Source organism: Coptis chinensis, chromosome 9 (assembly GCF_015680905.1).
Source record: "Coptis chinensis isolate HL-2020 chromosome 9, ASM1568090v1, whole genome shotgun sequence".
Classification (NCBI taxonomy): domain Eukaryota; kingdom Viridiplantae; phylum Streptophyta; class Magnoliopsida; order Ranunculales; family Ranunculaceae; genus Coptis; species Coptis chinensis.
In genome coordinates, this window is record NC_141464.1 from 79,532,080 (window position 1) to 79,602,751 (window position 70,672).

The 70,672-nt window shown below is 34.6% G+C and overlaps 6 protein-coding genes, 2 long non-coding RNA genes and 1 pseudogene across 27 annotated transcripts; 4 read left to right on the forward strand and 5 right to left on the reverse strand.

The window, feature by feature from the left end:
- The first annotated feature begins 3,371 nt into the window (after positions 1–3,371).
- Positions 3,372–10,015, forward strand: HEXO3 (beta-hexosaminidase 3). 2 transcript variants are annotated; one of them, XM_086584169.1, is made up of 15 exons: positions 3,372–3,577; positions 4,009–4,353; positions 4,504–4,578; positions 4,663–4,698; positions 4,868–4,979; positions 5,145–5,215; positions 5,559–5,689; positions 5,776–5,841; positions 6,693–6,793; positions 6,876–6,935; positions 7,678–7,711; positions 8,529–8,627; positions 8,708–8,767; positions 8,881–9,131; positions 9,544–10,015. In XM_086584169.1, the coding sequence occupies exons 2-15, from the start codon at positions 4,027–4,029 to the stop codon at positions 9,708–9,710; spliced, it is 1,590 nt and encodes a 529-aa protein (XP_086440295.1). In that variant the 5' UTR covers positions 3,372–3,577; positions 4,009–4,026; the 3' UTR covers positions 9,711–10,015. The 2 variants fall into 2 exon arrangements, with proteins under 2 accessions (XP_086440295.1, XP_086440296.1); XM_086584170.1 differs by lacking the exon at positions 3,372–3,577 and adding an exon at positions 3,795–3,877.
- A 1,624-nt stretch (positions 10,016–11,639) lies between these two features.
- Positions 11,640–15,815, forward strand: LOC147478449 (uncharacterized). Its single transcript, XM_086584171.1, has 6 exons — positions 11,640–12,086; positions 12,695–12,889; positions 13,829–13,945; positions 14,387–14,536; positions 15,205–15,263; positions 15,373–15,815. Exons 1-6 carry the CDS (start codon positions 11,877–11,879, stop codon positions 15,506–15,508), a joined length of 867 nt encoding a protein of 288 aa, XP_086440297.1. The 5' UTR covers positions 11,640–11,876; the 3' UTR covers positions 15,509–15,815.
- A 1,060-nt stretch (positions 15,816–16,875) lies between these two features.
- Positions 16,876–19,412, reverse strand: LOC147478450 (large ribosomal subunit protein eL32z). Its single transcript, XM_086584173.1, has 4 exons — positions 19,256–19,412; positions 19,050–19,153; positions 17,537–17,718; positions 16,876–17,183 (listed from the first exon to the last, which is right to left on the reverse strand). Exons 2-4 carry the CDS (start codon positions 19,137–19,139, stop codon positions 17,054–17,056), a joined length of 402 nt encoding a protein of 133 aa, XP_086440299.1. The 5' UTR covers positions 19,140–19,153; positions 19,256–19,412; the 3' UTR covers positions 16,876–17,053.
- Positions 19,413–21,644: 2,232 nt separating this feature from the next.
- Positions 21,645–22,900, reverse strand: LOC147478451 (protein pleiotropic regulator PRL2 pseudogene; annotated as a pseudogene).
- On the reverse strand, positions 22,772–31,303 carry LOC147478452 (16S rRNA processing protein RimM family). The gene is made up of 10 exons (XM_086583042.1): positions 31,051–31,303; positions 30,368–30,507; positions 30,138–30,272; positions 29,302–29,412; positions 27,692–27,976; positions 26,653–26,852; positions 26,099–26,387; positions 24,891–25,004; positions 23,876–24,067; positions 22,772–23,324 (listed from the first exon to the last, which is right to left on the reverse strand). The coding sequence occupies exons 1-10, from the start codon at positions 31,244–31,246 to the stop codon at positions 22,977–22,979; spliced, it is 2,010 nt and encodes a 669-aa protein (XP_086439168.1). The 5' UTR covers positions 31,247–31,303; the 3' UTR covers positions 22,772–22,976.
- Positions 31,304–39,858: 8,555 nt separating this feature from the next.
- ML5 (MEI2-like protein 5) lies at positions 39,859–45,986 on the forward strand. Of its 4 annotated transcripts, none has more exons than XM_086584897.1 (14): positions 39,859–40,251; positions 40,337–40,372; positions 40,678–40,716; positions 40,820–40,951; positions 41,051–41,511; positions 41,924–42,082; positions 42,176–42,292; positions 42,412–42,563; positions 43,242–43,333; positions 43,449–44,388; positions 44,486–44,570; positions 44,680–44,748; positions 45,029–45,202; positions 45,443–45,986. In XM_086584897.1, the coding sequence occupies exons 3-14, from the start codon at positions 40,686–40,688 to the stop codon at positions 45,551–45,553; spliced, it is 2,523 nt and encodes an 840-aa protein (XP_086441023.1). In that variant the 5' UTR covers positions 39,859–40,251; positions 40,337–40,372; positions 40,678–40,685; the 3' UTR covers positions 45,554–45,986. The 4 variants fall into 4 exon arrangements, with proteins under 4 accessions (XP_086441023.1, XP_086441020.1, XP_086441022.1 ...); XM_086584894.1 differs by having other exon boundaries at positions 39,931–40,251; positions 40,675–40,716; positions 45,434–45,986; XM_086584896.1 differs by having other exon boundaries at positions 39,931–40,251; positions 40,675–40,716.
- A 9,689-nt stretch (positions 45,987–55,675) lies between these two features.
- LOC147478454 (uncharacterized) lies at positions 55,676–56,383 on the reverse strand. Its single transcript, XR_015207293.1, has 3 exons — positions 56,104–56,383; positions 55,890–56,011; positions 55,676–55,778 (listed from the first exon to the last, which is right to left on the reverse strand). It is a non-coding gene; the product is annotated as an uncharacterized LOC147478454 (long non-coding RNA).
- Positions 56,384–57,434: 1,051 nt separating this feature from the next.
- LOC147478455 (uncharacterized) lies at positions 57,435–68,553 on the reverse strand. Of its 3 annotated transcripts, XR_015209688.1 has the most exons (4): positions 68,229–68,553; positions 67,343–68,072; positions 65,345–66,828; positions 57,435–57,715 (listed from the first exon to the last, which is right to left on the reverse strand). It is a non-coding gene; the product is annotated as an uncharacterized LOC147478455 (long non-coding RNA). The 3 variants fall into 3 exon arrangements; XR_015209687.1 differs by lacking the exon at positions 68,229–68,553 and having other exon boundaries at positions 67,343–68,222; XR_015209689.1 differs by lacking the exon at positions 68,229–68,553 and having other exon boundaries at positions 65,345–67,250; positions 67,343–68,222.
- Positions 57,873–63,553, forward strand: LOC147478456 (putative methylenetetrahydrofolate reductase (NADH)). Of its 14 annotated transcripts, none has more exons than XM_086585237.1 (11): positions 57,877–58,699; positions 58,784–58,858; positions 58,944–59,074; positions 59,914–60,040; positions 60,176–60,263; positions 60,359–60,442; positions 60,905–61,433; positions 61,556–61,597; positions 62,028–62,075; positions 62,863–62,935; positions 63,170–63,553. In XM_086585237.1, exons 7-11 carry the CDS (start codon positions 61,264–61,266, stop codon positions 63,338–63,340), a joined length of 504 nt encoding a protein of 167 aa, XP_086441363.1. In that variant the 5' UTR covers positions 57,877–58,699; positions 58,784–58,858; positions 58,944–59,074; positions 59,914–60,040; positions 60,176–60,263; positions 60,359–60,442; positions 60,905–61,263; the 3' UTR covers positions 63,341–63,553. The 14 variants fall into 14 exon arrangements, 5 of the variants coding, with proteins under 5 accessions (XP_086441362.1, XP_086441363.1, XP_086441360.1 ...); XM_086585235.1 differs by having other exon boundaries at positions 57,880–58,699; positions 58,832–58,858; XM_086585236.1 differs by having other exon boundaries at positions 57,873–58,858; positions 60,359–60,554.
- Positions 68,554–70,672: the final 2,119 nt, after the last annotated feature.

Here is a 70,672-nt window from a genome sequence, read left to right on the forward strand (position 1 = left end):
TCAGATATCCAAATCGGATAACAGACTCAGATTTGATCAATAGTATTATCATATATCCGTCGGATTCGATTCGGATTCGGATATCCGAACCTATCCGTCTACACCCCTAGTTCCACAACATCAGTTATGCTACGATTTTGGATGTGTTGGGAAAACGATACCAACCGATCCTCACAAAGATAGCTTGAATATGAACACTCTAAACTCCAATCGAAAAATCTAAACTTCCACTACAACCAACAACTACAAACCTAAGTTATGGAATTAACTATCACAAACAAACAATAATAATGTAAAGTAACTTACCACAATGAGACATAAGATATAATGTGGTTCGGCTAATGATGCCTACTCAAAAAGCAAATCATTTTATAAGTGTGGGAAAGAAGATTACCATCACTCCTCTCAAGTCTCTCCAAACTTAATAAATCTCTTTTCACTAATCTCTCTCCTTACAAGTTTTATTTCTTTGTAAGAGTTTCCTATCAATTTTGGTTACTCTCAAAATTGGTTTCTCTCAAAGACTTATCTTACACTAAAACCTAACTTTGGTTTTATAGTGTTCTAAATTTCAATGCGTCTGTGAAATTTCAGTTCCAACTGACATGCCAATGTCAAATTATCAGGTCCCAAACGACATGGTGAGTTCGAGATACTGTTTCTCCAAACAATGTGTGTGCAAATCGTTGGAATTCAAACTTTCATCAATATTTACTCCTAACGACATCTGCAGACCGCTCGAGCTCCTTAAGAATGACGCCATGAGATCGTCCAACCCTCATGTGGACGATGCCACCAAGTCGTACCATCACACGATGAGGGACCCCAACAGGACGATTTTGTTCGAGGGAGCCACTCTTTTCAGGTTTAGTATTAGTTGTGAGTAGGAGGTATAATCAACTACCCGTGTAATGTGTAGGCACGTAGCTTGCTCTTTAAGCTATAGTGTGCTTCAAAATAGGGTTAAAATATGTTATCATGTTAATATGTGCTTTGAAAACCGATTCATATCGGATATCGGTTTTATTTTGGGTGACCATTCCAAACTATTTAAAATATAGACTATAGAGAACATAACTACCGAAAATATACCTAAATTCATTTTATAGAGGATTTATATTAAAAAAATGGTCAAAAAGTCAACCGATGTTGGTGCTCATTATACTACTGGATTTTATATCGGCAGATTGAATATATCGGGAAAAAAAAGGTTCTATATTCATATTTATTCTCATCCGTTGTAATTTTTAAAAATGATTTATATCTGATATTTCATGGTTTTTGGTCCATGAATACAAATAGGGTTATTTATGTTAAAGAAAAGTATGCATGTTCTTTGATGGATTCCAAGGGAGTTTGGTTTGGATTCGGGGTTTCTATTTTTTCACCCTGTATAGACTCTAGAGAACCAAACTACCGAAAATAAACCTAGCTTCATTTTACAGAGATTTGGTGGCTCGGAATGTTGGTGCTCATCAACTACTGGGATGGGCAGATTGAATTATGCTTCATATTTATTCTCATCCGTTGTAATTTTTAGTTTGATTTACTCCTGTATTTCATGGTTTTTACTTCCATGAATACAATTGTCAAATTATCGGAAAAAAAGAAAAGAATGGTAGATATATACTTTAATAGTTTTAGTCGATCTCATCTAGTCATATTATCACATATATATATATATATATATATATATATATATACAAATTGATGGTCTAATAAGGTCAAGCAATAAAATACATTCAAATGGCATTTTAGTAGGTATATATATATATATATATATATACAAATTGATGGTCTAATAAGGTCAAGCAATAAAATACATTCAAATGGCATTTTAGTAGATGACATTTTGTATCATATATATACAAATTCTGACAGTCTAATAAGGTCAAGCAATAAAATACAAAATTGATGGTCAAGTAGGTAGTCAGGCCATCCATTCAAATGACATTTTAGTAGATGATATATCTATATGACCATATCCATAATATGGGACCGCTGAATTGAATGTGGATCACACTAAATATAAACGTAGTGAACATTCTGATACCAATTTGGCTACCCAACTGCTTTCCCGTGATAAATAATTGTTCAGGATATGGGACAACAAACAACAGCTACCACTTAGCTGAAACTTTCAACTAAACCTATTTCTTTAGTAAGGCATAGTCCTTCCAAGTCAAAAGTTAATTAAGATCACATTTAAAAGTGCAAATCCTATGTAAAATCTCATTAATAAGTTGCTATGCTTATAAAAACTAGCGTACCTTTAAATTTTAATAACATTTATATCCTTACTAAATATAAGATTTTACATCTTATATGCAGTATAGGAGGCTGTAAATAGAAGAAACGAGGGGTTCTAGAGACATATTTTATCTTGATAAGTAAACAAACTTAAAATCGTTAGGGTATTTATAAGTTTCGGATTAGGCTAATATTTTGTAGATATGATCTCCTAACTATTCTAAATATTCTAAATAATAAAAAATAAATAAAATAAATAATAAAAAATGGTGAAAATAAAAATAAAATTTAAACTACATTTGGCATTTAGAATTTTTGAAAATTTGGTGAAAAATGAATCATATCTACAAAAAATTACAATTAAATGTCAAATTTTTATAAATTATTAAAACTAAAAACAATTTAAAACTAGTTTAAATTTTTTGATTTTTTTTACATATTTCCGTGACAATGTTTTTTAGAATAAGGGGGGATTATTAGACAAAACCAACTATATACAAAAAAATTAAGCTAATTCTCCATCTCCATAAACCATCTTCCTCTCCCAATCCTCGATTTTTTGAGTTTGTTTACTTTAAATCAAGATAAAATATGTCCCTAAATATCTAAAAAAAGATATTTAAATATCAGATAAAATATCAATTATATTTCAAAAATAAAAACCATTTTATGTATTTGGTGATATTTTGTATATATAACAATTTTATTTAATATTTACCAATAATTTCAAATAAATATAAATAATACATTATAATAATAATAATAATTTTGGATATATCCACGAATTTTGGAATAATATATCCACGATTATCCGAAATCAATATTCCCGATATTTTCCTAGGTGGGTAGAAGTGGAAGCACCACCCACGTTGCATTAGAAAATACATAAAAGTCCATCTCGTGTAAGTGTGTAACGCACATTACATTACTTATAAAATAACAAAGATTAAAAAAATCCCAAAAAATCAAAACAAATCAAAACAACATGAAGGGGCATTTTAGTCAGTTTTTTGCAACAAACTTAACTAACTATGGCGCGAAATAATTAGTTATAAACAATAAACAAGGAGATAGAGTTTTTAGGTGGGAGAAAGAATCACACAATGCGACACACAACACACCGTCCCTCTTCCCTCAACAATAACGTTTCCACTTCCTGCAAACAACAAAACAGAAATGCTCTTTTTTTAACTAACAACTCTTCTTCTTCTTCTCTTTCCATTTATTTACTAAAATGCCACTCCATTACTGACCACTCTTCATTTCAACATATTCTTTCTGGAATTTTTGTATACTTGTCAGAAAGGCAGTTCATGTGCTAAATTTGGTAAGTTTTTTATACTAAATCTTCAAATATCTTGAAAAAGATTTGATTTTTGCATTTTTTATCCTTTTTTTTTAAAGAAAGAAATTAGCATTTTGACTTAATTTAGTTATTTTAGATGATTGAGTTTGATGTTTTAGAATTTTTTTATTATTATTTTTTATTTTACTTAAAGAGCAATCATTGCACTGACTTTTATTTGATCTACTTTATTTGGAATGTATGCTGTAATGTGTCCTTTAGTATTATCTCAAAAGTGGGCCTTGAGTTATAGTTTTATTCCTTGTGAAACAGTAGACTTTGGTAATTGTTTGATTTTCATTTTCACTGTGTTTTTGGATTCACCTGTTTTTTTAGTTGATTAATGTCAGAGAATTTGTGGCTGATTTGAAGTTGGGGGATTATACGCTCTTTCGGTTTTTTTTTGTTTATAGGTACTTGAGGTATTGTAAATGGGAGAGGAAGGGAGGAAGTTAATTGCTGGCCTAATTTTGTTGGTGTTTATCGCGACAGCAACATGTGGTATTGAAGGGGTGAATATATGGCCAATGCCAAAATATTTGAGGCATGGTGCAAAGACTCTTTACTTGAGTAATGATTTTGGACTGAAAACTGAGGGTAGCAAATATGGTGATGCTTCTGGTATATTGAAAGATGCCTTTTCGAGGCTACTTGATGTTGTTGATGCTGGCCATGTTATTGATGGTAATTCAACCGTTGGAAATCCTTCTTTGCTTCTCAAGGGGTTGAATGTGGTTATCTCCTCACCAAATGATGAGGTATTATGCTTGGACATCATATGTTCTGTGCATATATACGTTGTTTTCTTTTCATCATTTGTGCACACTTATATGTTGGAATGTAAAATAGAATCAGAAAAAAGAAGATTTTGATTACGTTCAATTCATCTAGTGTTACTCTGCTTGCAGTTGCAGTTTGGCATTGACGAGTCCTACAAGTTGTCAATACCTTCGACTGGGAAACAGATATATGCAAGTCTTGAGGTGCGCTTGAGCTAAGGTTCCTACACTTTTCCTTGGTTTCCTTTTGGTTGCTAATCAAATTGATCTATTCTGATACAATTTCAGGCACATACAGTTTATGGGGCTCTCCATGGCTTACAGGTTACTTTTTGTTACTTGTGTGGCCAATGAGTTTAATTTAGTAATTGTAGTTATCATATTTTGTAAGATGTGGTCTTAAGTGTATATGCCGACAAAGTACAAAGTCTTTGATGATTTAAGAACAGAATAGGTTAAGTTCTTATACTTTTTATGGCATATTATCTTGCAGACATTTAGTCAATTGTGCCAGTTTAATGGTGCTACCAGAATGATTGAAGTTAACAGTGCCCCATGGAACATCATTGATGAGCCAAGATTTTCTTTTCGAGGGCTTCTAATAGGTAAATGTTTATTGTGTTTACAAGTTATTTTTCAGTTGCCTGCTTATTGTTCATCCTTACTTACAAAAACTGGTTCCTCATGCCCCTTGGATAGGCTCTGTAGGAACTTTTTCGCCAAATAACTTGATGCATTTTTTTTCCATATGCACAATTTGTTTCATGCAGACACTGCACGACATTATCAGCCTCTACTGATGATAAAGAAGGTCATTGATGCTATGGCCTATACAAAGCTGGTATGTAATACTATACCGATTGGTGTCGCATATGAGATCTACAAGATTTGCGTTTTCATTTTTTCTATTGCGCTCCACATCTGCTCGCACACACAGTCACTGCTTTCCTTGCAATCTCCTTCAGCGGTGTTTCTTCTCTAATTAATGATACCATGAACGTCAACCCATCCAATGATTTAGTGTTACATAGAGTGCAATAGCTACCGATTCGTCCCTTTAGTAGAACCATCAATTGGTAAATACACATGCATTCATACTTCTGCAAACTCATACATACCCCTGACATTTTGGTTTTGTATGTTTGTTGATACACATGCATCAATTGCTTTTGTTGATCGTACAGAATGTTCTGCACTGGCACATCGTAGACACACAATCTTTCCCCCTGGAAATACCGTCATATCCCAAGCTGTGGAATGGCTCTTACTCTCTTTCAGAACGATATACAATGGCTGATGCTGCTGAAGTAGTTTCGTAAGTGATATTCGCCTTTTTGTTTGTTAACATGATCATACGTGCTTATTGTTCTTCACCTAAACCTGTAATGATGGGCATTGCAGTTATGCAAAAAGGCGAGGAATCAATGTATTAGCTGAAATTGATGTACCAGGACACGCTCTTTCATGGTAGAACTTCAGATCCAACATTTATAATATCGTATTCCCATAAATTTTTTGAAGTATTTTGGTATATTTAGGATTAGCATAAAAAGGAACTACAGCCTCCCAATATGTATCTCATCTCTCATGCAATATGATCTTGTTATCATGTTTTGCATTTTTCACGAGGTAATGCAGGAGTGAGAAGTAATCACTCTCTAGGTTTTTTGTGTTCTGTTGGTAGCATATTCATTCATGTAGCTTTAGAAAATGGAAGTCTTTTTGTTTTTGGTTGGTTATAGAAGAAAAGTTGTGTGACAATGGTAAAGCCTATTATAAGCATAAGGCAACCGTTTAGGATTTTGGAAGATTATCGCTTCACATTGAAATTTAGTGCAGGCAAGGTCTCCATTAGAAACTGCTATTCACAAGGCTCCCAAAATAATGTACACAATGTTTGTGTCAGAGTGTCAGACACAAAGTTGTACTCACATCTGGCAAATGCAGGCATGTTCTACCAATGTAAATTAATTCGTCTAGAAAATATATTCTTAAGTACGTATTGAATATACTTCTTATGTTTCTTATTATAAATTCATTTGATCTAATGTAACTTGATAATCTTGATTCTTGAAATGAACTATATTAAATTTTCCCTTCCACAATAGGGTATACGGCAATACACTATTCTTATCAGGAAAGCAAACCATGAAATAAGATATATGGATGTGTTGGCCTATCATAATTTGGTCAGGGGATGGCGGTATTGCTAAGTGAGATTTATCAATTTTAATAAGTTATAATTTATAATGTAGAGAACATTTCTTTCAACAAGTGTTTAAATTTCCTTGGAATTGAACTTATATATCCTTGTTCAGGGGTATTGGCTATCCTTCTTTATGGCCATCTTCAGATTGTCAGGAACCACTTGATGTCAGTAGTGAATTTACTTTTAAAGTAATAGATGGAATTCTTTCAGGTGAGAATATTGTGTTACATGTAAAGTTAAGCAGCAGACCAACAACCATATTCTAATAATCCTCCTGTTTCCTATGTTTCAGATTTTAGCAAGGTCTTCAACTTCAGATTTGTACACTTGGGTGGTGATGAAGTTAATACAAGTAGGAACTATATTTCTCTTTGCAAATCAGGAAATTTTTGCAATAACTTTGTAGGTTAATTTAATCGTCCTCTACATTGATGTTCTAGTGTTCTACTCATCTTTATACCATATGCATTGTAGGAAGCAGCTTAGCGCCTTAAACCCATGCAAAGACTAACTATTCTTCTGGAACAATCAACAATGGCCATATGTTTTTCATGCTTTCAATTATTTTTCTCTAACAAATACTTCAAAAGGAAAATTATGGAGACTAAATATAATCCTCTCGACCAAATAAATATATATTTTTTCAATTATTTATCTCTAACAAGTCCTTCAATAAGAAGACTATCATCTTATCCGAACTCTTTGAGTTGTGTTTGCTTGTCCAACTTAATCCAAGCCTCTGGCTTGTCCCATTCATTAGTGCAAGAAAGATATGTTTATTACCATCTCATAATGTATCTAACTAATGTCTAGCTGAATGGTTTCAGTGATAGTTATTAACAGGGCTTGCCATTGTTACTTTATTTGGCTTGGATTTATGTTAGAGAAGTGTTTCTTATGTGTTATGAGTTAACAACTATCACTTAGACAAAATATTTTAATCTCGAGTCAAGTGATCAAAGATGTAAACATGCCTCCAAATTTTTCTTTCCCTTAACTTTTGAAAAGATAAAATTTCTTGATATCTAAAGTTGTGCATAATATTTATGTAATATCATGATATTTACTTGTACATTTAACTTTCTTGACTTCAGGTTGCTGGGTGATAACTCCTCACGTAAGAGAATGGTAACATTCTTAAAAATCTCCACTCATCCATTTATAACTAAAACTTGGAAAAGAAAACCTGTATATATTGCATCACTGTAACAAAGACATCTATCTATTACTGATGATTCAATTATATTTACCATTACATTGCAATTAGTCAAAAGAAAAATTCATTATCTATCAGAAATGTTGAGTAGCTTGTAAGTTTGTAAGTTTAACTGACTTGGTTGTGGCCCTCAAACTAGATTTCTCCACTTTAAACTTTCGAATTGGAGTCTTATTCTTAGTTTCATTGAAATTGTGAATCTTTTTTAGATCCATTGGTAAGAAAATGGAGATTGTCGCAAGAATTCAGTTATCCTATAACTTCCACCCTCTATCAAATGAATTAGAAACTTACTTTCAGCCTACTCTTGGTGAAGTGAGTGTTTCTAAATGGTCTGATTTCATTGTGGAGGACCACCGCAGGTAGTTTTATTTATTATCTTTTAACAAAAATGTTGTCTGTGTCATCATTTATATGTGGAACCTATGGAGTACAGATCTGTGTATATGTGGAATACATAAGCATTTGGCACTAAGTCTCGGAGGATATCCAGTTTCTTTTCAAAGAGTCTTCTTATTATTATCTTTGGGCGAACAAAGTGTCAGCTAGAAACTTATAGATTTATAGTTATTGACTAGGTGTTTCATCTGTATCAGATTTTCTTTATTGTATAAATAAATATTGATCTTCATATATGGAAAGGAAAACAGGATTTGCAGTGTTCTTTTTCCTAAAGGTTTGACATTTGATGGTTACCCAACATGGTACAAACACTCTGATGATATGCAGGTTACGCAAAAAGGGCATGAATGAAACTGACGCGTATCAGTATTTTGTCTTGCGAGCACAAAACATTGCCTTGTCTCATGGATATGAAATTGTTAACTGGTACAAAGTCCTGCCTTAGTGATTTTTAATCTGTTTGAGATAATGCACAATATCTTAGTATGCAACTGCAAAACAAACAGGGAGGAGACCTTCAACAACTTCGGCAGCAAATTGAGCAGGAAGACTGTAGTGCATAACTGGTAAGCCCTTTCGGTAGATTTGTCTGATAGAATTAGTTTGAAGGCTACATATAGATTCTTTTCCCCCTTTTTACTACACATGTAAGTCCCATGCTCTACGTGCTCTTTCACAGGCTTGGAGGTGGTGTTGCTCAACAAGTGGTGGCGGCTGGTCTGAGATGCATTGTCAGTAACCAAGACAAGTGGTATCTGGACCATGTAGACACCCCATGGCAGCAATTTTATATGAATGAACCGTTAACAAATATTACAGATCCGAAACAACAAATATTAGTTATTGGAGGTGAGGTATGCATGTGGGGTGAACATATTGACGGGTCTGATATTGAACAGACCATATGGCCACGTGCTGCTGCAGCTGCAGGTAATCAACACAAAATACTTTTTTTTTTCCATTTCCTATTAAGTTTGGTGTGTTTCTGCGCAAACTATTGAACTGCTGATAGTGTTGCAATATGTTCATATTGTGTTTGAGTAGTGGCAAATTATATTATATTTGTGGAATGACAAATTAAGTGCAGTGTTCATTTGTAACATTGTCATTCATTTTAATCCTGCATTATGGTCTTAGCTAAAACAAACTGACTCTCCCTTAGGTGGTCGCCATGATAGAGCACCCAATTTTGTTGAAACATTTTAGTTATGTATATATGGCTGAGTGAGTGTGTCAAACAATCTGTTTAACAAGATCAATTTTAGGTCCTAGAATCGCTTCGTGTGTGTTTGACATTAACTTAAAGACCTCTTATTTGTTTCTGTATATTGTGTTGTTTTAGAACGGATGTGGACACCCTATGATTTGTTAGCGAAGAATCCAAGGGAAGTTACTGGAAGACTATCTCACTTCAGGTGTCTGCTCAATCAAAGAGGAGTGGCAGCTGCCCCACTAGCTGGACTAGGCCGAGCTGTCCCGGAGGAACCAGGTTCTTGCTACAAGCAATAGGAAGCTGAACAAAATCAACAAATAAGCCCAGGCACATTGTCAGTGAGCTCCCAGAAATCCCCGAGAACAAAGCACAGTTGCAATCCAAAATGTCTTTCGATCGAACAATACATTTTACTCACGGCAGTATAAATTGCCATAGCCAGTTTGTTGGTTTTTTATTTTCTATTTTTTCTACCTATGTTTATGAAGGAAGATCAGTGTTGCTTCTCATCTAATCTAATCTAATTTAACTATTCTATCTACTATAAATAAAACTCATCCAGTCACAATGGATCCTCCATTGCAAGGATTTTTATTTTTCATGTTCTACTCTCATTCTTTTGTTCAAATAACATCAACCAAAACAACATTAATTGTAAATTTCATTATATAAAAGGGCAAATGTGTCATTTGGACATATTTTGACCACATCCAAACCAGATGTATAATAATTTTACATTTACAAAAAAAAAAAATTATGTTGAACATTAATTGTATTTTTTTTCCGTAAATACATTAATTGTATTAAAAAAAATGTGATGCTTTGTTCATATAATTTTTTTTATAAAACACACATCCCGTGTGCATAGAGACTAGTATATATTACTTAATTATCGATAAAAAGACTAGTATATATTAAGAAATGAGTAATTATCTTGCACTTTTACAGCAAGAGTTTGCCATGAAGACTATAGCAAATATTTAATTTATTCATTAGGTCCTTAACCTAAGAAATTTGCATGACATTAAATTTTTGTCCTTCTATTCCTTTTACCCTTGTCATCCATTCTATTTCATTAGTTGTATTTTTTTTTTCATAAATATATTAATTGTATTAAAAAATGTGATACTTTGTTCATATAGATTTTTTTTTATAAAACAGACATCATGTATTCATGTGTGCATAGTATGTATTAAGAAATGAGTAATTATCTTGAACTTTGAATGCAAGAGTTTGCCCATGAAGACTATTGCAAATATTTCATTTATTCATTAGGTCCTTCCTAAGAAATTTGCATGCCATTAAATTTTTTCTATTCATTTTCCCTTGTTGACCCTAAAAAATTAGAAGTTGGGGGTTTTGGACCATATTTATTTATTATCAATAAATATTTATTAGTGAAAAAATATTTTTTGAAAAAATAAACAAGTTTGGTCTCTATTTTCCTAAAAAGTAGTTTTTCATCCAAAAATTATGTTTTAAGATAAATAACAAAAACTTGTTTTTTAAAAAAGTTTTATATATATATATATATATATATATATATATATATATATATATTTTTTTTTTTTTTTTTTTTTTTGGGTTTTCACTTTTTGGCACTCAAAAAATTGTTTTTTTGGTTTTTCAATTTTGGCACATGTTTTACAGTTTTTAGTACTAAATGTCACGATATATCAAAATATATCGAAAAATATTGTGTGAAATCTATTGGTTTGATAAAATAGTTTTTAAAAAAAATCACAACCAAATATATTTATTCAAAAATTGTTTTTAGAATAAATATTTTTTCAGAAAATTACTTTTTAAGAAAAAATGAGATCCAAACACCCACTAATACTTATTGGCTAAGATGTGCCAAGATCTTTAATAATTTAATAATCACAATCAACCTATATTTAGTTCGGATCTAAACTCATATATATCTTATTAAATTTTGGAAAAACTCCATTCTACTAACGTGAATGTGAATGTGAATGTGAATAGCCATATCCAAAGACGTCGAAACTCATAAAGCACCTGTAATAATAAGAGCATCTCTAGGTGGTGGAGGCATTAACTGTATGTTTGATACCAAAATTTGAGACAAGTATATGCAAATTTTGACCAATTTCTACCTAGAAATAGTTTTTAGCAAAATTCCGAAGGGTGGTGACAAATATATATATAGTTGATGACCTCCTAATGTTCTGAAGTATATCCCCCAAAAAGAGTGGCCTCAAGTTGACATACTATTATTTTCCTATTATATGCAATTGACTTAACTTTTTTTCCTTAAAAAAAGGATTAAAACTTTATGAGTAATTACTAATTAGTCTTTCTTAAAGTGAAAAAAGATGAAAAGAGTGTGTTCTTTTTACTAACTTTGAATAAAAATCTAATCTTTATTACCTTAAGCAATGTTTTGTGCACAGTAACCAATGAGTGAAAGAGAAGAAGAGCTCTGAAAACAAACAACAACCATGACAACTTGTTTGTTGCCTTTACAAACACCCCCTTGTTCTTCTTCTTCTTCTTCAGATTTTTCTTCTAAAGCTTCAAAATTTGTCTACTTTTCATGTGCCCACCAATACTCTTTCAACCAACCCCTTTCTTGTATTGCTTCTTCTAGTAGTAGATGGGTTTTTGGTGCTTCAAGGAAATACTCACGCCATTCTTCTTCAAGACAGATGGTATTTATTTTTTTATTTATATGTATATATTTATACTGAGTGAAGATTTGGGCTTGTTTTGAGTGTATTTGCTTATAAAATAATGAATAAAATTAACTGAGTTGTATTACCAATGAGACTACTACAATATATAGGCTTAACTTGTAAGGCATTATATGTGGTTTTGCTGCTGTTTCTCTTTGAAAACTGAGTTGTAATCCTTTGGGGCATGCTTTGGAGTTATTTTCATGTACTGTTAATTGAACTTATGAGAGAAATATGAGTTATTTTTTTGTAGATGTGTAGTCCCTCTGCGTTTCGTAGTTGTAATGTGATTAATGATGTGCATAACTGCATAAGCGGGTTTCTGTAGAAGAAGGTTGGGTGTGACCCTAAATGCAAAAGAATGTGAATTTTGATTTTGAGATATAGGGTAGAACAAGTATCAGAAGGTGGCTGTTAATAACGTTGAAGGACATGAATCATTCAGCGTATTGGATTGATGAAGATTCTTCTAGACTAGATGCAATGTTTTGCTGTATGTTCTAGATAACAGTTAGGTCACTTTATGGCACACTTACCTCTCACTAATTATTTACTACTACGAGTTGTTTTTTGTACTTCTGTAGTGGTTTTGTGGATCCAAAGGAAGAGATCAAGATGAGAGTACTTCAGAGACCGAAGCAAACAACGAGGTACATATGCGTGGTTATGATGAAGAAGTCACTACACAAGTTCCTACTCAAGTCCAATCCCTTGTGGAAGGGTCAGGATCGCGGCTGGTATCAGAGTTCAAACCTGCACCAGATGTGGATTACCTACAGGTACATCATTTCCATGTCGTAATTAGACTTTTTCTTTTTACATCTGCGTGTTGCATATCGGTGCAATCCGATTTTTTCTGGATGTATTCAGATTGGGTGGGCAATTCATTCAGCAGATTGTTTTCCTAGTTTCTTGATTCCCTGTAGACTGTAGTATAGGGATTGTCTATCATGCCATGCACAAGCTACAAGATAGTTAGAACAGTGGGTCTGGTATAGGAAATCTTGAACTCAAATTAGTGTTATAGATGAGACTAATCATCTAGTAGGAAGACTTTATGGAATTGATTCCAAATTTCATTGATTTTCCTTGAGGACACAATCTTACATATTATCGATCAATTGAAAAAGAACAATTCTACACTTTTAAGGACTATGAAATCTGTCATCATGCTTGTTAGATCTAACTGAGTGGGATGTGGAAGCAATCTAGTTAGTTGGTAAAGTTTGTGGGGGTTGTTAATTTGATTTGGGATAAAAACCTTCTACCACCGTAATAGATTTTACCTTTCAAATCAAAAGATGGCGCCAATGGATGCACTTTTCCCTTTTTCTTTTAATGTGTGCCACATGTATGGAAGATTAGGGAGATACCTATCCCATCCTTTTCTACTTAGTACTCCTTTTGTTTTTTGTTATAGACTAGGACCCTTTTGGAATTGCTGAAACTATTTAGCTGCTTTCCTATGGTTGGTAGCATACATCCCTTGGATAATTCTCTTTTTCTGAATTGAGTCGTGTGAATGATGTCTCAAAACTCACTAGAAGTAGCATTGAGTTCCAAGTTTTGTATGATCACATTCTGTGCTGCAATTTCCATGTCTGTGTTAAGTAGTGGAGATTGCTCAGTTAGAAGATAAAAAGTTCATAGTTTCAGCGATGTCAAATGTAGCCTAGGATGATATTGAGGTTTCTGACAAAATGATTTCTTTTTTACAGGAGTTATTGGCCATCCAACAACAGGGTCCCAGAGCAATTGGTTTCTTTGGTACACGAAATATGGGTTTTATGCATCAGGAGCTTATTGAGATTCTAAGTTACGCTATGGTCATAACTGTATGTATCTCTGTAGTCTTTACTTTCTACGACAATTGGCGTTTAAGTGTCCACACGTCTTTGCCACTGTTGTACTGACAATAAAGGTGTAGCAGTAGCATACCAGAAGTCCAGGACGTAAAATAGATAGTAAATTGGGAGTAGGCTCAGTCTGAAGATTATAGCACATGTCCCAAGTTTTATCCAATTTTGTTGAAATAGCAATTTTGTTGGATAAAGGACCTCCAGTCAAATTAAAACGTTAATTTACTATGAGTCTATGACATCCCATTTACTCCTTTTTCTTCTCTCTTTCTTTTTATCTTCTGTTATATTAGCAACATTATCATTCTTCTTCTTATTCGTATTATTACATGAGGGCTGTTTGGATTTCTTCAAATAAATATGCTAGATCTTCTAGTCCAGTTCTTAGACACTTCTAACTATCCTATTCCTTCACAGAAAAATCACATTTTTACATCTGGAGCATCAGGGACTAATGCAGCTGTTATTAGAGGCGCTTTAAGAGCAGAGAAACCTGAGCTGCTTACAGTTATACTGCCTCAAAGTCTGCAAAAGCAACCTCCTGAGAGCCAGGAATTACTTTCGAAAGTAAGTTTGGCGGTTTCAATCTTTTGCAGTTTTCTTTTGCATTCATTGTGATTTGTGTTCCCTACTTCCCTATCTAACTGTACCGTTTCCCCCTTGTGCAATGGTATTCTCCCATAGAATGTACGTAAGAGGGAATCATCTTCACTGTTCTTACCACAATGCAAAACCCTGTTTTGATTAGGAGCAAATATAACACTCATGACTTGTTCAAGAACAGGGTGTACAAATTTAGTGATTGTATCTTACAATGTTCAATAGCATTCCAGTCGACTTTGAGGTCTGTTGGTTTAAGTGTTTGGGGTTCACTCAATTCGTTCCACAAACAAAAAGTGGTCTAATGCATTGATAAATAGTCATGTTCGGAGGGTGTGTGTTTGGGGGTCTACTAGTAGAATACTCAGGGCCTGTCAGTATCATTATACAGCTTGGCTTCTCAAGATTAGCGTGTTTTTCATAGTTTAGTATTAGTTCAGGGAATCTGGGATGATAGTTGCATTTACAAATTATCAAAAAATATTCAACACATTATTTGTATATCGATTTGTTATCTTTTTTTAAATAGATTGTTGAAAATTTTACCTGTTTAAAGACAATGTTTGAGCTAGGCTTTATGTTATACCATTGTAATGACATTAGTGACAATGTTTACTGTATAATTGTATAATCAGGTGAAGAATGTGATAGAGAAACCCTACAATGATCATCTACCTTTGATAGAAGCCAGCAGGTATGTGGGATCTTCCCTTCTTTTCTTTTTCTGGTGATTTGAAGTAGGTATTGGAGCAGGTTTTTAAGAGAAAGATTCTTATGGTTCTCTCTTTGGTTCATCACCACAGGCTTTGCAACATGGACATACTCTCACATGTACAGCAAGTCATTTGTTTTGCATTCCATGATAGTAGATTACTCATGGAAACTTGTCAAGAAGCCAAAGACATGAGGAAGATTGTAACTCTCTTCTACCTGGATTGAGGGACATATAGAGTTTTTGGAGATTGCTTCTTGATAGAGGAAGTTTGATGAAGTTGCTTTGTTATGATTTTGCTCGAGGATCAAAGGGTTACAGAGCTTCATGTCATACACAGTATAGAGAGTTCTAGCAAGGGGAGATACCATTTGTTCTCCCTTCATTCTGAGATGAAGGGAAAGAAATTTTTTAATTGGTTTCAAAATATTTATTTAAATTAAGTATGGCAAAAAGAAATGTATGTATGATGTTATCTCTTTAGAAACAATTTCCCCTTCATGTCAAATTGAAGAAAAATCTTACGGTTGTTCAGGCTCTTTTCTCCCCAGCCAATTAAGCAAAATTTGCAAGAACAGCCTTTGAAGTATTACTGATTTGTTGTTTTGTTTATACAGCAAGAACTACTAAACATTATCAAACTACTAAATAGCTCACGAATATCTTTCACATATAAGAGTTCAGGTATAAACAGTTAATTGTTGCCAGACCAACAAGGACGTAGACTGCAGCTACAAAGTTACTGTGACTGAAGGTTTGGTGCACAGCTAGAAGCCTAGAAAGGATGCAAACTTTGCTGGCAAAATTTGTGTGAACATATGACATGATTCTTGAGAAAAGTGTAATTTTATGTTCTAATAAAGACTCGCCAAGTCGGTCACTATACCTGCATAACTATATCAGGCTCGGTTTGCTTCGCCAGCATTTGCGTGGTAACAACTATTCCAAGCCAGATTTGCCTTAAAACTCTGCTGGTAAAATAATAAAATATTAACTTCTAAGAACAGTCTGAAAGAATTGGAAACTTCCACGGACCATGTAACTACATGCATTACCTTGCCAATGCTTGCATCCGTGTAATAAGACAACGCCTGAACACTTCAGATGAGCCTACAGGTAATTCCTGATTGTTACTAACAAGAAGTAACAAGCATACCAATTAGCCCTCAAATCAAGTTCGATTCCCGTCAAGTTCAATATTGATTGCCAGCTTCTCAGAAAGATTTCAGTCAAACCATGAAATATGGATTGGGAGGAACAAAGAGAATTTGAATGCTCCATCTTAGCCATAAACCAGAAAAATTCCATTAAAAGGTGTACCTATTTTAACTGTAAGAGCTTAATTGGTGAAGGCACACATGGACTGTAGCTAAAGGTGCAGGAACTAGCCTAGAGTCCTAGACAGCACTTCAGTACCAGAATCTTTGCGCCCAATACTACTACCCTAAAACTACCAAAAGTGAAATAGGGCTGGTTATGTATACACCATGGCTGGTAAAAAGTAAAAGCAACTTGAGATAATTAGATTAAAAGGTTTACCCCATAGACATCCACTAACCCTGAAATGACAAAATCCGAAATAAAAGTCACAAGATACTGAAGTCTTCCAAGTAAAAATTACCACAAAAGCATTCAAGGATATAAATCACTACAAAGTTTGGACTAGAAACTATAGGTTTAAAGAACAGTTCGGAAACAAAATCAGGACGAGACGGAAGATTAAACAGGAGCAGCTGCCAATTATGACCAAGTGCAAATAGCTGCTGTCTAGATCATTCATCTTCCTGGCTACGCAACCTAGCCAGTTTGTTTGTGAGAACAACATCAAGCTGTGCAGCTCGCTCAACGATCTCCTTCCTCTTCTTGGTGGACACATTGTGTGCAATCTCAGCGCAGTAAGTCCTGTATGTAAGTTAATGTTACATATTAGTAATGTATTTTATAAACATACAGGATGAAAATAAAGATCATAATTATTCCCAACTGCAAAACTCTGTATTTAGCTCTGCCTGAAGCATTTCACAAAAAAGTAAAACTAAAGCCTGCGTGAGAGAGAGAGAGGGGGGGGGAGCTGGTAAGCTGGTTCATACACTGTCAATCAGGAAAATGCGACATACTGCACCATGTAGGAATTAATTTGCCTAGCCTTGGTACAGCGTAGAGTAGGGACTTGTACAGAACCAATTCTTGTCGGTAACTTGCACTTTCAATAAACAAATGCTAGAATGTCACAGTACATGAGAAAACATTTGTACCTGTTGTGCATCATCAGGATCTCGAGGTCTGAGACATTGTGCACCAAAAACTTCTTGAAGCCATTTGGTAGGTAATGGCGAGTCTTCTTATCTGATCCATAACCAATGTTGGGCATCAAGGTAACTCCCTTGAACTTTCTTCTGACCCGAGAATCAATACCCTTGGGCCTTCTCCAGTTTTGCTGTAATAATTGCATTCAACCAAACAAGCCTTATCAATACAAATGTTTTAAAAAAAATCACCAACGTCAATACACCATATCAAATATTCAAGTATTATGAGTAAGTGAAATTAAAACAATCTGACTAATATGATAATCACAAACATTCATGTACGCCATTAGAATTAGTGAAATAAGAAAGCACCCTGAACCTTTCTACAAATGCTATTGAAGAAAAGTTTTTTTTCCTATAAACTAGTGACTTTGTCTCAACTATTCTGATGGTACAGAACCTTGCATGGAATTCTCACATTCTAACCTACAGCGTTAACAAAAGATAGGCATTTCAAACTTAAAAATAGAAACCCAAACCACCAATTTCTTTTACTTTACCATCAGACAGTGTTCCACTTAAGTTTTACATACACCAGAAAATTGAGGTGAATATTAGATGATTAAATTCATGGCACTGATCACTGCAATCTGATCCTAACATTTACATTCCATGGAGAACTATATATACACTTCATACCAATATAAAATTAACTAAAAGACTAGCCATTTGTAACAACTCAATTTCCAAGATTTGGATAGTCCGTCCTGGAATTAGTTAGATAAGAAAGGACCCTGAACCATTCTTTACATGCTTTAGGATAATTTTCTAGAAATTTCCAAGTTTTTGTAGGGCAATCTGATGGTACAGAACCTTGCATTGCATCCTTACATTCTTACCAACAACTTGAACAAAAGATTCTAAAACTAACCTGACATACAAAATAACCTAAAAAATAGAAATCCAATATAAACTAGAACTCAAGCACAACCACATGTTTTGACTTTGATAATACATAGTGTTAAGTTTAAGTTCACATAGACAAAAAAATCAATGTGAACTTCAAATGCTTAAATTCAAGTTAAAACTTACTGTGATCTAATCTTATCACTGACACTAATTAAAAGATTGCCTAATACAAGAAGACAACAATCCATTCAATCTTTTTATTTTTCCACTCGACAACTCAATCTCATAAAAAAAAACAATATAAAGGACAATACATAACAACAATGAGATCGAATAACATCTCAATAAAGTGCATATACTAATCTCATTTACCATTATCTACAACAAATCATAGCAAAGCCTTTTATGTTCTATGGTCTAATACCACACACAACAAAAACATGCCCAATGAACCTTTTAAATCTTAAAAAAAAACAGCACCAATACACATTAATACATCTAGATCTAAAACGGGTCACCTCATTTCTATCAAAACTCAAGCCCATAACATAAAGATAACATTTTTATTCAAATATTCAATCACCAGGAGTTAAAAAGTTAGTTATTATACCTTGACACATATCTTACGGTCACTCTGTGGCCTGATAAACTTCTTGGTACGCTTCTTCACTATCTTCTTCGTCAAAAGTGGTACTGCCATTTCTTCTTACCTTGCTTTGATTCAACAAAATGAAAACACACAAACGTTAATGTTATATAAATCAAAGTGTTAACAACAAATGAGAATGAAGAAGAACAGAAGAAGGGGAGGCTTACAAGTTTGGTTCTTCTAGGGTTTTTCTTCTGTGAAAAAACTAGAGGCAGCCTCCTTTTTGAAGTATAGAAAGGTAGGGTTTTATGGACAAGTTAAGATTTGGTATTTGTGAATAGCTCCTTTGTTTGTTTTGTGTGTTACGTGGACGTCCCTCTTTTTAGGGTTGTGTAAATTACAAGAGGGGTGTTTAATAAATGGGATTATATTATGAAATTTGTATGAGATATTATGGATCGACACAAACGTCTTTAAATTTCGCAACATTTTGTGATATATACTCTTTTTATTATTTTTGGCAAAGATTTCATAACTTTAACATAATAAATGAATTTGTACAATTCATAAAAATAATAATAATAAATAAAATAGTACAGTTTTTTCCTTTTCTTTTAAGTAATTTTCTTCCATTTGCTGGAAATAAAAACCAGAAAAATCGTCCAAATCCTATACTAACTCTAACTTGAATTCTTGTGAAGGAGACGTAGCAATGGCAACCATAGTTGTTTTGTATAAGGATTTCATTATCAAAGAAGAAAAAACATGATATCGGGATTATATTGCAAACTCACATGTAAATATATTCAATTAATCAAGTATTCACTTTTGCATTAATTCAATTGAAGAGAGAAAACTGGCATTTTGTTACCAATATCTCAAACCCAACTAATGAAATTGTTTGAACCTCTTATGTGTTTCAGATGACATAATCTATAATTGAGACGGTAGATCATTACAACTGCATGTCTCACGTACTTGTTACTATGTTAAATTTGGTAATTTTACAATCTTTCTCCCCGGAGTCCAGCTTACCCCGGAGATATCAATCTTATATGTTATGGCCTATTTGTTGGCTATTGATATTTCGTTATATAGAGTTTCCAGATTTGTGATTTTTTTTTGCAAAATATATCTTATGTGCCTTGCATTTCTTGTGTCCAAACAGTTGCACAATTGTACTATTGTACATACATTCCCTTGACTGATAAATGGGTATTCTTCACATATTTTTCTTTGACTACAAAACAACACCAAGGGTGACCCTTTGTTTTAAAGGGCCCAATGCAAAGTATGAAAAATTGGGATTTTGTTTAGGTTTCTAAGTGGCTAACACTATAGTGGGTTTTTAAGAGCTTCACGGGACCTTTTTCTTTTGTTTATATTGGGGGCGTATGCAAAGCCTTAGACAGCATAGGCTTAGGGCCGGCCCTGAACAACACGTGTCTAGGGATGACATGGAACAGCTAGGATTGTATTTACAATAAGTTCTCAAGTTGCAACGTGAAATGCCTAGGACAAAGCTTAGTCTTTGATGGAGCGAGGGTTAAGAATTTGAATCACAAATTCAATGAGATATGATGCGCATATACATGACTATATACCATACATACAACATACGCAATTTTCTACGAGTCCATCAACAAGTCCTTAGCAATTAACAAGTAACAACACAATGTTGCTCAGAACATTTTCAATGCAAACAACAACTTGTTACCTCCACATAAGATTATTCCTTTTCATTCTTACTTTCTTAGGGAGAAGCTGCTAAGAGTTGCGCAATACAGAGGTGACTTTAAACTTTGGGCTGGATGTTTCATTCCGTTTAAATGTAAAAAACTAAAAAAACGATCTGAACGGAATGAAACATCTCGTCCGGAAAAGAGGGGAAAAAATAATAAAAAAAACCTCAAGATGGAATGAAACATCCCATCTTGACAAAAAAACCAAAAAAAAACTCGAGACGGAATAAAATATTCCGTCCAAAGATCACAAGTTATCAACTATCTCAATAGCAAGTGCTACTCTCATTGTAACTTATAACTTAGTGAAAAACTACCCTCCTCAATGTCACCTTTGCATTGCACCGTTGTTTTTGGCTCAATAAGAGTGACAAGTTGTTATTTCCCCTCAAAGTGACTTGCGTTGGGAATGCTCTCACAAAAAAATTAACAACGACACCACAGTGTTCTATACTAAAAGAAGTATTAGGAGTACAAATTCACGGTGGTTGTATTTATAATTTTTTGTATTGTCCAAGGTTAGATTGTTGAAATTATTCCACCAATGTTCACTCCCCAGCCAAGTTCGAGCTTATGAGAAATTAACAATTTAACAAAGACGTCGAAATGCTGAGATTGTATTTAAAATTACTTCTAAGTTGCAGCCTGAAGTAATAGCAGATGAGGATTGAGATCATTATTATCATATCCAAGATGGTTGAATCCACACTGTAATGTATCATTAATCCTCAAGCTAGTCGCACGGAGGAGTCCATCAACAACCTTCACTGACTTAATTAAATTTGCTAAGCATTATTATTTTTTGGAAAACTATGGGTTTATTAGTAGAGAAAGATTGCAACAATAAAAAATGGACATCATGCGATCAAATCACCTCAATTAGACAGCCGGTTCAGTGAACCAAATTTTGTTAAACATTTGCAAGATTACAATAACAAAATTACACAACAAGAATCAACATTTATCCTATTGTTTCCACATCTTTATGGTCATATCACCCTCGCAAGTAACGAGACGCGAACCATGAGAGAGCGTATATGGCAGCCTCGCAATCCAGTGACCCTGGTTGCGCTTGTTGGAAGGGATGCCCTCTTCCAGTCCCAAAACCACAGTCCCATTATCACCGGCTGTAGCGAGCACACCATCTTGGTTGACAGCCATTGCATTAATAATTGTGTTTTGTCGCGCAAAAAATTATGTTTACATTCTCCCTTTGGTAGCTTAAACTTCTTTATGTCACCATACGATGCGGATGCAAAACAACGTTCTTGTGGGTGCTGCGCTAATGCTCTACCTGACTTCTTATTGTGAGTAAGAGTCACCATTGCGCTCCCAGTTTTTATGTCCCACAACTTGATCGTTTTGTACCTTGTGTTAGGACTGAACAGACTGTTTCGTTGTGGCCTGAAATAGCATGGATTTGACTCTTGCTACGGATGTCCCAGACCCGGCACACAGAATCGCGTCCACCCGTAAGCAAAACATCAATTGTAGGATGAATTGCTAGGCAATGAACACCACTGAGGTGTCCATGATAGGACCGAATGACCTTGTTTTGCTCTAAATCCCAGCACTTAACTTGCTTGTCGTCGCCAGCAGAGAACATGTAGGTGTGGTGGGGGCTAACAGCAAGGGCACGTACCTGTCCAATATGGCCAGTTAATGTGTGCTTCAATACACCCGTTCCACATCCCATATTTTTATTGTGGTGATCGGCAGAACCTGTACAAAACCATGAATTGCTTGGATCAAAAGCAACAGACCTCACTGCTCCATGATGACCGCTGACGACCCTGTAATTCTTCCACATAGCACTACTGGAGGGAACCGGCGATGAATTTTCTGGAAGCGTTTCCATGAGTGCTGAGGTTGATGGGGGATGATGCGGTTGCTGTTCCTCTGGGCTTGCAAACTTGGTAATAGTGTAGTTTCCTAATTAAAATAGTTCTACGCGGCACAACATGGTTCACGTCTTAAACGTCAATTTTCTCAAGTAGTATGTATTGTATCTTTCGAATTTTCTTTATATGAGAGAATGTGAATATACATGACACTGTACAAAGAAGTTCTTTAACATTTTAGCTATGTAAAAATACTACAAGCCAACTATATATACCATATACAACTCATTACTTGAGCGATTACATATAACATTTGGCCTGGGGTAAATTCCATGGCCCACCTATACAACTCATAATTTGAGAAATCAACTAGTAACCTCCATCACACAAATCCTATCAGGAGGGCAAACACTCAGGGAACTGCAGATTGAGCAGTGCAGCTCGTATGAATTGGGTGACTGGGGTACAACATCAACCCATTCTTTATCAATCATTTCAACGTGTGAATTTTGCTTGGTGATGGCATGGAACTTTAGCTTATCACTCTGTTTTGTAATCTTCTTCAGATACTTCAAGGAGAATATAACATTGAAATTGTCTTCAGACTCTCCGTTGGACTTGCAAATTTTGATGCCAAGATCAGCTTCACGAGATTTGACATAGCCAAAGAACAAAGGGTTCCCTACAATTGACCTTTTGCCCAAGCTACATACCTACAACAAAGAAAGTAATGAGACCTAATTTGACACATAAGATTTCAAGGATAAACAATGGGTGTTTCGGATGGGTCGTCCATCCAGAGATCATGCCGTGTACAAAACAAGTACACCCAAATGAGTGCAATGCTTCAGAAGCCGCTGAAAATTAAGTCTAGCAATGTGAAGGGACACTTTTTAATTTTCAATATAAACATAAGCCAAAACACATGGCTTTGTACTTATGTTCACCAGCGCCCTGTTCACTAACTAGGATCCCATTATACCACAATGGATGAATGTGTCTTTCCAGTTACCACCACACTGTCACCTAGTATCAAAACTTACAGATAGTCTACTCTCATCTTAAGGGGATAGCCATGCAACTATCTTTTCTTTTTCTTCCTCAAAGGCTTTTAGAGATGGCTAATCTCTTAAGGGAGCAGTGCAAAGGCCAAATAAAGAAAAATACTAGCACATCAAAACATATGCATCACTTGAGAGTTCATCATAAATTCATCTTTACAAAAAAAAAATACTTTAGAGTTCATAAAAGTCATAAGTCGAACCTGCACATATTCCACACCCATTTCATTAAGATCCTCCAAAATGGTGTGTGATGAGAGTAAGCTGAAAATTCCACCAGATCCAACTGGTGACTGGAGTATCTCCCACTGAGATTTCATCAAAACCTTGTGTCTGTGTTCTTCTTCTACTGAGTTACTAACAACTGGTAGGTTTTCCTCTTCCAAGAACCAGACCTGTGAACAAGCTGTAGTAGTAAGAAAACATAACAATGACGGAACAAAATTTCAATCAAAGAATCTCACAAATATATGATGAGAATGCTTAAATAGAAAAACCATAAAACGTACAAAAAATGGAGTTCAGAGAATAGGAAAAAAAAAAAAAAAAAAACTGATGTGTGTAGCTTTAACGCTTGTAAGCATCACTAAATAAATGTCTCATTTGATTACATGGATTATGCACACACACTTCAAATTGTATTGAACAGTGACAAATTCTGCCTATAATGCATTGCACCTAGTTACGAGTTCAGGTTGTTTAACAAGCATTGACCAGAAAAGGTCACTGTTATTTGGAAGAAGAATAGTCATCCGACTGAGAGCCACCACTTGAACCAATCTCTTGGGGCTGGTTTCAGTCAATATAAAATTTGGAAAGAGGAGGTAGATAAATATCCATCATGATGTCCAAAAAAAAAAAGTTGCAACATATCACAAACAAAGAAAAAAATATAAAAAGTGGAAATTGCCAAAATGAATTGGCTACCAACAAAATGCGGACAGAGTGTCCACTGATCATACTTGACGAACCCCAGACACAGTCCTATGAATGAAAAGATGTTGCACTCAAGCAATATGATTTAGCTTGTCTCATATATTAAATCAAAAGCAATCATAGCATAGCCACTCAAGATAAACAACACCTAAGTCAACAGGAAACGAAAGCCTATTGCTTATATTGTGTGTCTAACCATAAGAACAGGCAAAGCTCCACAAAAAACTTAAAAGCAAACAACAGTATGCAGATGCTAGTAGCAACTAAGGATTTAAAACCTACCTTATCAGTGTTAAAAGAAAAATAGTCATGATCCAAGAAGCTCTGTTGGATAGCCTGTGTTTCATGAGCAGGGGAAACCATAACCAGTGGTAGAAATCCACAATCCCCTTCCAACTGCAGCGTCAATATAAATAATCTATCAGACCACTAACTCAAATAGTAAAGTTATAATTAACTTAGTAAAATGCAATAACTTTTAAGGTAGCTCCCATTAGCTAGAACTGGAGATCTGAAGTAACAAGGAGGCAAGCATCTCTACTTGCACTGACATGAGTATTGAAAGGTGGTACTGATAAAAAAAGTATTGAAAGCATCTCTACTTGCACTGACATGAATATTATATTATTATTATAATTTTTTTTTATATTTGTATTTTTATTTTATTTTGTGGGGGGTGGGTAGACAACAATATAAAAAGACAGCTAAGAAATAACGTCTCTCTTTATATTTTTTCTTGTGAAGTTAGAATAGGCAGCGAAGTGACATAGATAATTAGACATGCATACACATGCCACGTGTTGTACACCAACACAGTTACAAAGTGACTGAACCGGCATCTTGAAAACACTTGAATATGGGCACAATGTATAATACTATATGTTCAGACTAGCTGATCTCAACACCTTCTCATATCCAATTAACATGTGATGTACTGTTCTCAAGTCCATCTTAATTTAACTATACTTAAATCAACCCCATTCGTTGCTTTAGTGTCTAGTTCATTGTAACCCATGATTTAGATGGAGAGAATAATATTCTCTCTTTCACCTTTCTTCTTCTATAGTTCTATCTTCTTCCAAATGTATGTAGAAAAAGAGTTGGATTTTCCAATCATCTTTTCCTTGTTTCTCACATCTTCTTTCTACTTAATTATTTTCCTCTTTTAGGGTTGAGAAACTCTAGCCTGAAATTGTCCGCATCAATGTGTGTTCGTGTATCTGTTATGAGTATGAGCATTTGTGTGTTGGACATGGCCTGTTTTTTTACCATATAAAGTGTCATTTACATAGATAGAAAGCAATAAAAGAATAAACAAGAAAATGATATAGACATAAGAATGCCACTTCTAACTTGTGAAACTCTGAAGACAATATCACCAAAATGGGGTAAAGCTAAAGTTGGTTTATATCAATAAAAATTACCCAATCTTCCAGTTTAGCAAAAATCAGAATCACAAAGAAGAATGCCAGAGCTTAAAGCATACACACCTCATCATTAAGTAATGCCTGAATATGAGATATGTTTGAAGAATTCTCAGCACGTCCTGAATCACCTTGTTCCAGGTTAGAGAATCTACCCTGACTGGTCTGGTCACCCACAACCAAAACAATTGCAGCTTTCCCTTCTGAAATCATGTTTAGCCCCTTTATTTTCATTCCCTCAGTTGCATCCATGTTATCTTTAGTTCCACACGAAATTAAGCATTCCTCTGATACTTTTATAGGATTTTCCAATAGCTTAGTGGAATAAGCACTAATGAACTCAGACAAGTTCCATCTGAATCCAAGAAGAAATACAGAAAACATTATTCATAAGCAAAAGACTTGAGAAGGCAGAAGATCTCAGCTCAATCTAAAGGAAATGCTTGGACACATAGGCATTAACTACGACTCCACCAGATAAAACTTGTCACTGATGAGTGACTTTTGATAATACAAAGAAAATACAAGATGACATTTCAGTGTTGAAAAACATGACTGAGGAAAAATTTAAACTGGTTCAGTTCATATAGCAGTGCACAAAATATGAAAATAGACTTCACCTCGTAGTGACTGTCTCAAAATTCTGCAGAGCATCTTGGAACAGTTTGAAATTGATGCCCACAATGTGATCAGCAAGCAAATTCCTTTGTGCTTTCTCTCCAAACCTCAATCCATGAAAAATATGTTTCTGCTCCATCTCGCTCAGTTTCTTTTTTGCTGCTATAAGGCGTCTTGAGGCCTTTTTTCTTTCTTTCCACTCCTGTAATATTTCAAGAGACCTATTAGTAATCATACATTCATATCCAAATTAACAAAATGGTCAACTTGATGTCATAGTTTTGAGTTTTCTATGTAGAAGTAGTAAGGGAAGTATAGTGGCAACAAAACCGAATATTCCAGTCCATCATGGTGAAACTCACAAGTATGAGTGTACGACCAAGTAACACATTAAATATGGCCTATAAATAAGCCCATGGTCCAACTCATGGTAAAAGCAGACAGTTGTTCGACGAGGAACAGCACAACCTGAGGGATTCTGGGAACACTGCTAGAATAATGAAATACTGATGTTGGACTTAAAAGAAATTAGGCTACAGATTAGGCTTTCATTCTATCATTTTAGTAAGTTTTCTAATAAGTAGTTAGACTGTTAATCAACTTTTTTTCGACTTACTGTAAGAAAGTAAGAATGTCATATCATGATTTTACTATTATTTTATACAAAAGCGAAAAACAAATAATGGATTGTGTAAATAAGCAAGATCTCACTTTCATTTTTTCGGTTGTGCATCATGTAACCAAGACTTTTTATTTCATTCTTGAAATGTAATAACTACTCATGGATTACTTCGCGAGATCAACAATGGCTTCCATAGACACAAAACAAAAAAGAATATCTTATGTTAAGTTTCATGTCAATTCCTGTGAAAATGATTTTTTTTTAAGAAAGTTTCTTTTACATGTGTCCAAATTCTAACTATTCCTGAAGGCATCATATTAGTGCTATTTTAAGGAGGAAGCTAGCTGTGACCTGTGAATGATGAAACACCAAGAATATACAAATAAAAGTCAAAGATATTTACAAATGAGCAAACTAACCAGTTGTCGCCTTTCTTTCTTTGACCTTATGTCAGAACGCAGATTCAATTCAAGAAGGCCCTTTGGAGGAGTAATCCTCATTTCTCTTCTATTCATATCGACATCTGGGACAATCGCTTTAACAAATGGAACCCAAGCAAGGTGGCCAGAAACACCAGGTCCTGCCTCTGATGAACCAGTTGCATCATGTGCCTCGTCGCTCGAATTGAGCATTACCTGTAATAGATCATTTGGTCCTCCGCTATTGAATACATTAACAACGGTTCCCACTGACAGGCCTGTGTCCTGGAACGAAGAAAGAAGATATAGAAAATTTGCAACTGTCAAAAACTATTGAACCATTATTAAATTGGTAGGAAAAAACCAGACAGTAAAATTGATAAAATAAAAGAGAATATTATTCATTACGTTTTAAGAAAAAATCAAGTTGATTACAAATAATTTAAACATTTACATCTAGAAAAAATGAAGCTCAATTACGTTCCCCATTCTATTTTTTTTTTCAGATAGGATGCATCATTATCTAAATATAGTTGCCGTTGTTTCGCATTCAGGATTCACTATGTCTGTAGTTAAGTATTCTGTAGGCTTTTTTTAACTTTTTTCCCCTTCTGCTGAATATTGTGAAAGGTGGGTTATGTCAGATTTCTAGCTTAGGAATGATGCCATCAGTATCTATTTTAGAGCAATGTGAAAAGGAGAAGGTTCAAGTTCTAGTGCACTGCATGTCAGGAAAAACAGAATAGTTGCTGCTATAGCATTAACTTGCTTTTGATATACTAGGAGGGGTATATATATTTCTCCTGTGACCTATAAATATAACAAAATAGTCCTTTCAGAGGTCTACACCATAACACCATTGTAATAGCATACTCAATGAAATGAAAAAGGGTAGGGGCCTGCACAGAATTATAGTTTGTTTCTTAGTCTGTTACTCTATATGGGGCACTGGGGCATGTCATCTTCAACAGTGCTTTTTTGATTGGGGCTTTGGGGTTGTATTCTACTTTTTCCAATTAATTAAAATATAAATAAATAAAATCATGAAGATATAAATCCTGTAAATTACACCGTCATCTTTCACGTCAAGTTTCCAATAAATTATTTCTAAAGATACTACAGACACCTGTGTCCCACTCACACATCCGACACACTCTGAAGTCTATATGAAATGTTTTGCTTCCAGCAAGTGCATGCATCACTTGTATGTTTGATGTTTCAGATTTGCATCAGAATATCAAACAAAATGCTTTTCATATCACTCAATAAATGAAATGAATAGTTAACAGAAAATTGCTATGTGAACTTGAATAAAGATAAAACCTATTAGCTTCTTGCAAACAATGTCATATACAATGTATCTACATCTGATACCACATACATGCCAATGTCAAATGTATGAGATGAAGCTTATGGGGATGCCATGAAAGCATATTTCAGCAAATAATATCTGAGTATTCCATGTAAAGGAAACATACTAAGTAGGAATTAGCAAGTACTTTATCTATCATTAAAAGTAATCAACAATTTCGTCAGCATAACATACATATTTAATATTTTTGCAAAAGGCCAATTTTGAATCAGGGGAAAAAATGTACATCTGTACATACCTTTAGAATTACTTTCATGCCAACAAGATCACGAGTGTAAAACTCGCCTTCTTCCAAGACCGGCCTGTCTTCTTCCATTACAAGTAAAGTTGACCCGATAAGTTGCTTAGCCTGAAATTTTATTAGATGAATAAGACAAACTTACGTCATAAACCAGAGAGTTCGAAAAGCAGAAAATATCATTTACTACCTAACTGGAACTATCTAGACTCAAGACATCAAGAAAGTAATGGCAAATAATTGACATCAGATCTGACACACTATTCGACTTTGGGTTTTTCTGCCCCCTGATAATATTTTCTCAAAGAGAATAGGTGAGTGTATTCCATGGTCTTTCACTACCATACTGAAAAGAGCTGAAGAGAGAATGAAGAGATGTCCCATAATATTTTAATTGGATGACATAAAAAACAGAAAATAGAAAACTAATGATTTTTTTTTTCTCATTTATTAGAGAAACCTATTTTAGCTTAGGTAGAGCAAAAAATTTATAACATTTCAATAAACCAAATTATTTGTCATCCAAGGCTGGTTTCAGTCGACATAAATCATATTATTTGTCCACACAGCATTCATCTTTGACTGATTGGTGGCCCCTCATCACCCCAAATGTTTTGATGCAAGAGCCCCCTGCCCTGCCCCTGGCCTCACTGGTTTCCAGGGGTTTCATGCATCTAAACTAATGCAATACAAACGATTGAAATCTGCATCAAATTTGTGGGCATACTACCCAAGGGGGCAACTATTTGATCCAACACTGACCTTCAATTTGTACCAAATATATCCCATATTTAAACATCCAAATATCGAAACGACAACTTCTCCTATTTACTCACCTTTTCGACTGTATCAATCCCACTAAACCTGACAATCCAACTCTTCTGCCCAGGGTGGTCTCTACCTTCAACCAACTCAACTTCCCGAATAATTTCTTTTCCTGAATACTGTTCCTTCAACCATCGTCTTCCTGGCTACAAATAAAATCTACAATTAGAAACATAACAATTCATAAAAAAACAATACAAAAATAATTGTACAGAAAAACCAAACTCCCTTTAGTTAGTACCTCAGCAAATCTTAGTTCAGGAAAATCCGTGTTGGGCTTTACACGAAGCTCTCCTTCAATACCATGAACTTTGCATATGTATCCAACTTCAACAAATTCCAATTCCTCTTTGCTTGTTTCAACTATTTCTTCAACCATTGCTGCATATACCATATGATAGAATCAGCAACACCTCTAAGTGCATAAACTTATTATCACATAATATCAATATTTAAAACTCAATATATAAAGACCAAAAATGATAATTAAAAATGCCTGGTAGAGTTCTATGGGACATTTCCCCGCGGTGTCTAACATCTATGGGCCTTTTGGGTGTTCTTATCATGTAAAACATATTATTTTCTTAAATATAGATATGTGTGACCTTTAATACTTTTTCTTACTTCTTCTCTTATTCAATAAACAGAATACTACATAACTATGCATATACAGCAGAAACAATGACAACATAGAACACTTAAATGCAGAAACCAAGGAACAAAAACAAACATAACATAGAACACTTGAAACCATAGAACATAAACAATCTTATCTCTAAATACTTGATGCCCATCATAGAAAAACCAATATTGCATAACACAAACAATGAAAAACAACACTGTAACTAACTAACTACTTCTTCAACTATAAAAAAACATATTACTCAAAACCCACAAAGAGAAAAGTAAAAAAACAAACATTACCAGTGCTATGAAGAGGGGGAAGGACAAGGCGTGAAGATGTAGTTGAACAACTGAAGGGTACATTTGCCCAATAGTTAGATATAACAAAACTTCTGGAATGGTTTTGAAATGGTAGTTTTATTACACTTTGTGGACTTGGGAAGATAGAGAAAGGTGAAAATGAGGTGGGAGCTGAAAAAAGACATGATCTTTGCATATTTTTTTTGTTTTTAAAAAACAGAAAGCAGAAGAACAAGTGATGAGCAAAAGAAATAGAACGTTGTGATGATAAGGGTAGTTTAGTCATTTTAAGTTTGCTCAAATGGGTTTTTGGGCTTGGGCAATGGACACTCCAATTTTCTTTTCTTTGGAGATTCTTGGGTCGGGTTGGATTGGGCTGGGGTAATGGATACTCCATGCTAAAGAATGATGAAGCCCATCTAAGATTTCACAACAAACTACTTGAGACTTTGCTGTGTATTGTCAATGGATCGGTTTGGGTCGGGTCCTATAAAATAGAGTCCGAACCGATAAGAAAGTTAGGAATCCAAAACCAAATCAAACCGATAAGAAATATTGCAAACCGAACCCGAACCGACCCAAACCGAAAACTATAAAATCAATTAAATCTTAAATTAAATCAATTAATTTCAATCACATAATTGATAAATATATACAAAATTAATCATAAATATTACTAAAATGTCATCTTAGCGGTTCGGGTTTATATCGGTTGGGTGGAGGGCAAACCCGAAACCAAACCAATATCTTATCAATTCGGTTCGGTTTCGGGTCGGTATAAAATAAATCAAATTATCCCAACCCAAACCATTTTTATCGGTTTGGTTCGGATCGGTTATCGGGTTATCAAAACCCATTGACAACCCTAGCTGTGTACAACTGTACTATGTGGGTGGGACTTACAAATAGGGCTGGAAATGGAGCGGGTTCGGGTCGGAATCTCACTCAAAATTCTTTACCGTTTTTGGATCCATCTGGATTCGGGTTGGATTTTGGATATCCATATCCATAAAACATACACAAAAATACACTATTTTAATAATTTTCATATATAAATGTAAAATATAAATTAATTTTTAGGCATCAAAATATAAATCTTGTTCAAATAATTCGGATATTCAGGTTGGATTCTAGTCACAAACATAAAAACCATATCCGTTAAAATGGATTCGGATCTGGGTCGCATCCGGTACCATTTCCAGCCCTTACTTGCAAACACTTCGCTCAAGAGTTAGTTCAATGCAAGCCCCAAAATATTGCCGATATATATCATTTTTTGGGTACACCAACATTGATATATCCGATATATATCAATCGAATATTGAATATTTTTTTTCCCAATTTATATCGGATTTTCCAATATAAAACTTTATATCACCAATATAACCGATGTATGCAATATTTACAATATATATCATTTGACTGTTTGACCATATTTTAATATAAATATATGATATTTTTGATATTTTACGGTATTATTTTACCAATATTTCTGATATTTTAGATAGTTTTGACTGGTCACAAAAAAATAGATATATCTTATATTTATGATATATATCGGTTTTTGGGTACACCGAAATATTCACCGAATTTGATATTTTGGGCCTTGGTTCAATGTGTATTACTAATAGCATCTTTAGGAGTAATACCAACCTAACATCAAACGCCAAATTTTCAACAATTTGGTGTTTTTTCAACTTCAAGAGAGTCACATATTGATGAAAATACCAAACCAACTATCAAATCGGCCAATATTTGGTTCCAGTTTTGGTGTTATATTAAATATCTCACTTGGTTTTTTTGCGGTTTTTCTAACATCGCATGGGCTTGGGCTTCTATGGTGCGATTTTGCTAAAACCACATGAGAGATTGGGAAATAAAATAAAAAAAAAAAAAGTTGATGTGGACATATTGCGCGGTTTTCCCAAAACCGCGTAGGCTTGGCCTTTTAAGATGGGTTTCAGTGGCATGGTTTTGGAAAAACCGCGTGGGCTATATGGCTTTATCCAAAACCACGTCATTTGATGTTGCTTCTAAAGATGATTGGTATTTTTTTGGTCTAGTTCAAAATTTTAATGTTTTTTTTTTGCTCTCCTAAATATACTCTAAATCAAGGCCCCAAATATCGATATCGGTTATTATATCGGTATACCCAAAAACCGATATATATCGGATATATCAAATTTTTTTGTGACCAATCCAAATTATCTAAAATATCAAAATATCATATATATCAGAAATATCGGATATATCGGTGGACATAATAGCAACATTTATTTATCAAGAAAACCATAAAAAAAACATAAAACTATGTTTAAAACCCTAATTCCGGTCTTTATTAGCTTAAAACCCATTGACTTTATTAATTACACCTAAAGCCCACCCGATTTTTTGAAATGTGAAATAAAGGTTCCAACTTCGGTAAATTTTGAGTTTAAGTATTTTCTTTGTGTTTCATTTATTCAAAATGCCCATTTTACCCTTTTCAAGTTTTTCCTCACAAACACTTCTCTTCTCAAAATATATCTTCATCACCACACTCCAACATACACTAATTGTCGACCTTCGCATCTCCCACAATCAAAGTAATCACTTTGCCTCTCCATCTTATTTTCTCCCCACTATCTTTTTTTCCTCTAATCGTTCTAAAAAAATGAGTGTTTTTATTATTTATGATTTTGGGTTTCAAAATAACCTTTGAAATTTGGTATTGATTGACTTTTTGGATTTCATTACAAATGAAGCATTTTCCCTTTATGTAGATTAGTTTGATTGCATACTCCTGTGATTTCAAGCGGTTGCTATAAATATTGATTGTTTAATTTAATTAATATCTGATTTTCTTTACTTTGAATTATTGATATTGTTACTACATACTTTGTAAAGTTATACGTTGAATACATTGTGTAATATTCTAATTGTGTTTTCAAGGTCATTTAACTCATATTGTTTTTGGCACTTGAAGAATAATGTTGGTTATGTTATACAGAAAGATAACAAATTGAGAAAATATGTTGTGAAGCTATTTTCTGATTGTGCTTATATAGCTTCTCATCATGAATTTTTGCCTTGTGCTGAAAAGTTGAAGAAACATGGTGGTTTTCATGTGCAAAGGTTTTTGACAGATATTAGATTGGAAAATTGGGCAAATGCATACTTTCACAGTGCTAGATATGGTAAGATACATGTGCTCGACACTAACTGATCGAATGTTTCAATGAATGATATGGATCACTAAAGAGCGCTTCCTGCCTATTATTCCTATGCTTTTTGGAATCATGGAAGAGATTATATAAATGACTTGGAACAGATTGGAGGAGTCTATGAAATAGAATTCCGTTTTATGTCCAAAAATGGAGATAGTACTGGTTAGTAAGGTTGAAGCTATAAGGACTTTGAGGGTGGTTAGATCAAATGAAAATCAGTTTCTAGTTCATAGCGACGTCATTCATTCAGTTGATTTAATGAATAGATCATGTACTTGTAACTATTAACGTGTCGATAATTTCCCTTGCATACATGTTATCGCTTGTATTGGTAGTAAGGGTGATTCCTTTTATAACTACATTGATGAAGGATATACAATGATCGCATTCATGCAATGTTACTCACATTCTATCAAGCTAGTTTCGAATGGTTCTATGCCAAGACATATGCTTGATTTTCCTACGGTTTATCCGTGTAGTCCGAAGATTGGTCCTGGTAGACTCAAGAAGAAAAAAATTGAAAGCACCGGTGTGATTCGTTAGTCTGTGATCAGTTTTGATGTTCTCGGCAAACCATATTTTTTTTGTTATCTTAATTGAGATTTTTAAGTATGGTATTATGACATTTATTAATGAGAAATTGATACTCATTGTATTCTTTTTATTGAATGTTAGATACTCATTTGAGATTATTCGTTAGTCGGTTTTTTTTTCATTTGTTATAATGGAATTTATATCCCCGTGAAATTATTTGTGTTGCAATTGTAATTAAGAGTGCAACATTCATGTTGCGATCATAATTGATAGTGCAACATTCTAATTGATATTGCAACATTCATGTTGCGATTAAATGAATGAGAGTGCAACATTCATGTTGTAGTCGTAATTGATACTTGATAGTGCAACATTTTTTAATTGAGAATGCAACATCCATGTTGCGAATGAGAAAAACATTCTATTGGCAGATGCAACATTCATGTTACGATTAAGTAATTGAGAGTGTAACATTCATGTTTTGCAGTTGTATTGAAGGTGCAACATCCATATTGTAGTGGGATGTTGTACAAGAACCATCGTGAGACTTACTTTTGATGTAATGCATGAAACTTAATGCTAGAACTATCGTGAGACTTAATACTATATACACATATAAAAGCGAATCTTGGTGGATTTGAACCACCATCCTCTTGGGATTCTTCTCCCAAGCTCTACCTTTTGAGCTAAAGATCCATTCTTTTATGTTAACTTCATCACGATAATACTTATAGTACATTTGAATCAAAAGTAATAAGTGCACTTTCTATTGTGTATAACCATTAAGTTCTTTAACATTCATATATGAGTACATGTAATCTCAATTATTTGATGTCAATGTAACAAAGGCAACATCTATGTTGCGGTAAGAGATGTGAAGATGCAACATCCATGTTGCGGTAGTAATTGACGATGTAACATTCATGTTGCGTTGGTTGTTGCGCGGTAACCCAAATGCAATATTCATGTTGCGATTATTAGTTGACAATGGTTGTTGCGGTAGTAATTGACTATGCAACATCCATGTTGTAATGATAATTGACAGTGCAACATCCATATTGTAATATGAGTTGACTGTGGTTGTTGGAATGGTAATTGATTGTGCTACATCCATGTTGCAATGGTAATTGACGATAGTGTAACACCCATGTTGCGAGTAGGAGTTGACAATTGAAAACAACATGTAAAATCAAACAACAAGCATCAACATTTAAGCTTCATGTTCATTTAAGCAAAAAGCAAGTTCATTAAACCAAAACACAAAATACAACTAAAATTAAATATATATATATATATATATATATATATATATATATATATATATATATATATATATATATATATATATATATATGGAAATTTTAAATTTAGTTTCTCACATTTGTAATAGTTGGTTGTTTTTTGTTTCGAGTAGATCTCGGTTTTTAATGTACAAAATCGGTGGAATCGCCATTAATTTCAAATTTCAAATTTCCATGTTACACTTTTCATACTTTCAGTTTAATTTGGAGGAACTAGGGTTTGTTTTTTTGTTTTCAAACTATTTAGATTTCTGTTTGGGGAAGATGGGGTGAGGGACAAATTTGTAATATTACAAAAAAATTGACTGGGTGGGCTTTTAACATAATTACAAAAGTCTATGTCTTTTATCCGAAATTAAATTATAATGGTGGGCTTCAGGCCCAATCTCTGAAAAAAATATTGATAAATAATTAACCACAATATCATAATCTAATATACTCAAAGTCTCAAATTACAAAATAAGATAAATAAGTTACATTAAGTCATCAATACATAAACGAGTGACGTGGCTGGTCAACTTCCATACCCGATTCTTGAATCCTAACTGTTTCACAATACCCTACCTAGTGTATACAGAGTTATACCCACCGTCGAGAAATTGTTGAACATGCCACTTATATTTTTGTATTAGAAATTCTAACATGATTCTAATTCGAGGAGTGTTGGTGTACTATACATTGGGCGCAATGCAACAAATCCAGGTGCAGTTCTAACAGATTCATAATTTTGATAGAGTTGTCCATATGTTGGTTCAGGTTGTGGTGCGCCATAAGGTTGTTGATCAACCCCCATCCAATATCCATATGAAGAACCATATGACGCACTACTCGCATGGTGATTGATCATGCCACCAGAAGAATCGTTATCTCTTGATTGGTTGTATCCCCAACCACTACTATATACACTCTCATTGTCATGGTTGTGTGTCCCCTCAACTCATACTTCATTCTTTTCAAAATTAAGAACCAATCAATATCAACATCATTTCGTATAATGTGTCATCGTTGTCTTTATTATTTACATTTCGTATTAGAATAAACTAAACTCATATTTTTTTTTTTTCACTTTATTTACACTGTGCACATATATATCGGATATCTCGCCGATATATATCGAATATTTAGGAAATTTCAATATTAAAAATTGGTCAAAAAGTCAAATGATATATATCGATTATATCAAAAATATCGATTATATCGGCGATATAAAATTTCATATCGAAAATCTGATATATATCGGGGAAAAAAAAAGTTCAATATTCGGTGGATATATGTCAAAAATATCGATATTGGTGTACCAATTTACCAAAATATATCGACGATATATCGACGATATTTTGAGCCTTGCTCTAAATAACCGGATGTTATTAGGCTTTATGGATAGCAAAAGGGAGACATAATTGATTGGATGTGTGTGATTGCGTCATTAAAGCATGGTTAAGTAGGAGTGTAGGACTAGTGAACTAACTACTCATTATTATTGATATAATAATCCTTTAGTTTAAAATAAACAAACAAAGACAGATCTGTACCAAAAAGTTAATTGACGTGGGATGATATTTTATATCAAACTGATCTTAGTATATAAATGTATAATAACAACTTCCCATGGAATGAATGAAAATATCCCAACAGCTTGCTTGTTAGTTGTTACAGACTTACATCTATCATAAAATATACGATCCTTATGGTCTCACTAACAAAAAGAATATTACAATTTCATTCCTCAAATAAATGCTTCAGGGGATAGTCTTACTATGCTACCTATAAAAAAAAAGTCTTACTATGCTCTCTGCGATGAATTCACCAATAATTGAATAATGTTCTAATCAAACAACCTTGACCTGAGGTCTCTTGTAGATAGGAAATTCTTGCAGTACAGTACAATAAAGCCAATGTTTATCTTCTAACAAAATTTATGCACTTTAAGGAAACTATATATTATTGTCATTCCTATAAATTTTATCCAGACCCATAAAAAATTTATGGCAAGTTAATGTGGGGAAAGGTTTGTGTCAACGGATTCCAAATTAAATTCAAATGCAGCAAAGTATATTCCTAAAGGTGAGTTGGTGACATGTTTTTCTCTGTTAAGCTGGGATCATGTAGACTCAGGAGCAGCGTTAAGCATTTTAGTTTCATACATATTTCATGGCATTTTAGGTAATTTTTTGTTATTGTTCTAGTTTGTTATTGTTCTAGTTAGTAAGTTTGCATTTAATTTGCTTATTAAACACGATTTTTTGTAGTATATTTGAAAATGGATTCAAAAATTCTAAATGGATAAGGGTAAAGTTTGGATTCAAAAATAATTCGGTCAAAAAATTTGACAGTTTTAAAAAAACATATTAAAAAAAAATAAAACTATTTGTGTTAGTATATAATGTGTGGTTCAAAATGAATATCTAAATTAAAATACTACTTAAAACACTTAATATAAGTAATTGTGTACGGTTTTGACTTATATTTTGTGAAATGGAAGTGGTTTATATATCTATGAATTTTTTTCACATATTAGAGAAAATTGAATTATACACAAACAAATGTATGGGCAAATATTTTCCATATAAAGCGAATATATGACTCTATATTTCTCCGAATATTTTGAAATTAAAACCGAATTATACTCTATGAATTTTCGTTACAAATAAATAATTTTTCCGTATATGAATTTACTAACTAGGGTTACTACCAACTGACTTTTGTTATCCCTTATCTAATCAATCTAACTAATCACAAAAACATGTTTAATTAGAACCTTGTGAGATGCAACCTTGTTTTTTCTAAAAACTTTCAAATCAATAAATCAATGTTAAGAAAGGGAAACACGACGATTATGTTATAATCAAAATGTTTTATTTAAAAAGTGTGTAAAGTGATGAATGGATGTGGAAATGTACTAGATGAAAGTCCTTTAAAAGATGCGCCTTCTCGAAAGTCTAACACCAATAATTGTACAACAGATCTAATTATACACAAACAAACAAACTTATGGGCAAATGTTTTCCATATATTAAAGAGAATCGAATTATACACAAACAAACTTATGGGCAAATATTTTCCATATATGACTATATTTCTCCGAATATTTTGAAATTAAAACTGAATTATACCCTATGAATTTCTGTTCCAAATAAATAATTCCCGTCTCTGAATTTACTGACTAGGGTTACTACCAACTGACTTTTGTTATCCCTTATCTAATCTATCTAACTAATCACAAAAATGTGTTTAATTAGAGCCTTGTGAGATGCAACATTGTTTTTTTCTAAAAACTTTCAAATCAATAAATCAATGTTGAAAAAGAGAAACACGACGATTATGTTATAATCAAAATATTTTCTTTAAAAATTGAAACAAACCTATATTTTCTATATTTTTTTTTTTTTTGATTTGATCCGAGATCTAACGGTCCGAAAATAAAAAACAAACGGTCTCGAAACACTCATCCCTATAGGGATATTCTCGTGGTAGCCCATATCTTAAAAATTTTGGAAAGAAGAAAGTCCTCTAAAAATGCGCCTACTCGAAACTCTAACACCAATAATTGTACAACAGATCTAATAATCAGACCCACTAACTTACGATCATTGATTTAGCATGTAAAAAAAGTCATAGTTCCAAAACCATCAGATAAAATTATAGACACTCCGCCACTTGTCACAAACCAATAAGTAGGTAGCTAAAAAAAGAAACTAGCCCTACCAACCATCTAATCAAAATTCTCTCTCTCTGTCCACATAGCATTACTTTTTTCTCATCAAATCAATCACAATCATTTTCCCAATTATTATATTTCCACCAATCATATTTCTCTATTTCTCTCTATTTCCGGCGCCAGTGCAGGAAGTAGATGAGTAGAAGAAAACTAAACCAATTTTCTTTACGTAAACTAATTAAACTTTCTTTTATTTATTTCTCACTCCTTAAATAATAAAAAAACACAATCTTTTTTTTTCTTTTGCAATACAACTCAACTCTTTTTTTTTCCCTAGGGTTTATAGCTGAAAAGAACAGATTTTGAGATTAAATTCATTGAAATTTAGTGAAATTGAGTTAGGGGAAAGTTAGTGATCGTTGAATTGAGTGTTTGGGGTGTTTTTTTTTCTCAGTTTGGGCTTGTTTTCGTTGTTGGGCAGTTGGAATTGTGTGTGATCGTGGTAAAGATTGATTATTTTTTACTTTTTTGAGTTTGGTTATTCAGTTGTTTAGTATAATTTGAGTTATTTGATTTTTTTTTTGTAGGTATTAAGTTAAGTTTAACGCCGAGGAATTGCGCCGGTGAGTTCTCTGGATACTTGGACATTTATAGACTTGCCCTTGTTTTTATATTTAGTTATGAGGTGACTTGAAATATTCTTTGATTGCAATGGTTAATTAATTGGTATTCAAGTTACCCAACTGGCTAGCTAGCTATAGTATTGATTTTTAGTCAAGTTTCGGTAGCACTTTATGTTATAAAAAAGTTGACACGATCTTCTGTCATGGTAGTTTTAGTGCTATTTTAAGCTAAGGTCTAGTTAGATTGTGGTTTCTAGAGTAGAGAACAAGTTAAGTTCTAAGTATTTTTGGTTTTATAACAGAAGGGGAGGCAATGGAGAAGTCTTTAAATGATTCACTCTCAGGTACCTTGAAATGTGCACAATCTTTTGAAATGATTATGTATGTATTAGACATACTCATTTATAGAGCTTATTGTGATTAGTCACTCTTATGGTTGATTGATAGGTCCGTTCAAGATTCCAACAGTGAGTAAAGTGAGAAATGGTGCATGGAGAATTCCACTAAGGGATGCATATCACACATCAACTGATGCTAGCTTGTTTTCGAGCTCTTTGCCCGTTTTTCCACATGGAAAGTGTATGTGCTAGTTTTCCTGGATATTCTTCAAAAGACTTTATAATACGATGATGATTACTTTAGCGGCATGAATTTTATGTCTGACTCTCATATTTACAGTGAATTCGGAATTTGGTGGCCAATCTACCGATGACTCTTCAATTAGTGCAAACAAGCTTCACGAAGATGTGGAGGCCAAGCATTTTCTTGAAGATATTGGTCCTCATGCAATTGGAAGTCTTCTCCCTGATGATGAGGATGAACTTTTAGCTGGTATAATGGACGATTTTGATTTGAGTGGGTTGCCTAGTCAGTTGGAGGACTTGGATGATTACGATCTTTTTGGTAGTGGAGGGGGTCTGGAGTTGGACTTCGATACTCAGGAGAGCTTAAGTCTAGGTATGTCAAAGGTCAATGTATCTGATGGTATTGGTGGAAATGGGATCAGCCAGTACGGCTTCCCAAATGGTGTGGGAGCAGTTGCAGGGGAGCATCCATATGGGGAGCATCCATCTAGGACATTATTCGTGCGGAATATCAATAGCAATGTCGAGGATTCGGAGCTTAAAGCTCTATTTGAGGTGATTTTCTTTATTCCTTTCTTATTTCAGCTTGGTTAAGTACTTTTGGTAGAATTCAGTCCACTTACCAGTTGCCTTTAACTTCGTCAATAAATCTTTAGTTATAGATGCCTATTCAATTAAAAAAAACACATGCGTCAGTATATTTCGTCATGTACCCTATACAGCTAAGAACTACAGTTCTGAGGGAATCAGAGTAGACCGGCTTCAAGTTGTATCTCACTCTCTTCCTGCTACCCTCTCGAATGTGAAGATTCTTTCAGTACCAACTTGTGTCCTGTTTAGGATAGCTCAGCCATATCTTGTGCAACTTAACATATCTTATGCTTAGCTGGACAGATCCTTATTTCTCAAACTCTTGATGAGATTTATCAAGTTGCTGTGGTGCACATATGTTTTTTTTTGTTTGTAGCAATATGGAGCTATCAGGACTCTTTACACTGCATGCAAACACAGGGGTTTCGTGATGATATCTTATTATGACATCAGGGCTGCTCGGACTGCTATGCGGGCTTTACAGAATAAGCCCCTACGCCGAAGAAAACTTGACATTCATTTTTCTATTCCAAAGGTTTGTGATATGTAAAGTCTTTTATAGTCTGATTTCATCATCATTTATAGTATAACCCTTGCTTTATGCGCCTTCTTCTTGCTTTTATTCCAGGATAACCCGTCAGACAAAGATATTAATCAAGGAACTCTTGTAGTTTTTAATTTGGATCCCTCAGTTTCGAATGACGATCTCCGGCAAATATTTGGGGCTTATGGGGAAGTCAAAGAGGTGTTTTCCTCCCCAAAAATATTTCTTTTTTGTTTTGTATTTTCCGCAAGTATTGTTTGTCCATTGGAGTTTGTTTTGCTCGAGTTCATTTGGGTATTCCTTTGTTGCATAAAATGCAGATCAGAGAGACACCACACAAGCGACATCATAAATTTATTGAATTTTATGATGTTAGAGCTGCAGAAGCTGCTCTTCGGTCATTAAATAGAAGCGACATAGCGGGGAAGCGCATAAAACTCGAGCCCAGTCGTCCTGGTGGAGCACGTCGGAAGTATGTAAATGAATTTACTCATTCTCTTTTTTTTTTTAACTGTTTAACTGTGATAAGTATGTGGAGCTCGCAATTTGTTACAATTTGTTTCGTGCTTATTGCTTGATGTTGATGAACTCATTTGCATATAAAGTTATGGTTGGGTTTTTTTTTTTTGGATTATGATTGTATTCTGCATAGTTTCTGTGCGAGGTTTAGGGAGAGACAAGTACATATATAACAGTCAAAATAGGCGTTGTAACCTCAATAGCATGCCCTTTACATTACATATACCAAGTGTATGTGTTATGAATGGTCTGTGTGGGGCTGTTGGCTTCGTGTGGATTACACCAGTATTTTTCATGGTTTTCTATGTTACATAATCCGTATTACTTAATGTTTCTTTAACACGAGCCATGCTTCCTTGCTAATCCCATGCTCATTTGAGTTCAGCACCATCCCTTCTCAACAAATCCTTTACTTATTTATTGGATGATATGTACAAAAGCTTGACTATGAGTAAAGAGACAGGATAATATATATTTTTTACTCAGTGGCTGTTTGTGTTTGTGTTTTCATGAGAGAACTTTTAATTAGTAGGAGTCTTGGATAATACATTAGCTTTCTGAATCAATTGGATAATACATTAGCTTTCGAATAGCTATGAGTTTAAGCTAATGATTATACCGTTCATTTCAGCTTGATGCAGCAACTTAGTCAGGAGCTGGAACAAGATGAAACCAGAAGCTTTCTGCATCAAGTAGGTTCACCAATAGACAGTTCTCCTCCAGGTAGAGACTTATAGATGCGTTAACATATTTTCTCTTTTTGGTTACGGGATCCTAGTCTTGTTTCTGTTATAGATGCGTCTGTCCCAAACTAAGTGTAATGCCACACTGATGACAGGTAGTTGGGCACAATTTAGCAGCCCAGTTGAGCATAGTCCTTTGCAATCTCTGAGTCAATCCCCTGGGTTGAGAGCAATTAGCCCTATGAACAACAACCATTTACCTGGATTAGCTTCAATTTTGCCTCCTCAATTATCAAACTCTGTTAAGATTGCTCCAATTGGTAAGGAACAAGGAAGAATGAGCCATGCTGACCACATATTCACCAGCACGAGTTCACCACATGGTTCTGCTTTTCATCATTCACACTCTTTTCCAGAGCAAAGCTTGAGTGGGAGTCCTGGAACAGTATCTTCTTTTGGCTTATCTACCTCAAACACTTCTGGGATAGGCACATTGTCTGGCCCCCAGTTTCTCTGGGGAAGTCCCACTCCTTACGCAGAGCACACTAATTCTTCTGCGTGGCCAGCGCCATCTGTTGGGCGCCCTTATACATCAAATGGGCAGGGTCAGGGATTTCCATACTCTAATCAGCATACTCCTTTTTCTCACCATCATGTCGGATCTGCTCCATCCGGTGTTCCTTTTGAAAGGCACTTTGGCTTTTTCCCAGAGTCTTCAGAAACATCTTTCATGAGCCCTGTTGGTTATGGAAGCATAGGTGCAAGCCGTAATGAAGGGACTTTGATGAGGAATATGGGTGCTCGTTCTGCTCTAGGTGCTGGAGTTGCTAATTCAGGAAACATGCCTGAAAATGGTTCTCTTGGTTTCAGAATGTTGTCCTCCCAGAGGTTGAGCCCTATGTTCATTGGGGGCAGTCCTTATTCTGGACTGACATCCAGCAGCATCGAGGCATTGGCTGAACGTGGACGAAGTCGGCGAGTTGATAGCAGTGTGAGCCAAGTAGATAGCAAGAAGCAGTATCAGCTTGATTTGGATAAGATCGTCAGCGGGGAAGATACTCGTACTACTCTGATGATAAAAAACATTCCTAACAAGTATGATGTAATTTTGATCTCTATGTGGCTGAACTAAAATTGTGGGATGAAGAAACTGAATTATATTTTTTGTCTGCTCCTTTTATCTTTGATCCAGATACACATCAAAGATGCTGTTGGCTGCAATTGATGAAAATCACAGGGGGACTTACGATTTTCTGTACTTGCCAATTGATTTTAAGGTAACTTCCTTTTTATGCATGTATCTTTTATTTGGTATTTATTTTCTTTCTGGAGGCTACTTTCTTCTGATTGGTTTCCAACTGAGGTTTTTGTTTTTTGTGGGTGCAGAATAAGTGCAACGTGGGTTATGCATTCATCAATATGGTTTCTCCATCACACATAATTCCATTTTATCAGGTCTCATTTCCAGTGTCTTGAGATGATTTAGGATGTCACCTTTTTTTCCCCTCATTACCTAGCATCAAATGCAGAAGAATAGTATTAGTGTATTACGGCCTATTCCTTGGACGGGGATTTATAAGATTTCCTTTTGAGGTTTAGCAACCCGCATATTACTGAAATCTATTGATTAGAAAAACAGGGGAAAAGAAATAGTTGTGAAATAAAAGACCTTTGTAAAACTTTTGACCAAGTAAAAACTTAGATGGTCTGAACCAAATTCATATTGCTTGCGCAGGCATTCAATGGGAAGAAATGGGAGAAGTTCAATAGCGAGAAAGTTGCTTCGCTGGCATATGCCCGTATCCAGGGTAAGGCAGCCCTTGTTACTCACTTCCAGAATTCGAGCTTGATGAATGAAGACAAGCGTTGTCGCCCAATTCTCTTCCACTCGGAGGAGGTTGGTGATCAGGTAACTTATCTGTTTTTGTTGGTATTCTAGCAGGTAACATAGCTGTTGAAATTCTTTATTTTTTTGTTACTGATGGAATGTCGTACTTGCTTGAAATCCGTACACAAGCCCTGAATTGGATCCTACCCATCTTTTTTTACCTTTAAAAAAAATAAAAATAAATTTTAACACCATACTGATGTTTTAATGAATTTTGATGAAAGCGTGTTGATTGTGCCCATGTCCTTGTAGATTATCCAGGAACCTTTCCCCTCCAACAATCTGAATATACTTGTGCGGCAGCCAGATGGTTCTTATTCAGGGGATTCTCCAGAAAGCCCTAGTAATAATAATTCAGATGCACATAGCTAAACTTTGCAAGCAAGTCGCGCTATCGTAAAGAATCGGTGACTAATTTCTGATTTCGGTTTTGATATTTTGGGTGTATAAAATTGGGGTTGTGAGAAAAAGAGTTGACAGAGAAACGGGGATATAGTTGTGAGATGTTGTATCATATGCGGTGCCCACTAACTCATGGATGCTTTGTGGTTTTTTACAAGAAAGCTGAGAAGGTTGAAGTAGTGGGGATGTGTTTATTTGCAAATATTAGTGCATGTTTATATGGCTATATGGGGTATATTATGTGTGTTGGAGAGTGTTGAAAATAGGTTTAAGGGATGGGTCTACTTATCGAAATTGTATAGCGGGGAGGGTAAGAGATCCTGCTTTAATGTTAATGTGTTTGGATGCTGTCAGACTTAAACAAATTTGTATTTAATGTTGACTAGACAGTGCATTTAACTCACTTGCCTTATTCTTTTTGATGTTTGAGATCAAATTTATTTTCTTCCGTGTGCACTCTATTTCAAGTGTTGGCAATGATATGATTATTGTTAAAGTTGGTGTTTGAAGGACGTACCATTGCGCTTGAGCAACCTTCCAACCTTAAAATTCAGTTCGCACTCTATTTCATTGCCTTAATTATAGCTTTACATACACTATACAAGGGCACGTCAAGGATCAAGATATAGGACGTCTGAGCTTGATTAATAGCATAACCAATTCTACTGCTAAGTGCTAACTTTGAGAAAAGCTGGCTAATGATCATAAAAATCATTGAAAAGCTGTTTCTAGTTACCTTTTTGTAAGTGATGTTATCAGCATTCAGCAGAACGTTGTGAAAGGATACTTCGGTTTTCATGTAATGCGCTGATAAGAAATGTGCGTTGTTGAATAGGGACATATACGTGTGTAAATATGGGAGTGGTTTTTGATGTCAATTGCAGGAAGTAACTCAGGTAGCAAACCTTTTAATTAGCACTCTTGAAATGATAAGATAGACAGACTGACAGGTTTTGCGACACCACACTTCTCTTATCTCTACACTATATATATGATAGGGATAAAACTAAAGCACATGACCCCGCACAAAAAAAACTTGCGAAGTCAGTAACGATTCAAACTCTCTCTCTCCCCTCTCTCCTCTCTCTAAACCAGCCAATCAAATTCGATTTCGGATGTGTTTTTTTGTGTCGTTCAATTCTTCTTCAATGTGATATTATTCTTTACTCTTTTATAAATAATACAGCCTAAAATAACACTACATTGGTCAAGAAATACTAAAGTGATTGATTTTTCTTTCTATAAAGCCACTTGTTTATTATGGCAATAAAAAGCCTTACAAACCGTTTTGGAAAATATGATCACTTGAGTGAGGCTATGCATGTCTGCAAAATTAAAAGGCATCAAGCTAAATATACTTGCTATAAATCCCTAGGTACGTATTCCCAAAAACATACGAACCTCCTCAATTGTACGTAGTTGATCAAGAAAAAAAATAATAACCTAAGACGACCGTATTAGCCTGCCATCATGTACACACCGACAATTTGCTTTCTATGTTGATGCACCTTTTGTTTGTCCTTAATTTAGTGTTGCCTATAGTTACAACAGTACACAATTTGGGATGTTGATGCACCTTTTGGATTTCGTTCAATTGCTCTGATTCTCTCTGAGGCATGACTTGGACAAGTTCAGAAGGGAGTCGTGGACCTGGGTGAACCATCCTACACACACATGGTGGAAAAACAGAACAATTAGCCGGAAGCTTTGATTACCCTACCTGTATATATTTTCTCTAAACCTCACAAGTTAAATTGCTACCACAAAGTCGCCACAGACATTTAAAAGTGCCTCAACTTAAAATCTAGTACACTAAAAACCCAATATATAGTTGCAGCCCATCAATCCATACATCTGACACATATTGACATGGAATGATTCAAAAGCAATTAACCAAAACCTAGGCCTCTGTTTTACAATGTTAATTAAAGTTGATTGAACTTAAGAATGCAAGAAAACTCGTTGGCTTGTGAGAATGTTGATGTAGGCCTTAAAATCTAAAACAACTCGTCAAAAATCGATATAAGCTTTATGAAAAAAGACATAGGTGGCTCGATGCGTTTAATCCAGCAAGACCAGCAATAATTAACCACCTACGGCAGCCCACTGTTGAACATACTTGGAGTCGAGCCCAAAAATTAGGACATCAGCCGTTGCCCCGTTGGCCGTTTACATACGCGTTTTTACACACGTTTGTACTTTGTAATAAACTCAACTGAAGTGAACACTTTTCAGTTGTATGAAGGTCTCTCCAGAAAAAAAAAAAAAAAAAAAAAAGTGTTTTCTCTCATCACACATTTCCGTATTTTTTTTCTCTACTCACACACTTCTATTTCAGGGTTCGTGAAGATGAAAAGCAGGTCACTTTGAAATTTATTCTAGTTCTCATCAATAAGTTAACATCCCCTCTTTGGCTTTAGACTCATTTTAGACAAGTAGGGAACTAAAACAAATAGATCTAATTTCAAATATACAAAGAGTATAAATAAATAGAATTGGAAAATCGAAAAACTTATCGTTTGATCGAAGGTATTATTGCCACCGCAACGATGCTAACAGCCTCTTGGCAACTACCTCCCAGGATACAACGATTAGTTCTCTACAACTAGCATTGTGAAGAGAACTTAGAATTCTAGGTTTGTACTCCAGACAAAAGTTGAAGAAAACTACACTCACAAAAGTAATTTTGTTTCTTCTCACTATTTTGCTAATGGTTGGTTCTCTACTTTATATAGAGATCACCATAACTCTCATTAACAAACAAATTTGTAACCACTATCTCTATATCTCCATAAGTGGTGTATGTTGACTTTATAATAATTAGCATAATTAGTTTGCTTTTAAGACACAAATATGGAGTTACAAAATATAGGTAATTATTTCATTCTAATAAATATTTTTATAAAATTGTTTATTTTTTTTAAAAACAAATCAAATTTTATAAAATATCTAACAATCTCCTACAAAAATGAAATAAAACTTATAGAAAAAAATCTGGAGTACAAAAGGAAGTTATGACTAGGCTGAAGGTGTCGTTTGACTTGAACCTTTTTTGGTGTATATCTATTGGGTTTACTAGCTGACTAGTGAACTTCATCTTGAACTGTTCAACCATTGATGCAAACCAAGACAAAGATAACACAACACAACTCCCAAAAACCATTGTTGAGTTCTCACGGTTGTGCTCATTTTGGCCATGAGTTTTCCCAGATTTCATGAGTGCTCTAGAGAACCAACCTAAGTTCTCATAGGAAATGACCACTCTTCCACACTCACATAGGTGCTTCTATAAGAAGTGTACTGTATTATTACATCCCACTGGAAAAACCAACTATATAAGACGTTAAGAGTCATAAACTCATTCTTTAAATGATATAGAAGGTACTACTACATCATAGAGAGGGGGACAAAGTTTTCACTTTAGGTGTAGTACTCACAAATCACGCAGATAACTTGTTTTCTCATTGAATCTTGATCATGAGATCTCCATTCACTAAGGTTGGGTGTTAGTTATCGGTGATTTAAACATATATGTTTAGTCTTAATAATAGACTTATGCCCATCCCCTCGATGTACTAAAGATAAACTCTCTAGCAATTTCTTTAGATAATGGACCTGTTTTAAATTTTTTAGTTCACAAAGTCAATTAACCACTGTCGCACAGTGTTAGGTATCTTGAGATTTTCCATTATTGGAATTATTTCTAGCGCCAAAATAGCTGCTAGTTAGGCTATGTATTTCACAGTAAATACATATAGAAATGATAGACATTTGAGGATGCCTTTATCATCCTACTTCTCCCCTTTATTAGCTTGTAATGCATCGTATGTGTTTCTGACATTTATATTTCACCACCTCTTCTATATAGTAAAACATGCCCACACTAACTTGAATTTTGATCCCTTGTAATCAGAAATCTTTGCATTATAGTCCCTGCTAGTCTGCCATAAACACAAACTAGACACACATCATAAATTTAAAAAATTTAAACGTTACAAACAATGCTCAATTATGGAGTTAAACACCCCCACATTCGGTTCCTATCAACAATTATGGAAACCAAAGAAGAATAAATTAAAACTTAATTTCCCTCAATGAGAATTATTCAACAATTTAATTCTCCTCCATGAGTTTTACTAATGGAGTTACCATTCCCCCACATTTTCCAAATTTATCAATGGCCGACATAATTTTTTTTTGGAAAACCAACTTTATATGTATTGTCAACTTAAATCAGTATGGTAAACGTAACTTACGTAATAACCAGACCGATAATTACTTACTAAAATTGAGATCTCTATTTAATGAGAGCTTCAAACATTATCAAAATGCACCAACTATAAATTGGTTTGCAGTTTGAGTTATAGGAAGACAAAGATTCCAAAAACGAAAAACTTATCGTTTGATCGAGGCATGTGCTTGCACATTGTCTTTAAGGTATTATTGCCGCCGCAATGATGCTAACAGCCTCTTGGCAACTACCTCCCAGGATAAGAGGTAGGAACAGTGTCACAGATCGTGAATCATTAACAACTAAACAACTTTCAAATACTTTATTCATCTACCTAGTTGCTAAAGTCCCTTCATCCTTGAGCTAGGCTTCACAGCACTAGTAATTGTAATTGGCCTTATCCTAACATACACCTTAAGAGTTTCTGTCTTGTCTGATGATTTAGAAGGGAGAGGATGCTGACAGTTCCTGAACAGGAAACTTGGAAACTTCTTTAAATCTAGAATCTACAACAACAGAACTAGTAGCAGCAGTATGAGGAGTATTCTTTGCCTTCCCCTGAGGGTCATTGTCACCAATAGGGTTTAAAATAGTGTATTTGAAAAAACTTAGACTTGTGTTTTAAACGGAATGTCTCCAAAAAACAAAAAAAAGTAAAATCTAAGGGGCATAAAAAAGCGGGTTTAAAAGCTTAAAAGCGGGTTTAAAAGCATATTCTTTAAAAGAAACTAAAACCGGATAAAAATAATATAATATATAAAATAATTTGATTTTTTATAAGAGTGGAAAAAGAATTGACACATAAAATAAAAATAATACAAATGAAAGAAAATTCAAATACATGAAAGTATCAAATTATCATTACTCATCCAAATACTAGAAATTTTAAATTCAAACCAAAACACGACTCTAAATAAAATACTACTAATTAAACCATAATGGCATAATCAAGTTCTACAAATAAGTTAATAACTTTAAAATTTATAATTAATTATTAATACTCCAAAATAAAATAAAACTCTCAATAAGTCAATCTAACTTCCACTCTTCAAAAGATAAACTCCAAAACCCCTTTTTTTCTTCTTCGTTTTTTTTAGATTAAAAAAAAAAAAAAAAGTTTTAAAAAAAAAAAATTTTAAAATCCAACGTTTTTAATTTAAAACGCGTTTAAAATGTTTAAAAGCGGGTTTTATAAAAAACCGGGTTTTTAAAACTAACGCCTTGCCAATATCTCGGGTTTTAAACGCGTTTTTTTCAAAAAAACGCCGAACTTGGTGACAATGCTTATAGTCACTATATATGGACAGACAAACGGACTTTTCAACTCCTCCATCATATCTAACCTCTCTTTTCCTTATATGTTGACTATTCTTTAAATCTATAATGGGACCAAAATATTCAGTTTGTGTACAAAATAGATAACTCCTTATTAAACTTTTGACAATACTTCACAATTAAAAAACCCAAACTTTTATCTATATTTAAAAAAACAAATAAAACTCATCTGACAAATAACAAAATCACTCACAATCCCTGAGAACCCAACTTCTTATTAAACTCTTTGGCAATACTACCCACTCCCACTCGTTACAAACAATTAAAAAAAACAAAAAACATTAAACCAACTCACAATTAAAAAATCCAAACTTTTATCTATATCTAAAAAAACAAATAAAGCTCTTCTTCCAAATAACAAAATCACTCATAATCCCCGAGAACCCAACTCCTTATTAAACTCTTTGGCAATACTTACCCCACTCATTACAAATAATTAAAAAAAAAAAAAAAAAAACTAAACCAACTCACAATTAAAAAACCCAAACTTTTATCTATATCTAAAAAAACAAATAAAATTCTTTTGTCAAATAACAAAATCACTCACAATCCCCGAGAACCCAACTCCTTATTAAACTCTTTGACAATATTTGCCACACTCATTACAAACAATTAAAAAAAAACAAAAAACACTAAATCAACTCACAATTAAAAAACTTAAACTTTTATTTATATCTAAAAAAGTAAATAAAATTCATATGTCAAATAACAAAATCATTCACAATCCCCGAGAACACAACTCTTACCAAAATATTAGTGTATAATCACCACACCAAAATATAATCAGACATGCCATCAATAAAGTACATGTATATCATCACCAATTCTCAACGTTCAAATAGCCCTGAACCCTAAACCATTAAAATAATCAAACCCTAAACTACTCCATCTTCGACCAAACCCACACCAACGAACTTAAGAAACCCAAACAAATATAAGTCAACATGACCACAAGTTTGAAAATGAAAGAAGATGCATGATCCATGCATGTATTCATATGAAGATATAATTTAAAGAATTCTTAATAAATAAGTTTACACTACTTCACACCATATCCTAAAGAAAAACACACAAGAATCTTGCAGAAGATTTACTTCATATATACTGCACTTACTTCACACCATCTTCTTCTTGGTTCATCCAACCAACAACATCAACAACTATAGTTTGACCCATAGTACAAAATATCAGGATATGACAAAATATCAACCTCTGATTTATGGATATGTATCGTGGATATATCCCCCTGTGTGGGGATATATTACATTGGGGCATCTGTAAATATCGTGGATATATAGAGATATATCGATAAATATCAACAAATATCCACAAACTATGTGTGGGTGTTTCTGACTGCAAATATCGTAGATATATCGCGATATATCGACAAATATCGATAAATATCCACAAATCAACTATATATTTTTTTGAATGTAGTCATTGTAAAGGTTGAATTTAATCAGTCCTTACAAGTGTGAATAATGAGGAAGATTGTGATGGGTCGAGTTTTGACTGAGCTCGCTTTGGGACGAGCTGCCTACGTATCAAGTTTTTGTGATGAACTTGAATCAAGTCAGACGTAGTTCCTCTCCTCTGTTTTATACGTAAGTACCCAATGCTTCCCCCCCTTTCCTCCGTCAGCTCAGGTCCCTGTCTTGATGAGAATAAATGAGCTTTTAGACAGTGTATTCATGAGCGCGACTGATGCTATGACTTTAACCAACACATTTCGTTGAGCGTTCTCGCCCCGATTCGCGTGCATATGCGTTGTCACCTGGCTTGCGGGCCGAAGTGTTATGTTGTAACGATCCGTCATGAGTCCTAGAAGTTGTCACCTGGTTACGGGCGAGGTGTTATGTTGTAACAATCTTCTATGAGTTTTCCTAATTCGTGTTGGACACATGCATAATATATATAAATATATTATTTCCTCACAAATCGTTACTTTTTAATATAAATTACTCTCTAATGCTCAAAAATACACCTCGGAATTCCTACATATTACATTGACTTTTCATTCTTTAACAATGAATCTTGAATTTTTTTTCTACATATTACAATACTTGTTGCACTTGCAGACCGGCCAATCATATATCACATCTATTAGATCTTCTCATTTGTGATTGAATCCATGATGAGAGCGTGAAGGCCCGCAACCCTGATGTCCATAGATGCCTCGCTTATAGAGTCTATCCAACACTCTAACGTCTTCAGGAGACGACCAACACAACTCCAATCCACTTCATCAGTTGTCAATAGGACGTGTTCAATTACATCACTTGCCAAAACCATGCTCCCACTAGTATCCTCCCCATCACTGCCATAAACCGCATCCATCATCTTGATCAGGCAATCTACAACATATTGCAGCCCTTTGGTTGAAGCCAGGATTTTACACCCTTCAATGGAGGTTGTTATTTGGGATAATAGGGGAAGCATAAATAAAACAGAATAGAATGGTCTTGGTTCATCCTCACCCTTGATGGAAAGAAGGTACTCGAGAAGATCCAGAGCCTTTAGCATGCAGGCAAAGGGTGATTCCGCAAAGTACTTCCCAACAAACAACACTGAATCAAGAAGATCCTCTCCTTTTCTATGATCATGATCCTTTGCCTCTTGCAAGAATTCTAGAACCTTACCCATCGTCTCGTTCAGACCATTGACCATCATTATTCCCATGCTTTTATCAATATAACTCATTGATTTCAGAGACGTTTTCTGTTGAGACCGATTTTATCATCTTTTTCTCACTTTGGTGATTTTATCATCTTTTCTTATGATGATTCCTTCCACGATAAATCTTCAAAGACGGATGCACGCACACAAGAACAACTAGCCCTAGCATTTCCGAGAGATAAGAGATAAGAGAACGAAGATAACAATAAAACAATAAAACAACACCAATACCAAAGACACGTGGCATCTACAATTATTACAAAACTTCGGGGCGGATACAAACCAACTAAACAAAACCCAAACTACACGAGACGTAAAAATCCTACAAAAATTTAGGCAGAATTTCCTCTCAGATTTTCGACATTTCATAAACTTAAATCCTGTCATAACTTGGAAATCCAATAAAACTACACCAACTACTAAAAGATATACTGATTAGACTATCAATGAGAAGATACCAAGTAAAAAGTATTTTCTTAAGCTACAGTATGTTGTTTCAATCTCTGCCGACTAAGAAAGCTTTGCAGCTGAAAATTGTAAAGGTCCAGGAGTACCTTCTTAAGTTCGACTTTAGGTGGTGATCCTTCTTGGTAGAAGCTTGGCATTGGGTTTGCTCTAAATGTCAAGCTCTTCCTAAGCTGCTTGAGAGCTGCCTCTCGCTCTTCCTGAAGAATGTAAGGTTCATAAGACAACAGTAGAAGAGGTCATCTTACAAAGTTCAATTTAACATAACCCAAACAAGAGAACCAGAATTTTTAGGGAAAAAAGAAGAAGAAAAAGTGACACTCTCCAGTGGATGAACATACCTTAGTTCTAGCTTCGCATTGGTTCCTCTCTGGAGTATCGCGATAAAATAAAACATGAAATCTTCTTGCCTTAGCCAATGTGGTTCTTTTCTCTTATTTGTTTTTCAAGAATATGTTGAAACCCTCTTTTACTATTTTAAGTTAGATGAATAGTTCGTCCTGGTTGCGACTCCGAATGCATTTCACTTTTTTTTTAGTGAGAGCGAGCTGCAAATCATTACATTGCCTCTTTTATTCTACTTAATCGGGGAACTTGGAATAGGTTGCCGAGCGGGCAGGGGAAAATATCTAGCAGCTATGTTAAACCAGATTGGAAAAGAAGGGAGGACATGCAAACCGTGGCTCGGAGACAAGGAATTAGGTGCCTCATTTGTCTACAAGCATTTAGGCAGCATGACAACTGTTGGCAGATACAAAGCTCTTGTAGACCTCAAGAAGAGCAAAGTCGGTATCTCAAAAATTTAGTTGTTTATGCTAATTTACTTTAACTAAGTGGCTAACTAAGTTACTTATCTTTCTCAGAAGGTAAAAGGTCTGGTTAAACTTACACAAAACAAAAAAAAAACAGAGAAATTCAGAGTTTTGGTTCCTCAACAGTGAGTACTTACCTCTGACGGATGTAAGGGCTTAATAATAGTTTAGTGGTCATTTGAGAACTTCTCTATAGCACCAATCTCAATAATAAGAGCTAGTGTTTCACTCGCTACCATACCCACAGATGGATCACTTTCATCTAGTAGATTGAAAAGATAAGGTATTGACCTGCAACGAACCACAAATGCATGTAAATTTCTTGCATCGAAATACCATACCAAAATTGAATCTTGTGAATTTAGGATTGACAACAGGCACTCACTCATTCCAAAGCTTTGGACTTATACTCCAACTATTCAAGCTTGCAAGTAGAAAGGACCAAGCAGATATAGCAGCTATTAGTACTTGATTATTGCGCGCACTTGTTGCTTCCTGAATAACACCAATAAATTTCAATCACCCAGTTCACTTATCAATAGCAGTTTTTCAAAGAAATAGTAAGCCCAAGTACCAATTTGTGATGAAGAAAATCCCATATCACTTGCATTGAGCGTTAAGTATCTTGAGGATCGTATTCTCCGACAAAGGTAACAATTGCCAAAGATTCCAATAACTATGATCATACAGTGAAATTACACAAAAACAGTTCAGTATACAAACAACATTCTTATTATGGTTAAAAATGATAGAATAAATCCCAAGTGTCTTGTTATATCATACTTACACATAATAAACTCGATCGATCAGAATCAAGCTTCAAAGCTTGGGAGATTCGAGGAATTGAGTCTTCCAGTATTTCATGTTCTACTCCAATATCCTGACAACCGACAGTGAGGGACAACAATCCTACAAATCACAACGCTAGAAAATGCATGTTTTATTAAATAAGATTACTGGAAAACAAAATGTCTTAGTTACTTCAAAGGATTAAAGATTACTAAGGATGCGAGAAGCTAAAATTATCTCGTTGGTAGATTTAGACCTGATGGAGATGAGGCACGAGTAGAGTAGAGCTATAGAACTGCAAAAACAGAATGAAGTTTGATATATAGAGTAATTTACTGATAAAAGGAGACTCGTTGAGTTTGAGAGATGTGCGAGAGACCGAGAGTGGAGAAGAATGAGCTTTTATAGCCATCAAAATTTCGCGTGGGAGAGGGTAGGAGTAGCTTTTTTTTAGTTTGTTCGTCGGTTTGCGAAACTCTCCAGTTTCTTTCTTTCGCCACCACCACCAATTATATCTGAAAATATCGTGATTAAACTAGAATTTTTATATCGTTGAAATATCGCGATATATCCACAAATATCATCGATATTTACACTGGTATTTATCCAAATTAATATCGTGATATTTATATATCTATTTCTAAAATCTCGATATTTATCGCGATATATCGAGATATTTTGTACTATGGTTTGAACAAACAACTCTTTCATATTTGTAGTCTCTAAGAGTTTGAACTCTTTTAGTGTGGTGTGTATTCCCTTAATCCCCATTATCACATAACCGAATTTATGCTCAAAGAATTTAGTTAAAGTTAATGTTTGAAAAGAAAAGACGGTGCATTCTTGAATCTTGACAGTTGGACGTGGACCCCAGCAGCTTTTTGCACGAGACAGTTGATTTAGTTGTTCGTTGTGCGTCAAGTGGTTATACTTTTTTAGAAAGACAAATTTACCCCACTATTTTGCCTAATTCCAATAAACAAATTATTGTAACTAGCAAAACTGCACGCGCGCTGCGCCTGCAATGGCCGAATTATTTTGTGGTATTGAATACAAAATAATTATTGAAAATTCACGAAGTTAAAATTTTGTTAATATAATATAATTGATTAGGCATATAAGGATTATAAGCAAAGTATAATTGAAATGTTGTACATATTAATATGTCTAACGCAAAAACTAAAGTTTATAAGTCATTATGTCTTATAGAAAAGTACAAATAAATAAATCATTGGCTAACACAAACAAAATTCCAACATTCCAAGCTGCTGCTACTGTAGACTGAATACATCTTCACCCAATCTTCTTTGAGAACACATTATACCGCCCTTAGGAACGAAATCTACGTCTAAATGGCTAAGTACATAAGTATATATAGAACAAATCAGACCCGTTTTATGTGCTAGAAGGAACTAAATGATGAGTGTGATAGAAGTTCATTTCACCATGCACCAGTAAGTAATACTCAAAAGACTCAGAGGCCTCTGTTTACAGACTACTTGCATTGTGCTGTGATGAGCAAGGTATGGTACAGAATGAAGAGTTTAGAAAGGAAAATCATATGATCAACTAACCGTGCATTTTTCATGCAAAAGCAATATTAACATTTAAGGTTACAACTTTGTTATGGACGAAATCAGCTAGCATATCCTAAATGGTATTTGCATTGGGAATACACTTCAATTCCTTCTAACTTTATTGTTTAGGTACAACGATATCCAATTCGCTAACAGTCCACTCGGTCAAAGAATTAGCATCTTTATACACTTCTGTTCCTAAATCAATGGACATCCATTGTCTTCTTGCTGGTGGTGTTCCAGGATCCTGCATTTTGAAATTAAGAGTCAATTATCAGTACAATAGCTTAAGATTGAAACTTGATCAACCAAAATAACTATAGTTGATATTCTACAACATATGAACACTACTTGCTCGCAGAAAATTATCTTATATATAAAGCGGATACCAGATTTCCCAATTAGTTCCCGTATTCCCGGTTTTAACACAAAGTTTTTAATTGGAAGGGTACCGGAAAGTTAGACAGCCACTTATTTTTTGTTCTTCATTAAAAGGGTAAAATCGTATATACATTTCTCCTTTCCATCACTTAACTTACGGCGGGAAAAAAACCCAAACAGACGCACCTTTCCATCGCCCTCCATAAATCACAACGAAAAAAACAGCAGACACTTAAAAACAAACACCGTTTGGCAATATATCCCAATTTCCTCTTCTTCTCCAAAAAAAAAACAATAATAACACATTGTGAAACTCTCGCCCATGAATCTATTTTTGGGTTTTCCACTATCTCTTTTAATTAGTTCCCGTATTTCCCCAAACATCTTCTTGCATCTGAACCGGAAGCGGTGGTGGAAAGAACAGAGATTATTTCTGCACCAAAGCGAGTTTTTTTTTCGGTAGGTAGCGGCGATGGAAGTCACACCAGTGCTGATCCAGTTGTTTATTACCACAAGCGTCATGCAGTTACGAGAAGTGATTGTGATTCCGTTCCGGATGTCCCAGATGCAGTGCCTGTTCATAGGGATTCAGTTTCGGAGTTCGAGTTTTGATATGTAGCGAAATCGGAATATACTCAAATCCGGGATTCTCCGGCGGATCTTTTGACGTCCTTCAATCCCTCGCTGATGATTTCTCTATCTTCGTAATCGTATCCTCTCTCCCTCATTTTTTTTCCTACAAAATCTTCGTCCATATTCCCCAATTAAGTTCCTGTTACCCGAAAGTTCCTGTCCACAAAAACTTCCAGCGAACATAAATCAAACACTGTTTCCATATTCAGAATCAAAGGTAGCACTTTTTTTAATCTTCCTTTTCTAATAATATTTTTCATTTGATCATCTTTTTAGAACTTTCCATTTCTACCTTTAAAAGTTACTTCTATTATGGCTGGTAAACTTATGCATGCTGTTTGGTACGAAGGTTATGGTGCTGCTGCCGCCTTAAAAGGTAACTTTTATTTGTAAAAACTGTAAAAGTTATTGTTTTATTTTCTTGAAGTTAATATAAATAAATATATTTGTGGTCGCTGCAGCATGTAGAAGTTCCGGTTCCCGGTCCAAAGAAAAATGAGGTTTTACTTAAATTGGAAGCAACGAGTTGATTGGAAAATTCAGAAAGGCTTACTGCGTCCCCTTTTTTCGTGCAAGTTCCCTCACATACCCGGTACATTCTCACAATTTTTAAGATTCTCTTGATGTGTGATTATGTATGAAATGTATCACAATGGCAATTGAATTAAGCGAAAGTCTCCAATTTATGTTTTTTGAACTTAATTTTCATAAACAGGGCCAAATAATCCCCAAATACTTAAAAGAAGCAGTACAGTTCTTTAAATTTAATATCCAACCTCATGAATTTAGAACTCTATAAGTTTAAATGCCTTGACCTCCAATAGCATCCTAAAGTGTAGTTCCAAGGAGATCTGTGGGTACTCATGTAGGTTTGTTTCTTTGGGTAAATTCGTTTTCTGTTGGTGCTGACTTGCTGGTTGTATATGGTCTCCCAGCTACTGATGTGGCCTCTATACGTTCAGAGTAACTCTTAACTCAGTTTTGTGATTTTCTGGTATGCTCTGTTTGTATATGCTCATAACTATAAAAAAACAACAATTTCGTTCTGATACAATCACAGAGCTCAAATGATCCTTACATGATTTATTATTATTATTATCAGAATACATTATATAGGAGTATGCTTCCAGTCATGGGATTTTCTGATAACAAAGTGGCTGCCAATAGTCATCTGTGTTCTTTACATACCATTGAAGCAGACACTCATAAGTTCATTGTTCAATCAGTATATAATATCAGTGGTATTATCTCTGTTGATCTTTGTAGTCACATTCTTGAATAATTCTTGCTTACTGTGCAGACACTGAATTGTTTCAATATCGTTTTGGTAGATAACATATATGATCACGACTCACATAGCCCGTTGATATGCTTTTCTATTTTATCTTACATGCTCAATCTGTTTGTAACACACATATTTTCTTATGACAGACATCATGGGCCTACAATTGGTGTTATTGAATGTCCAAAGCTTAATTCTTTGAAGTCCGGGATAGGTGTTTTGAATGACTTTCCATGTGTCAGCATTCCTTGCAATGCCCGTGATAGCCATTACCAGGTAATGTTACTTTAAAAAAAAACTTTTGAAACAGTACCAGTATCATCCAATTGCTTTTTATCCTAGCTGTATATATGCTCGGCATGCATATGGTAACAAACATTTGCTGGCTGTTCAATTTTTCGTGTTCTACAGGCGCTTGGCTGGCAAATTGGGTCTGCAAAGATGTGCTGCATCTTCACAGTGGTTAAAAGAGAGGATTTCTCTATCAAGATATGCACATGTAATCTATTGCTATGCCTTGACATTTATATCAATGTGGAGAGTGTTGGGTTGAATACGAACTCCAAATAACATTAAGGTACTTTTCTGGTGCAGGTACCCTTGGGCAACTTAGAACTTGATTGGCTTTTATTTACAGCAGATATATTTTTCTCCAGAGAATTGCGTCATCACCAACAGGTTAACTCCCAAAAGTCAAACCTATTTGTGCAAGTGCTACTATTTCTTCTTTAATTCAATAAACTTTCTGTGCCTATATTTTCTTATCACCGGCGTATAAACCAAACTGAAGGTACAACTCTACTACTCTGTCATGGCCTTTCTTATTAAAATATTATTTAGTTTTACTTTTTTTTTTTTTTTTTCTAACATGCATTTTATTTTTAAGGATTCATTATGCTTCTAATGTTGGATTTCATGTAACCATAAGGAAAATATTTTATAGGGTTAAAATTGAATTAGTGAAACAGTATAAAGACAGGCCTACAGTTGTTGTAATCTATAGAAATGCCTTGGTTGTTTTAGTCTATAGATTTGTGACTATACCATACCTTTAGTACTAGAACCTTATAACTTCATATTCGTTATTATGATTTCCTGTTGTATTAATTTGATGCGATGATCATGATTTCCGATCGATAGGTGGGATAAGAATAGGATGGATAGATTCGTCCCTTTTCACTTCCATTCTCTTGGGGCTGGGTTCCTATAAGGGTTTATCGTTCCGCTTCTCCTACTGGTCTGGTGGTTGAGATCCAAGGCCCACTGGTGAAGGGAGTTCATTTGCTGTTGTGGAGTCAAGAGGTCGCTATTGATGCTGCGAGCTTTCATCGGTGCTGGAGGAACAGAAAGACCAAACTGGTTTTGGTTCACTCGTTCTTGGCGCTAGGGCTTGGTCTTATTTGATTGGATTAAAGACTGATATGCTTCACTCCTGAGCCAGCTAAATACAGGATCTTGGTAAACGCAATGATTTGCAAAGAACAAGAAGAACGGGGGTTATGGCGAAGAATAGGAAGAAAGCTACTGAGGCTCTTGGGCCAGTTAAGAGAGTCAGTCTTCTTCAGTATCCCATCTGTCTATTACTCAAAGTGGAATCACAACTGTCTCACGAAATAAGGGTCTCCAGCAGTGTATTCATGGTCACTCCAAACATAGGATTGTCGTCTAGGTAATCTGGCTTTCCTCATACAGGTATTTCACTGCTCTGATTTTTTTTTTCTTTTCGGTTTTATTTTTTGCTTCTTTTCCCACTTTAAGTATTCGCTAATATCGCTAATCTGCATGTTACAGGCTTATTGTGTATGGTTGCACGTTTCAGTATCATACTCAAAGGTGAGTTTACTTTTTAAGGAATTGTTTCAATTTAAATAATACTACAGTTTATTCTAGACTTGCAACCCACCCGCAACTTCATGTTTCAATCTCAGACTTGCAACTCCATAAATCACAACTCTCCTCATTCAGACTCTTAAAAATAATCTTCGCAGAACATACACACCATTTGGCCAATTAAAACCCGTTCCTCTTCTTCTCCAAAAAAAAAATAACAACATTCTGAAACTCTCGGCCATGAATCTATTTTTGGGTTTTCCACCGTATTTTCCCAAAAAAATAATAATGATGTTCGTTTCTCTCGAACACAACTCTATTCAATCTCGCTTTCCTCATACAGGTATTTCACTGCTCTAATTTTATTTTTCTTTTCGGTTTTATTTTTGGCTTCTTTTCACACTTTAAGTATTCGCTACTCTGCATGTTACAGGCTTATTGTGTATGGTTGCGCGCTTCATTTTCAGTATCATACTCAGAGGTGCGTTTATTTTTTAAGAGATTGTTTCAATTTAAATAATGCTACAGTAAATAATGCTACAGTTTATCCTAGACTGGCAACCCGCAACTTCATGTTTCAATCTCAGAGTCAGGGTCTTCAGAAGAGTTTATCATTTAAATTTTGTAATGTTCTTATTTTTTTAGGGTTTTATTTGGTTGTCATGTGGATAGTGACTAATCATAAACTGTGTTTTGATTTTTGTTTTTTGGGGTGTTATTTGGTCGTCATGTGGATTACAAATAATTGTATGCTCTATAATAAATCTGTGTCATTTTTCTCGAGAGTTGAAGTACAATTGTCATAAATTGTACCATGATTTTTCACAATGTTGCTAGCTTATCAATCAAAATATAAGAAATAACTTGGGATGGCTTTTGATATTCTCGGCTTATTTCTTTGCTCCAAGTATTCATAAATAATTATTTACTGCTCTATGTATGTCTCAAATACTTATGGGATTTTCTAGCTGTAGTCTGTGGATTTTCCATTGGCTTCAAACCTCTTTATCTCTACTTTTGCCATTCTGACTATTGATTCATCCAGAACAATCCAGTAATGTATTGTAACTTCTGTGACAGTTTATGAGACCATGCTCACGTGACAAGAAACTTAAATAGGAATGGGCTGTGTCACTAAAATCCGTTGAAGATATTCATGATGTGTGATTTTCATTTCCATTTCATAGTATTACTGTGCCTTTCAATTTCTTTAGCTTAAACAATTCCATGAGAAAATATTTCCTCGTTTGGTTCTTGATGCATCAAAGATTTATGCAATGGTGCCTGGGAAAACTTAAAAGCAATCCAGAGGACGATTCATCAAGGACATTGTTGGAACAGGTAACACCATTTAAAACCTATCATTTCTCCATGGGTGCATATTCAGAACTTTGTAACATCACCCAGACTCCTGATTCGTTTTAGTTACTCGTGACTTAAAGGGGAGGGCAGCCTCCCTTTGTAGAAAATCTTAGTAGCAATAGTAGCAATGCAGAACTTTTCATAGTCTGTCCTGCATTCTTAGTTTTGTCATGTAATACGTGGTCAACTAACATAGTATTCATATCATTACAGGTGCAAAGCAGTTACTACTTGGTGAGCTTGGTTGACAATGATTATATCAAGGGGACCTTTTTGCCGCCGTTTTCAATGAAGTATAACCTTTTCTCATCCTACTTTTCTGCTATAAAAGTTCCTGTTGCAGCCACCAAGAAATTTGTCTCCAGTTTGCATATGATAAGTTGATTGTCAGCAGAAGCCAAAGTAAGAGTAGTAGTAGGTTGCATTGTGTTGGAAGTGTATTGCTTGCAATTTTATTTTTTATATTTGCATTCTATTCTCCCTAATAATGCAAATTGCATCCAAAAGGGTCCAGAATTTCTAATTTATTCGCGTTTAGTTCTTGAATTGTATTAAAAATTCTGTTGTTATGATAGTGAAATATCCACTTCCATATCAGTGAATTCTGTTTTTGACAATGACCACAAATATATCTTCTGAGCCAAGATTAACAAATATATTCTAGCAAAGAAAAAAAAACAAAAACAAAAACATGCCTTTATTATCCAGTTCATCCATAGGACGATAGGATAACTAACATTAACATGTTAACATCCGACAAATTGTCAATATTGTGGAGCCAAGCGATTTATTCATGAAACCCCATAAATTAGTTGGGTAGAATAAATCTTCCAAGGCCAACAACACCTAATGAACTAAAAGAGTTGTTTCTTGATCAAAGTGAATGTGGACAGCATTTTAGAGAAAACATACGTTCTTAACAATCATATTTTTTTCATTTACTTTGATGGGTGTTGACCTAGATAAAAAAATTGCAAGTGGTAGGGAAAGTGTTTTTTTATATCGTGCACAGGGTTCTATTTATCACAAAATAGGGAGCCTCTTACCAACACCTTCGTAGCAAACCTAGATTTTTGCAACTGTATGTGTTTGACACTGATCATGAGATTGGAAATCGTCATGTTGAAAATGAAAATTTAAATATACATATTATTTCTAAGATAAAATCTATCTTGGATAATTGCAATAATCCATTTATAGGTGTGTTTAGACAATTTGGACATAGGGATGACTTATAGCAATGCAGACTAATCATTAAAGAGTTGAAAACTGATCGTAGGGAACACATATTACCAAAAGAATCGCAAGTCACCGCTGTCTTGATTGGTGATAATGATCCAAAACTATTGGAACCAAGAAATATAATAGTTCAAACATATATAGGTCATATTCCTCAAATTCCAGACACCGTGGGATATTACGATCCATTATAGTATCCTCTTTTATTGCCATTTGGTGAATATGGATGGGATCTAAGTGTACATCGTAGTAGTACAAGAAGAATTAGTTGTCGTGCTTACTATTCTTATATTCTTCAAATATAAACTTTTTCTTTGCTTTTTGCAATATTTTACGGTCTTTTTTTTAAAAAAAATCAAATTCATTTTTATAATTATGAATAATTCTTTCATTCCATATTCCATATTCGTCCTTGCGAGGTATCTTTGTTTCTTCTTGGTTGTCGCCTTCTTCAACAATTTGTTGTTGACATCCGTGTAAAAATACAAACAATGACACTCAGATATTATCGTGAAAATCAGGCAAACATTAGAGCTAAATCCACTTTATTACATTACATCAATCATTTGTAAGAATTCAATTTCTAACTTTCCATGCTCCTGCAGTCATGCCAAACAACCAAGAGTTCATTTGCGAATTTCATCAACATAATACCTATTTTTTTGGTACAGTAGTTTGTGGCATATACACTAATATTTACTAAATTATAGGCTGTTAAGTACCTCTTCGAATATATTTATTTGCACCATGGAAGAGCAGCAAAAATTGAATTGGACAAAAAACACAACTAGCGTATTGAAGTGTTTTTTTCTTATTGAAGTTTTTTGTCATACCTCTACCTGTATTAATCTAAAATATGTTATATAGTATATCCATTCAAACAAATTTAATATGTTATTATTCTAATTTACATGCGTTCATTAATTTGATTTTCTCCACCCCAATTTTCTTTCCTAGCACATGCAACGCATGTGCCCGTTTACTAGTTTGATATAAATCAATTAGCTTGGTCAACCATTACTTTTCATAATTGTTGCCATCATGTGATCAGTAGTAGTTATCCACTATCAAGACACCACCAGATCGACCCCTCATTTTGATTCCAACATAAATCACGAAGTTGTAGCTTCTATAAGTAAGAGTGTGTACCTGATAGAAATAGAGTGAGGCGGACAAGCCCCCAACATCTAGCTCCCAAGTCCTTGAATCCCCAATCCATCCTTCACCTTGTTTTGTAGGATAACCATAAGCTCCCCATACCAGATGAGGTAGTATCTGAAGTATTTCCTGAGGTTGAGGATCGCTGAATGGATCAGAGGCCGTATGGTTCCTCTGGGTAATATGGTGGCTGCGATCCCTGATGTTGCTGTTGCAAGAGCAATTCCCCCGTCTTTCCTAATAGAAGCCAGTATTGCACGATACAGGTATGTCTTTCAAGTACCCCCAGGCCCATCGACAAAGAAAACCCCACTGTTTTTCTTCTTCTATCACTTGTAAAATAGCTCTGTAAGCACTTAACTGTTCTTGATTCAAGTGATCAATAGACAATAAATCTTCATGTGGCACTACAACAGACAGCTCATTCTGTAAGAGTTCAGAAAAGTCAGACTCTAGAAGGAATTCCTTTTCAAAGGAGGAAGATCGTACTCAGATAGTACCGGTTTTGTAGTACTAAGAGTTTACTTATATCATTGAGAACCTGATTGTGCAATACTTCAACACGTAGCTTAACTCGGGTTATCCTCAGACATCGCCATGACAAACTCATCCCACAATCTGCGCACACCTGTTGGTTGACAGTAGACTAAAATCGTAACAAATAAACTTCTCAAAGCAGATGACATTTTGACTCTAGAAGCTTCCTCAAGGCATGCTCGATAACTATCATCATTTTCTAAGAGTTCAAGTCTTTCAGCAGCTTCTTTGAAAGTTTTGCATCTCTCACCATTAACATAAAGCATATCATGGAAAGATGTGGGACCCCTAACATGATTCAGAAGAACCCTGAGGAAAAATATGTCACCTTCCGAAAGATGAATGGTATATATTCTTCCAATAACTTTCAATGTTGATAATCGACGAACCCAAGTCCTTTCTTTTTGCAAGCCACCGTAATATTCAGGTATTCTCTGTATAATAATTGCCTTGCTTCATGATCATCTCTATATAACTTGAAAAATTCAGTTAGCATAGTTTTAGAATTGAGCTCATCTGCAAGTACATTGGAGACAGACTGATGACTGTAGTATCGAAGCTGTTGCCTGTTCGGCAAGTGAATGTGTAGTCTTTCAACAGATGGATAAATCTTACTCAAGGCAAATTTACAAATTTTCCACAAAGCCTCAGGTGCACAATTCCATCTTCCATCAACAAAGTGTTGTATCTCATCAAACTCAGGTCCACGACGCACTTCTAGAGATACACAGTCTAGCCCTTTGTAAACATACTTGTAGAGATACTTAACAGATGAAATGCTACTGCAAACTTCAACATTAATATGACAATTATCAAAAATCATAGTACTGAAACTTATTTTGAAAAGAGACAATCTCCATCCGAATAATTTCTCGCATTGTATTAGTATTTTCGTACAATATCAATAATAGTGGACATCCGATTTCAAAGCTCGATTCCTGTATGAAAGCATTTATAGTTGTTACTTAATGTAAAAAGACAAAGCTAAAGAACATACAATATTGTAAATAAAAAAGAGAAAGAACATACAATATTGTAAATAAAAAAGAGTTTCAGTACGTGTCTAGATACCACATCATGTCTAGCTACTCAATATTTTCTGTGGTAGATAGAGTGAATCTGAGAGTATATATAGCACTTGGCAGATCATATTGGATCTTAGACAATTTCCAATGATCGACACATCCCAAATTCTAACCTAGAAATTCGTCCTCCCTCTATGTTTAGAGTTTGATGACTTGATCCCTAACTGCTGCCACGCTTAATCTATTAGCCATCAAAATGACTCCAATTCCAGACCTAGCTCCAATATGCTTGTAAAGACTTAGCAACTTACATAATGAGATTTATGGCAATAAAACTGAAAGAGGAAACGATAGAACATAAAACTGTTATTCAAATGTTATTTTCAACTATAAAGCCAACAACTACAATATCAGGATCCAACCTCACCTTCAAAAGTTCATCTAGAAATGCTGCATTACCAGTATTGGCAATAGCTAAAAGGTTGAGAGCTATATTAGGGTCGCCACCGTCTTCTCCATTATCTACCAGTAGAGCAGCTATTCAGAGATCCTTAAATTCCCTGTAATGCTGCCATCAAAGAAATTCAAACATTTTAGTACGTAGTATACAGAACCATCATAATTAACCTATCGAATTGCACACCCATCGATGTGAACGAAAAGACATGATTGTAAGAGCGGATTTGACGTCGAAAATCACGACCAATAGGTGTTTGGTCCTCAAAAAGTGCTAAGATTTCTGGTGGGGATGCGATCTGAGTAAGCACAATCTTTCCAGATTACAACAAAAATCAGATGTCTCTCGACTTAACAAAAAGGCCATGCAAAATCTATAGGTCCTTGTATCTGCTAGATGAAACGCAACAAATGCGTTTGAGTCTCTGAAATTCCTCGCACAGTTTCGATGTCTACGCATAAAAGTGGTGACTGGAGTCTGTTGAACCCCACTATAAGTATCTGAAATCTGAGAAGTAATGTTCTGATCCTTCGCAACTGCACCGACTACATTTGTTTGTCTTTGTTCGTCTCTCTCAGAAGTCTTCTTCTGTACCCTTCTAACATTTTGTGTATTTATTCTCTCATCATCCATAAGTAGCCTTCGAACTCTGTATCTTTCACGGGCTTGTTCTCTCATTTGTTCAATAGAGCAATCCATTCTGTCACATTCAAATTTAATCAAATTCATGCGTAAGTCCAAATAGGAAAAAATGTAATAATGAATTGAGGGAAGATGTAGAAAATGAATCGATGAATTAATGTAAATCACAAATATAATCCTAACCATAACAGTTTATCTATTGTTTGGAATAAACCTTTTTTAACGGCTGACAGATGCACCAAATTTCTCTATGAAGCATAGCATGAGATGAAGCAGTTTTTTTGGTAAGCGATTAATATCGGGCGAGTTATAAACCGTTTTGTTTTAAGAGGTATTTTTTTTTTTTTGAAGCAGATTATCGAAGTGAAAGGGTGCGACGTCGGTTGGGAGAAGAAGAGTGGTTTACCATTTTATTTTTATTTTTTTTGGGTAATATAGATGAGATAAGCGAATTTGGGAGTAAATTTGGAAAATATAACGCGTATTTTTTTTTAGCCAAACATGTTGAACCAAAAAACCGTTTTTTTGTGGGGAGTTCGCTTTCTTTATTAGAATAGATGAGGGGTTGCAGGGGCAAATTCATATTTGAGGTTTCTATAAAAACACAAATTTTGTGAACTTAATGCAAATCCTAAGTGGACCCCCACCACATGACGTCATCTGGATTTTTGTAATAAGTAACTCTCATGCATGTGTTATCACTTATTTACTTTTTGTTGTTTGTTTTCTCTCTTTTTGATTAATAAAAAATTGGACAAAATTTAGATAGTAAAATTAATCGACACCTATATATGGATTATATAGGAAAATTATAAATAAATGAAATAATTGTTGTTAAAATAAAAAATAAAACAATAGTTGTTTCTAACAACTTTTTTCAATTTGCAAAGTATACTGGGTTTCTAAACTTTGGGCTTCTGAGATATCTAACAAGTGTTTTCTCTCATCACACATTTTCGTATTTTTCTCTCTACTAACACACTTCTAGTTCAGGGTTCGTGAAGATGAAAAGCAGGTCACTTTGATATTTATTCTAGTTCTCATCAATAAGTTAACATCTCCCTCTTTGCAGCCGAAACTTGTGTGTCAGAGCATCCAAATGTGACTCCAATCAGGCAACAACAACAGACAGTTTCTAATTTGAAGTGTCTTGGGTGCAGTTCAATTGACAATAAGTTTTGTTACTACAACAACTATAGTAAATTGCAGCCTCGCCATTACTGTAAGTCATGTGGGAGGCATTGGACTGAAGGAGGTATCCTTTGCAACAGGGACGGAGCTAGGAATCTGACCTAGGAGGGGCGAGTGTATATACACAATCAAAATACAAGACGGCCGGACAGAGCCAGAAATCTGACCTAGGGGGGGAGTGCTTATACTATTTCAGAAAATGAAATAGCATGAAGCGTGTTTACCACTTTGACCATGTAATTAACAAGGGATAACAAAACGTATTAGTAGATGAAGTAAAACATTCAAATTATGAACATACCCCATGGATCTCGAAAAGGAACAATCAAGGCAGACTAGGAGAAAGCAAAGACTTGGCCACTTTAAGCTCCCCACAGTCACTTATATAGACTCTTTTAAGAGGTCTATTCCATATATTACGTGCAATCTCAGCTCTTTCGTCTCCAAAAAACTAAGTCAAATCGTTGAATTGGCATATCCGATCGGATGGTTTGTAAGTAAGTATAACAACTATGGTCATCACCACATCAAGGCCTGAAAACAAAAATTACCATATCCCCCCAGATGAGCCAATTAGGATCTCCCCGTGCAAAAAAAAAAAAAAAAAAAAAATCCTAATTGGCTTATCTAGGGGGAGGGGGATATGGTAATACTAGTTAACCCAAATTCACCACTTATATTTTTTCATTCTTCTACTACAAATTCACTCACGCTACACTATAGTCTAACATATAAATTATACATTGTATATATAAATTAACCATAAAAGGACTTATACACTGTCTATAGTAATGGACAGTAAGTAAACAACACCACAATTGAAATGACAGTTTCTGCATACATATATTTGTCATCAAAAAGTATCATTACAAAATCAAAGCGGATATACAATTAATCATGATCACTTGTATCCACATACCATATTTACAAACAAAAAGAAGCTATTGGTTTGTTAGCCTATATCCTCCTATACAAAAAGATCGAACAAGGAGCTCAAGTAGCCAAGTCAGGCATTTGAAGTCACTCTCGCCGAGTTTTCTTCAAGACATCAAAAGCATCTATGATAGAATCTTTAGCAAATTGTCTAGCAATATCTTTCGTAATAAACACAATCAAATAATTTGCTAGATAATCATCTTTCATCATATTACGTAGCCTGGTCTTTACAATCCTCATCGCTGAAAATGCACGTTCCGATGTAGCAGTTGAAACAAGTAAAGTCAACACAAGACGAATCAGAATCAGTCTATCTATAAGATGATAAATTGTTGACTTTTCTATTTCTATCAAAACTTAACACAACTTGGAAACGGGTGACAAATTTTGAAACTTAGAGTGTATGAGAATGTCATTCTCATAGTTTTGCAGCTGGTATCTCAAATGAAAATTTTCTTGCTCAGTGAAATCCATCGGATAATAATTATTTGCAAGCTCGCAAATATCATTAATTTTGAATAATCTATAATT

Bases quoted from the DNA above. Each gene is read 5' to 3' on its own strand.
- LOC147478449 (XM_086584171.1), top strand. From the start codon at position 11,877: ATGACAACTTGTTTGTTGCCTTTACAAACACCCCCTTGTTCTTCTTCT. The intron at 13,946-14,386 runs GTATGTATCTCT...ATTCCTTCACAG, and splicing joins GTTACGCTATGGTCATAACT to AAAAATCACATTTTTACATC. The intron at 14,537-15,204 runs GTAAGTTTGGCG...TTGTATAATCAG, and splicing joins GCCAGGAATTACTTTCGAAA to GTGAAGAATGTGATAGAGAA.
- LOC147478452 (XM_086583042.1), bottom strand. From the start codon at position 31,246: ATGCAAAGATCATGTCTTTTTTCAGCTCCCACCTCATTTTCACCTTTC. The intron at 30,508-31,050 runs GTAATGTTTGTT...TGGTATATGCAG, and splicing joins TCCCCCTCTTCATAGCACTG to CAATGGTTGAAGAAATAGTT. The intron at 27,977-29,301 runs GTATGTACAGAT...TCTTCGTTCCAG, and splicing joins GCATGAAAGTAATTCTAAAG to GACACAGGCCTGTCAGTGGG.
- ML5 (XM_086584894.1), top strand. From the start codon at position 40,686: ATGGAGAAGTCTTTAAATGATTCACTCTCAG. The intron at 41,512-41,923 runs GTGATTTTCTTT...TTTTGTTTGTAG, and splicing joins AGCTTAAAGCTCTATTTGAG to CAATATGGAGCTATCAGGAC. The intron at 45,203-45,433 runs GTAACTTATCTG...ATGTCCTTGTAG, and splicing joins CGGAGGAGGTTGGTGATCAG to ATTATCCAGGAACCTTTCCC.
- LOC147478450 (XM_086584173.1), bottom strand. From the start codon at position 19,139: ATGGCAGTACCACTTTTGACGAAGAAGATAGTGAAGAAGCGTACCAAG. The intron at 17,719-19,049 runs GTATAATAACTA...CAATTATTACAG, and splicing joins ACCGTAAGATATGTGTCAAG to CAAAACTGGAGAAGGCCCAA. The intron at 17,184-17,536 runs GTACAAATGTTT...ACTTACATACAG, and splicing joins ATCCTGATGATGCACAACAG to GACTTACTGCGCTGAGATTG.
- HEXO3 (XM_086584169.1), top strand. From the start codon at position 4,027: ATGGGAGAGGAAGGGAGGAAGTTAATTGCTGGCCTAATTTTGTTGGTG. The intron at 4,579-4,662 runs GTGCGCTTGAGC...ATACAATTTCAG, and splicing joins AGATATATGCAAGTCTTGAG to GCACATACAGTTTATGGGGC. The intron at 4,980-5,144 runs GTAAATGTTTAT...TGTTTCATGCAG, and splicing joins TTTTCGAGGGCTTCTAATAG to ACACTGCACGACATTATCAG.
- LOC147478456 (XM_086585236.1), top strand. From the start codon at position 61,264: ATGGCGAAGAATAGGAAGAAAGCTACTGAGGCTCTTGGGCCAGTTAAG. The intron at 61,434-61,555 runs GTAATCTGGCTT...TGCATGTTACAG, and splicing joins AACATAGGATTGTCGTCTAG to GCTTATTGTGTATGGTTGCA. The intron at 61,598-62,027 runs GTGAGTTTACTT...TGCATGTTACAG, and splicing joins TTTCAGTATCATACTCAAAG to GCTTATTGTGTATGGTTGCG.